Here is a 63,658-nt window from a genome sequence, read left to right as displayed (position 1 = left end):
CCTTCCTTTCTTTCTTTCTTTCTTTCTTTCTTTCTTTCTTTCTTTCTTTCTTTCTTTCTTTCTTTCTTTCTTTCTTTCTTTCTTTCTTTCTGTCTCCCTCCCTCCCTCTCTCCCTCCTTCCCTCCCTCTTTCTTTCTTTCTTAATTTCTTTTTCTTGATCTAGTACTGAGATTTTATCTCAGGGCCTGGACACTGACAACTTTTTTGCTCAAAGCTGGAATTCTACAAGGCTGTGGAATTGAATCACAGCTCCACTTATGGCTTTTTAGTGGCTAATTGGAGATAAGAGTCTCAAACTTACTTTTCCAGGCTAATTTTGAACCTGGATCCTCAGATATCAGTCTCCTGAGTAGTTTAGATTACAGGCATGAGGCACCAGTGCCTGGTTCAGAATTGGATTTAAACCAAGAAGACATAGATTTTATCTTAGGTGTCATTATTTTTTAACCTCTGTTTACTTGTCATACCAAAAAAACCACACACACAGAGAAGACATTTCATGGTGCCCTTCTACTTGTCAGTAAGTTATTTGGTCAGTTTTCATCAGCAAATGTGTGCAAATCACCTGCTCTGCTCCCGATTCCACCATTACTTTATGTTCTTTCCTGATGCCTCAAACCTTACCTCTCAGATGCAGCTGAAAAATCAATAATGTCTCTAGAAGCTGCAGAATACTCTCCTTTCCTCTTCAAAGCACAAAGGAGATCTGTCACCTTCAGCCTAATTTATTTCTCACTGTGCTCTTTTATAACATTTGACTCTTGTCACACAGTTTAACATGTAATTGGAGGCAAATTATCCTATCCTCATAAATAGACTAGATTGTCTTAAGTTGGGATTCTCTAAAAGTAGCCCCAGGATGAGGGTCTGGGCTTAAGGGTGTGGTTCCAGGATGGATGGAGGAATGAAGAAGAGATGAGATAAGGAAACTGAGGCAGGCAGTTTGAGATACATTACCTGAGAAGGTCATCACTATCAATGATGAAATCAGAATTCCACTGAGAAAGAGCACTTTAGGACTGTGCCTTGCAGGGGTGAGAAAATGGGAAATCTACTGTCCAGCTGTGTCCATTATGTAGGAGGGAGGTCATTTGGAGCAGCAAGATAAATTTCTGGCTTGTAGGGATGAGATGAGACATAGAGCCTTACCAGAGAACATGTGCACATAGAAATGTAGACACATTCACTAACAATTCTTTATTTTTGCTTTGTTTTAACATTATCATTTTTTAAAATTTATTGAAAGGCAGTATGGGTTTAGCAGAAGTTAGGGAAGAAAGTGTGGAGAGAATGAATCAAGCATCCATAGGATAGCATTGAGTTCCCTTTTTTGAGCATTTGCAGTTTTCCTTAATACCATCATCTTTGGAACCATATACCTTTGACATTGGATATTTAACCTTCATTTCTTAATATTTTAGTTTCCTCCAAAGTTAGAGACAATAATAGCCATCCAATTCATATTTTTGTAAGAGTTAGGTACTAATGAGTAGTGACTATACATAATATAGTGTTAAAATGCAATAGTATCTCAATAAATCCAACTTTATTTTGATCACCATCATTATCATTTCAATCACTATCATAATTATAGTCTGATTTCTTTTGTTACTACAGGCATAACTGTGTGAGGAAGACGGCATTGTCTTGTAGACTGTTCTTAACCTTAAAATAATCACTTGAAGTACAATTATCAGCTTAAACATAGCTACTGGAAATGTGAAATTTTCTGTCCTTGCCAAAATGTCTTTGTTGGGGAACTATATGGGTGTAATATAACATCTTCAATTTTGTAAAAGGTGCTGGATGAAATTCACTTTGGATTCACTGATGGACCACATAAAATATTAGCATCATATTTAAATTGTTGAAACTATAATAGGCCTAGTTTTAAAAATATAAGGAGCAATGAAACTAAAGTACATTAGATGTCAGGAATCATGAGTGAGTGTTTATGAGTTATAGTAAAATTATCAAAATCTTTTATATTACAGATTATAGTAGTAGCCTTAAAGAAAACAGATGGAATGTGGAATCTTTCAGCAATCTTTAAATAATATGGGAACTAGGAGAGTTCAGGAGTAAGGATGGGATACTGGACACATCTGCCCTGAACTTTTAGTAAAGCCAGAATAATGAATGCATCATGATCTTACATGTCACCTGCAGTAGCATCTTTACTTGTTTCACTGATCTGTTGTTTATTATGTTTAATAAACCATGTGAATGTGAATTTCAAACACATAGTAGCGGTCTTGCAAATTTGAGGATGCTAAGTCAATGACTCAGTAACTTAAAGTTAAATCTTGCAAGATTTAACATCACAACATTTGTGATAACAGAGATTGATTTTAAATTCCTTATGGATATAAATGGTACTGAGAAGTTTCATGATTTGATGACTTGGTGTCATAGATCAAATGATCAGACATACTGTAGATATGTCTAGGATAATCTTACCAGACAAACAGAAAAGGTCAAAAGCTACATATATATATATATATATATATATATATATATATATATACACATATATATATATATATATGACAATGCTGAGCAAAATGAACCCTTATATTGACACAAGAGTTTTTTTCTTTGTTGCTATTGTTTTTAATGTACTATGTGCTTTTTTTTGTTTCTTTTGTATGTTCTTTCCCCATGGTATGACCCTTGTTGTCACTGTATTTGATTCTGGTGTCCTGCACCTTATATATATATATTTCTAATTTGGGGAGGGGAAGGGAAATAACAAAATGCTGAAACAAGGATACAGGTTGACTCATTGTAACAATGAGATGTACAAGACACTATGTTGAAAACGAACTTTACAGCTTTATGGAGGGGGAGGGAGGAGTTGGGGATGTGGGGAGGAAGGCATAGTAGTGGAAAACAAAGGAGGAGGTAACAATGCTCAATAGAAAATGTACTCATTATCTTACTCATGTAACTGTAACCCCTCTGTACAGTATCTTTACAATAAAAATATTAAAAAAAGAAAGCAGAATATGAAACTGAACTAAACAGTTAGAAAGGATTAGGAACAGATATGATAGATTATGAAAAATAGCAAATGAGATTAAATAAATGCACACTTGGAATGCAAATAAAAAAGAGAGTAGTTTAGAACACCCACCACAAGGGTAAATGTAGAAGAAACTTTTAGTTATCATGTAGACCCTCAAAATTCTCATACAATTTTTAGTCTATGGTACTTAGTGAAACTTTTTCATTCTTTAATTTCTACCATTTTCTTACAAAGTATGTTAGTTACAAGAGAAAAAGTAATAGTGGATTTCTTTTCTCTGAGGATTAATATCAAGTGCGCCTATTTTATAATGGGAAAATCTCACAGTTCAATTTCAGCATGTGAACTTCACTCTTTTAAGTATCCAATTTCTCTTCTTTCATACATTCAAGCAGATGTTTTTCAAGTATTTGTACCATGCACATGCACAGTTCAGATGCTTGGCAGATGCACAGTTGAACAAGCATCTGCTTTCCTTTTGTGCACTTACTGTATAGTAGGAAAATAATGTTCGATAAATTAAATAAATATTAAACTAATATAATATATTAGGGGTCACTATTTGTTTTACTTTTCCAGTACTGCACATTTGACCACAGGACTTTGGGCAGACTAAGCAAGGACTCTTTCAAGCATACAGGCCCCCAAACTTCATACTAGAAAATGTTACATCATGGAGAATTATCAAGGCAGGACAAAAGGGATAAGCAATGAGTGGTTATAATGTTGTAGAACAATCATTCCATGCCATTTTGTTAGGGCAATATCAGAACAAAGAAGTGAAAGAAGATAGATTAGTGAATCTTTGTCCCTCTACTAATTGAAGGGTACATTTTCCCCTTTTCTTTGCAATATCCCATGCATGTAAAAAATGAATCTCTTAGTTGCTGAAACTAACCACCAAATCTCCCTCTCTTTAGTGCTCTGAGCCTCTTGTTATCCATTTCCTTTCTCATGTAATAATTCTGACTCTCACGACTTTCCTCTGGCTTCTAACATGAGTTTCACTTCATAGAAACCAAGCCAAGCCCCAAACACTTTACATTTCCCCAACTTCTAGAGTAAATCTTATTACTACTCTTGACATGCTTAATATGTTGCTTTGGACATCGACCAGATTTTCTTTCCTTTCCATTGCTTGTTCTATCTCATGATTTCTTCTTTCTCATTATCCTTTCCTGTTGCCCCATCCCTATTTAAAAAAAATCACACACTGGGAAAAATATTGGCTACATATTTTATGTGTTTTATGTAGCTGGTTGCATATGCTTCGATGCAAATAGGATGAAATTATCAAATGACATTTGTGATTTCTCACTCTAAATAACTCCAAGGAATATTTCTCAAGCATAATTACAGCTGCTTCTTCCCAGGCTTATGCAATCTTGTATTTATCCTGTCTACCTCTCACCAGATACACTGTATGATGATAAATAATAATGTCATTATTCAAGAACCATAAATATAGACAATTTAATCTGTTAAAGATAACAGATTAAAATCATAATACTTATGCCCATTATCCAGACAGATTTGAAACCAAGAAAAACTTCTATTACATTTATAATTCCTTGGATATTTACTTTTGTGACTTAAGTTGGATCAATATAAATTTATTTATTTTCTACAATCTTGAGGAAATTCTGTATATATATATGCATATGTATTTTTAATGGATATATGTATCATATTTAGGCAATCCAAATCCTTTCTGAAATGTGTAAGAATGGCTTGAAACAGGGAATTCATCCACTGGACAATTTTTTCATGGTTAATATTCAACTTGTACGTGATCAAAGTTTTCAAACTAGTTTTGACTTTTGACTTCAAGTATCCTGGGACTTAGATGAGACCATAAATATAAAAACATATGAGACCATATATATAAATATGTATATTTAAAAATTTATAAGCTTATGTCTAATTTATGAACTGAGTTAACCAAAATATGTAGTTGAAACTTTTTATATTGTCTTTGTCCTTTAATCATCCTTAGGACATTATTATGTGGTCTGCTGTGTTTCCTTTTCTAGTATAAAGTGGAGGAGATTGGCTGCTGAGCTAATCTAAGCAACATGATCAATGTACAATCATCTAAAGCATCTCTAACTAGACACTTTTCTTGGCAGGATGCAACAAAACTTGTTTTGGATGACTCTCCCTTAAGATTTCACAACAGTTGAAAGGATTAACAAAAGAAGCAATAAATAATTTTTTTGTTGTTGGTTTTCAGCCTTAAAATCAGAAATTACTAGGAGTTTTTATTTTTTCCTTTACTTTTCAGAGAAAAACCTATCCACCCTGTTTTATTAACCCTTTTCCTGTTCTTAATCTTCCATGAAACAATAAAAATCTAGTGCAAACTATGAAAAGCCTACATCCCAGTTCAAACTGCTTGATTTTGACATTTTTTTTGTTGTTTCATCAAAGTTGATGATCTTTATTTTTGTCCTTAAGTTAAGAAAGGCAGGCATTCTCAGGTAGACAATACTTGTTCCAATTTTTTTTTTTTTAGGTACTAAAGTAGGTGGACTAAGGAAGAAACTAGAATGACAATTAAAATTTACTTGCTGTGGCCAGGTGTGGTGATGCAGGTTTATAATCCCAGGTATTTAGAAGACAGAGGCAGAATGATCAGAAGGTTGAGGACAATCTGAAAAAAAGTTAGACTCTCAAGAACAGAAAGAAACCAAATGGGCTAGGATGTAACTCAAGTGGTAAGAGTGTTTCCCTAGCATGGATGTACCTGGGTTCAGTCCCTAGTACTGAAAAAAAAAGTTCTTAATTTAAATCAGAAATGTGCCATGAATTGTGAAATTAGTTCCCCTCGAGTGACCAAGATTTGCAATTCAAGTTTTATAAGAATTTCCTTTTCCTTGACTTTATCGCCAAAATTATGAATCTCAACACCAAGAAAAAATGTAAAACAAAGAAAATAACGATGATTGCTATTCCATCAGAAGCATCCAACCTTGCATGGTTGTAACTGTTATTATTGGTAAGCATGTCTATTTTAGGAAGCAGAATTAAAGATGCATTCCAGTTCATAAAAGTTTCTCTATGTGTTCCCCTTACTGAAAAGCTAGTCATTGAAAAAAGAAGGAAAGAAACTAAACTATTAGTTTTCCTTGGGACTTGTCTATCTTGGAAATGCAACTATCATACCACCTGATCTTGTTCCCAAAGCAATGAAAACTAGGCTTTTTTAGCATCAAGTCTCTTTATTAGCAGAGCTGCATGGATGATAAAGAAAGGTATCATGATGCAGAGGAGGTTAAAGTCATTGGCTTGGATGCCAAATCCACTGCATCTTTAGTATTAGATGAAAGCATGTGGGCAAGACACTTCTTTTTTAATTTTAATTTTTTGTGAACATACTGTTCAGAGGGGTTACAATTACATGGGCAAGAAAATGAGTACATTTCTTATCAAGCATTGCAGCCTCCTCCTTTGTTTACCCTTCACATCCCTTCCCAGCCTCCCCCCACTCCCATCAAATCCCGCCCCCCCCCTGCACCAAAGTTGTAAAGTTCGTTCTCGACATGACAACTTGTACTTCTCATAGTTGCAACGGGTCCACCTTTATCCTTAAACGACTATTTTCCCCCCATCTCTTCCACAAATTATACCGACATCAAATATACTGAAAGCAGGGGTTATAGTGTGGGGGAGGGACATACAAAGCAACAAAGAAATAATCTTATAAATGAGTTAGAAGCAAATGCATGAAAAAAACATTTAAATACATATCTAAGGGTTCATTTTCCTAACATCACATTATCTGACCTTTGCTGCTTGACTCATACATATACTAGATATTGCAAATAAGGGAAACCATGGGACCTATGTTTCTTTGGGCTTGGCTTACTTCACTTAATATAATTTTTTCCAAGCCTTTCCATTTCCTAACAAATGGGGAAATGTCATTCTTTCTGATGGAGGCATAGAATTCCATTGTGTATATATACCACATTTTCTTGATGACACTTCTTATCTTAGTAGTGCTTCTCCTTCACTGTGCATTGAAACAAGTAAAATCTACTTTTATCTTATAATTGTGAGAATCAGGCTTGAAAAATCACGAATGAAAGCATGATGTTGTGAAATTCAATAAGCCCAACTATTTAAACATCACTGTTGTTGTCATTGCTGTTATTGTTGAGAAATCAATGAGGTCACCCTGGGCTTAGAACTTTCTAAGGCATTTAAGCATTTGTTAGAAGAAGACATGAAAAGAGAATATCCAGGTAAAACTGATTGCAACTATCTACAATCATCTTTCTAAATTTATCCTGAAATTTTGATTCCTTACTTTGTAGTATTTTACAAAATTTGCCTTCAATGTTGTTACTAACTTCACAAATGAATAAATACATGCATAAATTCTATGTGCTACTTAATGATAGTGTCATTTTTGCTCAATTGTTTTGCATACATTTATTTAACTATATGTGTTCTACTTGTATAAAATGCATAATTCAATGGCATGCTCTGGAGACAGGATAAAATATGAGACAAATAAGATCAAGTATTGACAAGCATGTAGAGCCACCCAAACTCTTACATGCTGTTAGTGGATGCAAATTGATGTGAATAGTTTGGAAACCAAAGAATGTTTACTACCTGTAAATTCTCTTCTAATTAGTAATCCAACTACTACTAAATAGCTCCTCAGGAATGCATGGAAATATATATAATACAAGACTTTTCATAGGAACTTTGTTCCCAATGGACAAACACTTGTTTTTTTCTTTCTTTCTATTGTGTCTAACATATTTATAAGATAATTCTTTGTTGCTTTGTATGTCCCTCCCCCACGGTGTAACCCTTGTTTTCCTGTATTTGATGTGGGTATAATTTGTGGAGGGAAAGGGAAAAAAACAAATCGTTTAAATAGGGATACAGGTGGACCCATTGCAACAATGAGATGGGAAGGGATGGGAAGGGGAAACAAAGGAGGCAACAATGCTTGATAAGAAATGTACTCATTATCTTGTCCATGTAACTGTAACCTCTCTATACGGTATTTTCACAATAAAAAAAAGAAAATGAGCTTTACAACTTTGGCTGGGGAGAGGTCTGGGGTGGGGGAGATGAGAAGAGATAGGAAGGGGAAACAAAGGAGGAGGCAACAGTGCTTAATAAGAAATTCACTCATTATCTTGCCCATGTAATTGTAACCCCTCTGTATGGTATTTTCACAATAAAAAATAATAAGAAATAAAAAAGAATTTCATGGAAAAAAAGAATTGTGGTATCTTCCCATAGTAGGAACTTATGTGGAACTTATGCACCACAAGTATACAGAGCAGCATTGGCAATTTGCATAAATATCGGGCTAAGCAGAAACATCCCCTATTATCCATTAGAAAGAATGATATTGTACCATTTGTAAAGAAATGGAAAGAACTAGAAAAAATATGTTAAATGAAGTAAGTCTGGCCCAGAGAGAAAAATGGTACATATTTTCACTTATATATAGAAGCTAGAATTATCTTATAAACTTATAAGTAAATACGTTGGGTGGTATGCCAAATGTATACAAACGTATCAACTGAAATATGATAGATTCAAGGGAGAACTCAAACAGTGTAATTCCTTCGAAAGGCAAAGGCAAAGTTCAACAAAATAAACACCAGGAAGTGGTTGCTTGAAAGAGGTGGAGTGAGGTCAAGGGAAAAGGGAATAGAGGAATGAAGAGAAGAGAGAGAAATACAGATAAGAATTCAAGATATGTTCTATAAAACTGGGAAGAGTGAGGGAAGGGATGGGGAGGGGAGGGGTGAGTGAGATTATTGAAAGTGGTGACACTGAGCAAGATGCATTATATTCTTAAACTGCATTGTTAAGTGACAACTCCTTTGAACACCTACTAAAACATAATAAAAAGGATAGAATAATACTGTACATGGAGATTGAAAGAAAAAAGGAAATACTCAGTCATGATACTGTGCATGGCTCGACTGCATAAACTTCCCATCAAACTGAATCCATGGGTTATCAGCAGTCAGGGGAGCAGTTACCCTTGGCAATGTGGGCTACGGAGCTAACTAGAAGCCACGAGAGCAGCTTTTAAGGCGATGACAATGATCTATGTTTTGATCTGGTCATAGGTTACAAGTGTATACTCAATGCAGGATTTCTATCATTGAGATAGTCTATGGTGTGTTCTACCATCCTGCATTAAGATACAAGGCTTGTCTTGGACCCCTTGGCAAATAATAAAGATGACTAATCAACTGATTTGATGGAATGTTTTGAACCTAAAAGAATAATCTGTTTCCTTTGTTTTCAGTTTTAGATTGGGGTTTCAGTAACTTACTGCCACAAAGACTACTCTATATTCTTAGTCTACTTTTCTTCAGGACCAATAGTAGTTAGAACCCCCCCCCCCCCAGATGAATGGTGATCATTGCATGTAAACTTTAAAGACAGAGCCATAGATTATCTTAAGAATCTGATGATTTTTGGTGAACTGATCCAACATTGGCTCTCAGGCTATGCTGATCCTCCCATGTTTCCTATGATGAGAAAGTACTCAGCATGTTGATGCCAGAAGAGGTATAATTTCTCCTGTAAATAAAAAGTAGCGGTGTTCTCGCCTCAGGGCTGTATCCCTCTGAAGCTTGTGTGATAGACGTCCCATAACCCAGATCTTCTGTGACTCCAAAATGGTGTCTTGTTATTTCCAAATGGAAATGGCTAGAGGTATCACACTGCCTTGTGCCTCCACAGCTCCACATCTCATCCTGAATCAGAGGTGGACACAAAGGCTGGCATGCCTCTGACCTTCACCAGCATCAATGCTAGAATGACCCATGAAGCTCCTTCAAAGAGTTCTCAGGTAACCTGATGCACATGAAGCCTGTTTCAACCACTTGGTGATTTTCCTTGAATCCTTTCAAAAGTTTGAATGGCTCTGAGAAGTTGGTCTTGGTGTGGGAGTAAATGCACAAGAATGACAATAACAATAACAACAACAACAACACCCTTGTAAGAACATTTATTCTCACAAATCATTTTACAAGAATCTATTTTAATTCAAAGATAGAATCATCCTGAAATATTTCATTGACTGGGGACTAAAATATGATTTTTCCCTTTAAAAGCATGAAACTAAAGAATTTTAGAATTACATGAGTTCTAAGTGATTATATTCTTCAATATTGTATAGATGTGCGTACTAGGACCATAGGTATATTTTCTCTTTCATTGCCTCTAATGCCAGGGAGTAGTGCCTGTCTCTTTCCCTCTCACCCTCCCTTCTTTCATACCTTTTTTCTTTCTGCTTTATTTTTTATTTTTTATCTTTTCTTGACACATTTATGGAGAATTGTTTCATAAATAAGTGTGTATGTGTGTGTACACAATTTATATTCATGGGTACAATGAACAAGTAAGGTAACAGCATTTTATCTCCTTAAACATTTTTTATGTTCCTGTTTTACCTTCTTATGTCTCTTCTGTTTTTCTTGGGTTTCCTTCTCACTCTCCACTCTTTTAGCCTGAGACATCAAAAGGGTATAACTTAAATATGGATGGTATATGTAATATAATTTTTTCTTGTCTTTAAATCAGTGTCTTTCTCAACTCATTCTGTTTCCATTTAGCTTACCATCTCATTCACTTAAATTGATTGTATCATTAAGAAACATAAAGCTCTCAGTAGTCACTAGTAATTTTGGGAATTTCTCGGGTACTAATCTTGGCTTTCTGGGTGTAAACATAAAACAATACAGAAAGTACCCAAATCAGCAAAATAAGTCTGATTTGTAAAATTATACTTATAATCAAATTACAATATGGGTAGTCAGATCCTTTTTCTTTAAAAAAATATTTTTTTCACAATAATTTTCAATGACAGCAGTCTTTTACATGTAACTTTGGCCCTAGAAAATTTGGAGAAATTGATACTCAGTTTAAAATGTCTTTTGATATTGATTGCCCCATTTCCAAGCTGGTAGCTTTAAGCCAAGTTACTTTCCACTCAGAAATTGTTCTACAATTAGTCACTGTTGCTGGAGGGTAAAAATGGTAGCAGAAATAAATTGAACCTAAAGATACAATGAGATCTCCGTGCAATCCTACCTTGTACATATGCCCATGTGGGTTGAACTTCCAGGCAAGTAACACAAAGCACACAGAAGTCTGAATTTCAGAACGGATCAGAAGTGAAAGAAAATCTGAATCATCCATGCTACTTTCTACAGTGTCTCTATGTGATGACTTTGCAAGTCTCTAGTAAAAAGTCTGCCTGTGACTCCATTCATACAGCTTTAGGGCATCAAATCCAGAGCACTGTAATTGTTCGACCTCCATGAACAAAGGAATGGTTTCAATCTTCCCAAAGCTATAGTTTGTGCAGCTGTGGATACTTCTTCTATAATTTGGGAGAAGGCACTGACTATATTTAAAATAACATCAGGTTTCTATTCACTTGGTGAAATGAATTTGATTGTTTCTGTGGGAGCATGTAAGATTTTTTTTTCTTGCTGGGCTAACAGACATTTCTTCAATATGATGTTCCTTACATATTTGATCTTTACTTTGTGAAGGCTAAGAGAAGCTTTACAGCTTATTGAAATGCTTTTTTAAATTATAAAAACTTCATCATTTCTGGCATATTTTTTCAGAACTTAACAACTTCATTGGAAGCATATGAAACTACTTATATTTAGACAATAAACAATGTCAGGTGTCCTTAATTATCAAGATATTACCACATTGTCATTTAGCTTTAGAATTTTTACTCACTTTAAATCCATTTCTGGTGACACTCAACTACCTGAGATGATCTTATGAATATACTTTACTGGGGCAAAACCTGCATGCAAACAAATAGTGCTTACAACATTTCTTCTGAGAATATTTTCCCCTTTAGAGGGTAAGAAAAATTTTGCATTATATTGTTCTGAAATAACTCTGAAAGTGTAATCTACATAAACTAGCACCAAACTCAATTCATCACTATGATAATGGAAGCATCTCTTATAGGTTAGGAATAGGGGGAGTCTTTGCCTTTTAACCTGGTTTGATTTTTTTAAATAGAAGTGATATCTTATTTTCCTTTATTTAAAAAATTACTTTTATTTTCTGTAAATAGTTATACAAAGGGGTTTCAATCCAATGTAGGAGTTTATGAGTACAATGCATCTTGATCAATCTCACCCCTTTCGTCAGAAGAGACATTTTAACTAGAACAAGGTGTGGTTCTTGCTTCATAGGACTTCTTGGCTCCGTGCTTTTATCCAGGCAGAGTGGCTGACATGAAAGATCTTTCCAAATCTATTTAGAGGATACATGATGTGCCCTGAAACCTAATTTCTTGCTTCAAGCCCCAAATCTTAGTGTGGTCATACCTGGCCACTCACCCCAATATACAAAAGAGTAATGTGAAAAGTGAAAGGAGATATATTTTGTGTCTTGAGCCCAGAGGAAGAAGCACATTAAGTACTGCAGCCACCTTCTAGTATCTTCAGGATGTAGACATGAACTTTAGGTTCAAGTAGAAAAAGAGGCAGAGAAGTATGTGCACAGTTTCAAACACAGGTGAGGAGTGGCTGGTTGGCCATTATCTCAGTCCTTGTTTTGAGAGGCATTTAGAGGAGTTATGAGTGGTCGGATAAGCAAGTTATTTTTTTGCCTGGTGGGTTGTCTATATATCTGGAGGCGCTCTGCTGCCCCTTCCCTTGGGAGAAGATTTCTTTATCCCTCCTTAAAAAGATGTTATCTGTCCTGTACTTCCATGATGGCTGGCTGTGAGGTCAATGGATCACACCAAGGACAAATACATAAAGACAACAGAGATGCCAATTATTTTTCTTGCTTTTAATTTTTTAGACCAAGTAAGGAATCAATAAAAGGTTCCTTATATCAGTTCCCCTTATTTTTTGTACATTTTTAAACCTAAATCCCAACTTTCAGAACCTACATCTTTGCCTGAGTACTTGCTCTGGCCCCTTAAGTCTGGTTTGCTCATGTATGACACAGGGTGGAAGTACCTGAGCATTAATGTTTTCCTTGGAGCAAACTTTTAACCAAAGACTTAAAGAGTCCGTGTGTAAATACCCCAGCTCCCTCTCCCCTTGGAGAAAGTAATTGCAAAACACACAATCTACATTATTTTCCAGCATTCCTCATGGTACTAAGCACCAGTTATCCAAAGTGCCTTGCTTGGTAAAGTATACTGATTAGTGTCTTCTCTTCCCAGTCTCATTATGACTTCCATTAGATACCCTCCTCCTCCAGTCTCCTAACTCACCTTCTAAATAATTGATGCAAATCTTCATCTAGGGTTCTACTTCTAGGTCCACATCTAATATAATTGTAATCTACTTCTAAAAACTTTAGACCAGAAACATAGTTCAACCATTACCTTCCCCCAAAGAATTATATAAGCCACACCTCAGTCCCAATTATTCAAAAGCTAAGCTACCACTTTAGAGTTTAATATGTAGGGTTTTTGTTGTCTTTTTGTTTGTGGTATCTCTTTACCCTATAAATCTGCTGCATGATTTAGAGTTATACCCCTTCCATCATGCATAATGAATACTTGCTTAGGCCTGAAGCCCTAGTCAGCAGTCAGCTGAGATTTCAAATCATACAGTTGTGCAAAATTACAGCTTAGCAAGTCTGATAAATGTAGTTAAGTTGTAAAATTATTCTCTTGCAGAGATGATTTCTGACACTCAGCTGTTCAGGTAAAGCCTTGTGACAGAAAGAGCAGTCTTCTTTTATCTTTTGTCCTTTTCCCAAAAGTTCAGTGTAGTTTTCCAAAAACCAAGATACTGCTTCCCTTGATTAAGAAATATATAATAATAATGAAATTTTCTCAAAATACATTTTTCCTGACTTTCATTTTTATTCTATCATATGGGGACTTCTAGAACAGCAAGATTCATATCTTAACTGTTCTTCCCAAATGATTTTTAAATACTCACAAGTTACATTGAATTGATGGTTCTTAGATTTTTTTCACTTTTCCTTTCTTCTAATCTCAGAGAAGTTAAATCAGATTGTCCCATTCTTTGGACAATCTAAAGGAAACATATTTGCATGTACACCCTGTAGAACTATATTTATGTAAGCTTAACAGAAAATAATAAGCTTAATAAGATGCCCAAGTTCCTATAATAAAAATGAAACAATAAGAGCATAGAAATATGAGGAAGAAATTACACCCATTAAATGCATCTAGCTTGATGAGTGATAGGATGGCTGCCTATTCAAGTTGGAAATTTTACACATGATGGAAGCTTTATTTAGTCCAATGGAATGTGCTTCCTGATTTTAGCTTCTAACTAAGCCTGAACACAATAGTGGGTATTATGAGATTGGACTGAGCTCATTCTGTCTCTAAGTCATTGTGATTCAGCCTTGCCCTGACTCTGTCTCTGTCTCTGTCACTCTCTCTCAGGTAGTCCATTACCTTACTGTTCTCTGAGTTTAGATATTCATTTAGGTTGTTACAGAGTCATATTTGACTATACAGCATATGTTCCTCTTTGCAGTCTTTCTCTGAAGCTTGTGAAATCATTGGTAAGACTTCATTTTGCAGTTTAGGAAGCACAAGCTCAGTGATTTGTGGAGGAAAAAAAGTTCACAGAAAATGTCACTAGTGGCCAAGATTAATTAGTTGTCTCACTACTGTATGATCATGAGGGTGGACCAGTGCCTGGCTTATTGAATCAACAAAGGAGAGATAAATATAAAATAATTTTATAAGAAGACTCTCATATTTGCAATCTCTAAGAATAATTTTACATATAGCATCATGGGAGACTTCAGAAAACTTATGTTTGTCCTTACATTTATTTTTTTTATTTAGGCTTATATTATGACAGGTAGCAACAAGTCAAAGTCTAATAGTAATTTGTGGCTTTTGATTTATTTTGTTTTATTTAGATGTATATTATGCAAGATATCAACAAGTCAAAATCGAATTATAATTTAAAGCTTCTGAGTAGTTTTTCTTCCCCTATTCTTGTGCCAGTACGAGGATTTGAATTTGGAGCCTTTCATTTTCTAAGCAAGTGCTCTAAACATGAGCAATGTCTCCAGCTGTTTCTGCTTTAGTTATTTCTCAGCTAGAGTTTTATGCTTTTTGCCCCCAGTGCTGACCTTTGACTGAAATACTTCTATTTCTTTCTCCATGTAGTGGGATGATAAGCAACCACCCTTGAGTAGCTTGTTCTTCGAGTTAGGTCGCATTGACTTGTCACATTGACTTTTCGCCTGGGCTTACCTCAAACTGCATGAATGTTTTTAATCTAATTTAATTTTTAATCTAATTCCTTCTGAATTGCTTAGCTACTGAACATAAACCCTAAATTATAGTACCAAGAAATCAATGCCTAGATGCTCAGATATTCTGGGCATCTTTTAAAAAAAATTATCACTTAAATGGACTGTTGATGCAATCACCTAGGTTGGGGATCAAGTCAAATTGTCCTGACCATTTGAATCGAGCACCCTGGTAGTGACAGAAATACACTCCATTATGTGTCATTTGACAGTTCATCTACCATTGCTTTTCAGATGTTCTAGGGAAGTGGTAAGTCACCCCTGCTTTCACAAGACTTTCAAATGTTCCGTAGGTCTTGCTTTTCTAAGACCTCTCTTTCCATATTATATCTCTGAGTTTGTTCCCACACAGCAGTAATGCAACTCCTTCACATCCATGGAAAAGGACTCCATATTTCTCTCAAGTGATCTTCCTCTGAGATTCAATGTGGTCTCATTCTGGTCAATTGGCCTGCTTATGAATTCTAGGAAGTGTGCAATTATCAGATAATAATCTAGAATTCAAACGAATCTACAAAACACATTGTTTGTAATGACTTAAGCCACACCTCAAGCTACTCTTTGCTTGGCGTCAGGAGTGAAGGCAGAGCATCATCAGGCCAGACCTTTGACAGAAACATTCAATGCTGTCTCTAGATTTCAACAGTAAAACTTCAAGGACTTCAGTTTTGCTGAAAGGATTTCTTAAATCAATGAGCCCATGAGGATGGTCCATACCAACTTCTCCCTGCTCCCCATCTATGTACCTCAACATTTTTTAATCCACTGGCATACTTTGATAGACATTTACATTATGAAGTGGTTAAAGCAAGCTAATTAGCCTACCCACTGAATTGTTCAGGATTTCTTTTTGCATTTAAAATCTACTATCTCCATAATTTCAAAGTATAAAATACATTATTATTAACCATTGTTAACATGTTGTAAGGAGATCTCTAGAGCTCGCTCTCCTGTCTAATTGAAATTTTGTACAACTTTATCATGCATTATTTCTTTCTCAGTTGGATAATTGTACTCTAATATTGAACAATGTGACAGGTAGAGCTAAAATATGTTATTTATGTTTTTATTGTAGTAAAATAAGTAATTATGAAAAGGATGTGGGATTTCCTGTGGTTGGCTGGTAACTGAGTATGTAAAAACATAGATTAAACCCGAAGGCTATTAAGACAGACAACTTGGCATCAACCAAATCTAATATACTTGGGGGCAAATATCTAATCAATAATTGTGATTTGACTAAAGGAGACTGAAAAACCCTTTCGTCTGGGGCTCAATGCAATAATGTAGACCATGGTTGTGGGTGGTCCCAGCTGTCTATGGAGAATGATGCTCACCATTTCTCTGGAACATTAGACCAACACTAAATATACCTACTGAAACCATTGGGAACTGTATTCCAGGCTTGTTATTTAATTTTCTATTTTTTTGGGGGGGTCCAGTAGCGGGGCCTGTACTCTGGGTCTGGGCGCTGTCCCTCAGCTCTTCAGCTCAAGGCTAGCGCTATACCACTTGAGCCACAGCGCCACTTCCGGCTTTTTTCTTTTTGCTTATATGGTGCTGAGGAATCGAACCCAGGGTCTCATGTGTGCAATGCAAGCGCTCTACCACTGAGCCATCTTCCCAGCCCCTAATTTTCTATTTTTAAAAAAATTGCTATTTCCATTACACTGAACAGGTGAACCCATAATTTGTACAAATCCATGTTTGTGTTCAAATAATTGATTGATTTCAGGTCAAGTATTTAGTAAGAATAATTCTAGAGGATATTCTGTTTCCTTGTTACTTTTTTTCCCCTTTAAGTTTGGGAAAATTAATCAGTATATCGTCATCTGTTGTTTTATTATATACAATTATTCAGTCCTCTCTTGCAATGGAATTGTAAATTTCTAGTTGTCGCCATGTGGATTGCAGTGATTTTTTTTCTTGAAAGAGTGACTTAAGCTTAATGACAATGTTCTGGCCTTGTGACTTGGTTTCACTAGCCGGATGTTGGCAAAGAAATGCATCATCTGAAGTTTTAGTCATTCAAGATTCTACCATCCCCTTTTTATTCGCAAAGACGAGGATATGTCCCTAGGAAGGCCTTCATCTTGATTTCGATGGTGAAAAATATATATTGAAAAGTCTATATGCAGCTGCTATAGCCTAAACATGAGATAAATAAAAAATAAGACTTTGTAAACCTTTGCAGCTATTAACTTTCTGAGTGTTAGAATACATTGGCTGTGATAGCAGAATGTAATATTGGTCTGAACATTTTGCAAGGAGTCTTCTGAAGAAAGAAATAATTCATCTCAGTCGGGTGCTAGTGGCTCATGCCTGTAATCCTAGCTAATCAGAAGGCTGAAATCTAAGGATCACGGTTCAAAGCTAGCATAGGCAGGAAAGTTCTTGAGATTCTTATCTCCAGTAAACCACCAAAAAACCGGAAGTGGCTGTGGCTCAAGTGGTAAAGCGCTAATCTTGAGCTGAAATGCTGAGGGGCAGCACCCAGGCCCAGACTTCAAGCCCCACAACTGACAAAAAAAAAAATCTAAAAATCTTAGGCTCTTCAAGATTTTTCTCAGGTAACATTTAATTTTTCTTCTGTTCTTTTTTGTTTTTCTCTTCTTCAAATATATAAGATATTTTCAGATTGTAGAATATGTTCCATCAGAAATGATAGTAATACAGCTGAATGCTGGTGGCTCATATCTCAGACTGAGATCTGAGGATCATAGTTCAAAGACAACGTGGGCAGACAAATCCAAGAGAATCTTACCTCTAACTAATCAGAAAACTAGTGGAGGTACAGCTCAGTGGTAGAGCACAAGCCTTGAGCCAAAAAAGCTAAGCGGGAGAGAAAAGACCTGAGTTCAAGTTTCAGTATCAACACTGCCCCCCCCCACAGAGTAGCAATAACACTTATGACACTTAATGATACTTTAAAACTATCTCGTTTGTGTCACATGCTTACAAATATCTCGTGAATATATTCATCTTAACGAAAAATTACTTTGGAATTCTATTTTACAATGATGTTCAGGGTTTGTTCATTACACAAGCCAGGGTTTTAGGCACAATCAAAAATACAGTTCCTGCCACAGCACCCATTCATACAAATTTTTAAAAAATACCTCTGTTGCTCAATTGTCCTTCCAATTAAATGATGTTTTCAGAAATGTAGAAAGAATAGAATAGAGATTCAACAGAGAAGACAGTTACTCAGCCACAGACGCCAGGCATCCCAGAGCTCCATTTGAGGGGTAATGAATCTGAAACAGTTTTTTTTTCAGAGCCAGAATCCTGGTGCTATATTACCTTTCCTCTGTTTACCTTAGACTTTGAAGCATTCCCATGTTCCAATACAATCAAGCAGATTATTAAGGACACAATTTGGAAAACTAGACAAAAATTTTAGCAGGCTAGGATTTCCTTTGATGAATATTTTCATTCCTGTTTCTTCTTGTCACAAAAGTAATTTCAATTCTTTGCCTTACAGATGAGTTGAAAGCATTAAAAGTAAAATTAAAAGGATGCTATGCATGCATAATAGATGCATTTCTCTTGGTATAATTTATGATGCAGTTAAAAATCTGCATGAATGTAAAATTTTATGTCACAGCACTGGTCTAACTTTTTGAACTAACAGATTCCCTGATTAGGGGATTAGGATGTACTCAATACAACAGACAATTATCTACCCTCAACATTATTTACATTCTATATGGAAGACAGCTAGTGCACTGGTTATTTTTAAAAAGCAATAAAAACTTAAACATTGGGATGCAGCCTATAGAAGGTTTTCTCCATCAGGGTAAAAAAAATGAAAGTGCTTACTTTGAACAGAGTGACCAATGAAGGAGGTAACAATTAAGTTAAAACTGAAAAATAAGTATGAACCAGCCATGCAAAGAAATGGACTAAGACCACCCAGTCAGAGAAGAGTGTGGGAGAAAGTCACTGAGCCAGGAACGGGTTTCTTTTGCAGGGCCAGGAGGGAGGCTGTGTATGGTCATGAAGTTGAAAGTGGAGCTAGTCTGTGGTACAACTATGCAGAACTTAATTAGGAGTGGGTATCACTTTTCAGAACAAAGCGACATCATCATAGTGACAAATTTAATGCTTTAGCAAGTCCCTTAATATACAATACAGCAAAATATACAGCAAAAAAGATCAAAGTAAAACATTTTTACCTAGAACCATTGTCTATTGATCACCTAGTCTTTGCAACACATCTTGAAAACAATGATAACTAGGGGGACAGCTCTGGCTCACGCCCGTAATGCTAGCTACTCAGGAGGCTGAGATCTGAGGATTGCAGTTCAAAGCCAGCTGGGGCAGAGAAGACCGTGAGACTCTAATCTCCAATAAACCACCAGAAAACCGGAAGTGGCACTGTGGTTCAAGTGGTAGAGAGCTTGCCTTGAACTGAAGAGCTGAGGGACAGCGCCCAGGCCCGTTGTTCAAGCCCCACGACCGACCAAAAAAAAAAAAAAAGCAATGATGACTAATTTTTCAGACTTAGCTCACAGATAATATAGACAAAGGGGAGTTTCAACTAGGAACTCATTCTAGGAATAAGTAATAGGGCAATACCATAGTTTATTTTATGTTAGATTAATAGAATCCTAATGGTTTGGTGATATATAAACAATATTTGTTCAGCTCATATGTCTGGACACTGGGAAATCAACCTCAAAATGTTAGGATCTGATAAAGACCTTTTTTGCTATGTCATAACATCATAACAAATGGCACAAAAAATAGAAGCAGTGTGAACTCACATCTTCCTTGTCCTCCTTATAAAGCCACTAATCCTCTCATGGGAGCCTCACCCTCATGATCTTAAATTACCCAATTACCTATGATTAGGCCTACCTCCCAACATTGTGAACCGGGCAATGAGGCTTCTAACTTATGAAGTTGGAAAAACATTCAAACCATTCAACAGGTTTGAAACATGGTTTTTGTATAGCATGATAGAATTCAGTGATCTATAGAATTAGTTATGGGTTATAGGAAAAGATCACTCAAAAACACTTAATTTTCTAACTGTAATTACAATATAGAAGGGTTAAAACATGTTTTCTCAGATAGGGAAGACCATAGATAAACAACAACAAACACAAAAAGCTAACAAAGTCACAAATCAATGGGAGAAGAGAATCACTACTTCCATGTTGGACTCTGAAGCTTATTGAATGGTAAATTATTGGAAATACCCACAGCCAATTTTGCATTCCAGAAAGTAGATATTGGTTTGAGATATAAATTTGAAGTACTGGATATTTAGACTAGAGGTTAGTAAGCCATGGCATGTAGACCAAATGCAGTCGCTTTCTATTTTATTTTAATTTTTTGATGTCCCTAAAAGCTATGAATGCTTTGTGTGTATATGTTTAAATGGTTGGGTAAAAATATCAAAACAAAAAGAATATATCATGATACAGGAAAATTTTATAAAACTCAGAATCTAGTATCCATAAATAAAGCTTTATTGGAACCCAGCCATCCTCATTCATTTCTGTGTTATATATGGCTACTTTTATACAGCACAGGCAAAGCTAAGCAATTGTGATAGAGACCACATGGCCTGCAAAGCCAAAAGTATTTACTATGCGGCTATTTATAGAAAATGTTTGCCTTCCATTAATTTCAATGTTATTAAACCTATGTGACTAGATGGTAGACTTGTTAGAAAGTTTTGCTTTGCCTGCATTCAGCTGTCTAGATGTCATAGAAGAATGTGGGAACCTGGGGAGAGGCCATCCATTCCCTGGCCTGCTTTGAGTCCCACTTGTAGACTCTTTAGGGAATGAATGACACCAGAAAGGAATGATGAATTAGAGAAGCCAGACAGGGTCCTTGCATTGCAATTTCCAAATTAACTGTATAGTGAACAGATTACAAAGTGAAACTTACACACACACACACACACACACACACACACACACAGAGGGGAGAGAGAGAGAGAGAGGATTTCTGTTTATTTTTTCCCTTTATTAATTTACCACAACCACTATCAAGTATCCCAGTTTTTGCCTGGGAAGAGTGGTTGGCACCACCGGTGATCAAAAAGTGGATGGAAACCCCAAGGAATTATGAAAGCCACATAAAAGAATCAAAGGACAATGATTTTTTCAAACCACTTCAAGAACTGAAGAGTCCATTCTGGTCATGTTCTTGTGTTTTTCCTGATGTGTTAACAACTGTAATGAAGGTCTCTGCCAGTTGTGAATTACATGGAATGTTTTCAATGGAATCTCAGGCTGTTAAATGACAGAACTTATGGAATCTATTAATGAGAGCTAAGATGTAGGATTAAAATAGTGCCCTTGAAGTATCTTGACTAAGAACCTAGACAACTAATTGTTTAGTAGATCAAACTAGTGGATGTTTAAAATAGAAGATACTGTGTTTTGATTGACTCTATATACCCACTTGATCTACACAAACCCTTAGCACTGACTGTGTACTGTCTATGTATCTCACAATCAATAATAGCAACATCCTTTTGGAGTAGTGTAACTAAGAGGAGAGAAAACATTAAGTTTCTCAGTTATTCACTTTGGTATTGGAATTTAAGAGCTAATGGTAAACCAAGGAAAACACTAAATCTCTATGGTGAAATCTTGATTATTTTCCATCATGCATTTGAGCACTAATGGCATAGTATTGGTATTTGAAACCATCAAGTATGGTACAATGAAGGCTAGAAGATGCCACATTCATTCATATATATATTTTAGAATTTTTACAGTTTTTCATTGTGGTGAACCAACCTCATTCCACTTGTCACTCATGCTTACAGTGACTTGTCAGCCTTTTTATTCCCTGGTCATCTAAGTGTAGCCACTTATTTACTTATTTCCAATATTGCCAAAAACTACAGTAAGGAAAAATATTTCCAATCTATTCTATGTTAAACTATTATTAAATAGTTGGCATTTATGGGTAAATAGTTCCAGGTATATAATTAGATGCATGTACTAATGTTTCTAGACTTTTCTTTCCAGGAAATTTTATCATTTGTATGATAATATGTATGATAATGTCATAGTATAACTCTAAGACAAGCAGAAGAGGTCAAAGCTATGTACATATGACTATATAAGATGATGATAAGTGAAATGAACCCCAAGATAGGGACACAACTTTTTTTCTTTCTTGATATTGTTTTTAACATATTTAAAATGTACAATGTGATTTTTTTTTTGCTTCTTTTGTATGTGCTTCCCCCACGGTATAACCCGTTTTCACTGTATTTGATGATGGTGACCTGCATCTTACATTTACGATTTTCTAATTTGAGGAGGGGAAGGGAAATAACAAAATGCTGAAATACGGATACAGGTTGACCCATTGTAACAATGAGATGTACAAGCACTATGCTAAAAATGAACTTTACAACTTGTGGGGGGAGGGGGAAGGGGAGATGGAAGGGAGGTGTTGGGAAGGTGTGAGGGGGAAGGGATGGTAGGGGATAAACAAAGGAGGAGGTAACAATGCTCCACAGAAAATATACTCATTATCTTACTCATGTAACTGTAGCCCCTCTGTACATTATTTTTATGATAAAAACATTAAAATATGTATGCTAATGTCAAATAATTTGGGTTATATGTGTTTCTAATAATATAGGTACACTAGAACCACATTGGCCATTATTTGTACATTTCTTAAGGCCAGTAGATATTCCATATTATCAATGTATCTGAAAAGAATTTCAATACATTTATGCAAAAAATCAGTTTAGAGTTCTACAGTTCATGACTATGTCTGCCTCTACTTCCAATGGTTTTCTATTTTCTTTTTTATTCAAGAAATATCTTTAGAGATCGCGGGACATCTGCCTGCGGAGCTGTTGTCCTTGCTGAGATAACGAGGAAAGATTGAAAATGGGTGATGTTGAGAAAGGCAAGAAGATTTTTGTTCAGAAGTGTGCCCAGTGCCACACCGTTGAAAAGGGAAGCAAGCACAAGACTGGGCCTAATCTCCGTGGTCTGTTTGGTCGGAAGACGAGTCAAGCAGCTGGATTCTCTTATACAGATGCCAACAAGAGCAAAGGCATCACCTGGGGAGAGGATACACTGATGGAGTATTTGGAGAATCCCAAAAAGTACATCCCTGGAACAAAAATGATCTTCGCTGGCATTAAGAAGAAGGGAGAAAGGGCAGATTTGATAGCTTATCTCAAAAAAGCTACAGATGAGTAATAGCCACTGCCTTAGTTATTTATTGCAAAACCACAATGTCTCATGGCTTTTTAATGTGTACCATAATTCAATTGATTTCTAATATCAGATTTCAGATCATGAATGGCTGGCAGAATATTTTTGGACAGTCCTGATTTAAGTAAAACTGGCTTGTGGCTAAGTGAATATGATCTTTAAAAAAATAGTCACTTTTTTCCCCCTTCTGTCATATGATTGGACTTACTAATGTTCAGTTTTTTAGCAAGGTAGGGAATAATACCATCTCCAAATCTGTTAAAGATTGGTTTTATATTCAGATTTATATGGCTAATTATGAGAACGTCATTAAATACTGAGGAAATCCCTTTACTGTCTCAGAATCAAGCAAAGCTAACCTGTTAAAGGTAATGGCTGAAGATGAAGAACAATGTCTATATTTTTGGTCCTGACTACACCAATTTAATTAGAATTACCTTTCTCTGAAATCTGCCTTTTACTTATTGAAAGGCATTTTAGTGTGGCTTATGTATAAATGTCAAATAAAGAATACTTAGCACTTGTCAAAAAAAGAAATATCTTTATTGACATAGATTAATTATGCACATTTATGGAGTCCAATAAACCTATGGGCTTAACATATTTATATCAGGTAATGTTCAACTTCTGGTAATGATCATTTCTATCTCCTAGATTTTTTTATTTCTCTGTGTTAGAAAAATCAATATTTATCTTATTTTTGTATAAATACTAAATTATTGTGAATTGTACTTGACCTACTATTTTGTAAAATATTAAAACTATTTCCTTCCAGATAACTGTATTTTAGTACCTGTTACACTATTTCCTTCTGTCCCTCTCCTGTTTATCATTCATAACCTCTACTGACTACTATTTTATTGTTGATGTCTATAAGATTAACTTTTTAGCTTCCACACATGAAGAAGAGAAAGCAGCATTTTTCTTTCTCTGCTTGCCTTTTTCACTTAGCACAATGCCCTCAAGTTCCAACTATGTTGACTCAAGTGATAAAATTGTACTCCTTTTTTATGTCAATGTGTGTGTTTGTATATATATATATATATATATATATACCACATTTTCCTTAGCCACTCATTCACTGGTAAAATGAATGCCACTATTTTTAATCCCTAAATGTATGGTAGGAATTGCAATAAATACTAGGTTGTTTCAGGTGAAAAAAGAGCATTTACTGTTTATGCAATATTTTAATATGTAGCTTTTCATTTTAGAATTTTTTCTGAGATAGGGTCTCATTTTATATCCTAGGCTGGCCTTGAACTCATGAAGTAACACAGATTGTATGTGAACTTGTAAACTTCTTCCTCTGTCTCCCCAGTGTTGAGATTACAAGTATGAACCACCATACCTGGCACTTGTTGTTGTTGTTGAAGTTTAATCTTCACTGTATTCCTATAAATTCTTTTTTTAAATCTATCGTGTAGATGAGAAACTATGCCCAGAGAAGTTAAATATCTTGATTAGGAGGATCAACAAATAAATTGTTCACTTTCTATGTAGGATGAGTAAGTCCAATGGCATTTCTCACAAGGACAGGCATCAAGGATACATTCTTGAATGGTAACCGTTGAGACTTCAATGGATAATTTGGCTTGTCATCAAATAAGGCCATTCAATTATATTACATAAGCATACATGGTATCTATATCTATGAAACTGTCTCCCTTATTTTGGCAGCACTGAGGTTTGAACTCAAGACTTCATGGGCATTACTAGCAGAGACTCTACCACCGAGCCACACCTCTAGTCCCAATCTTCTTGTATCTTTACCAGTGTGAAGACTGAAGATTTCCCTCATCAAAGATCCTTGATAGGAGAATTTTTCTCCTCTTTACTTTCTTTTTATTTTGTCATATTTTGAGTATGTGTGTGTATCTGTGTGTGTGTGTGTGTGTGTGTGTGTGCATGTGTGTGGGTCCTGAGGCTTTAATTCAAGACCTGAGTGCTGTCCCTGAGCTTTTGTGCACAAAGATAGCACTCTACCACTTCAGCCAGAGTTCCACTTCTGGTGGTTGCAGGGTAATTGGAGATAAATAGTCTTGGGTTTGTCTGCCAGGGTTGAGTTGGCTTGCAAGGGAAGATTCTCAGATCTTTGCCTCCTGAAGAGCTAGGATTACAGGTGTGAACTATTTGTGCCCAGCCCTTCTTGTTTTTTTTTTTTTTTTTTTTTGGGTCCGGTCGTGGGGCCTGAACTCTGGGCCTGGGCACTGTCCCTCAGCTCTTCAGCTCAAGGCTAGCGCTCTACCACTTGAGCCACAGCGCCACTTCCGGCTTTTTTCTTTTTGCTTATGTGGTGCTGAGGAATCGAACCCAGGGCCTCAGGCATGCAAGGCAAGCGCTCTACCACTGAGCCACCTTCCCAGCCCCTGTTTTTTTTTTTTTTTATGTGCATGATTGTTGTTTTTTGTTTATTTGTTTTGAGATTGTTTCAGAATAAGTCCTGTAAATATTTAAGCTAAAAGCCATACATATTCAAAAATAAAATCATATATTCTAACCTTCAACTAGCAAAATCATTTTTGTATAGGAAGCTCACAAAGACCTTGATAAAGTAAAGAACATGTTAGAGAGAATTGAAATCCGGTCCTGATACTTTCTGTAACTTCTTTCTGATGAAAAACCTAGTGGGCACAATGCCAGCTACTCCTCTGAAAGGATAGACGTTAAGTCCAATCTAACCAGTGGAACACTTTACAATCATCAGGCAACATTGTTCACTCACACATAAAAATAGGCAATTAAACATCCTCAAAGGATAAGTTAGGTTCTAGCAATCATCTCTCTCTGCTGTGGTTGGGGAAAGGCTCTTTGTCCCTTTAAGAGCTCTCAGCCACATCTCCACTCATATCCTAAAAGCCTTCCTGGTGTGTAGCTTAGGTGCATCCGGTAGCATAGCCATGTTCTGATCTTCCTGGCAGATGTCATAATTTACTGTCACCCTCTTGCAGGAATGCAGGGCAAAGGCCCTCATTTGCTGGCTCTGTGATCCATTGCCTGACAACTCCTGAGTGTCAACCTTCAACAGACCCAGCAGAGGTGGAACACCATTTACTTGATAGTGGTTGTGATAAAGTGGGCAATTAGATGCACTTGGAAAATCCTGGCTAGAAACTAGATGGCATTTAACCAACATTATGACCAGGTCAGACTTCATAAAAAATTAATGGAGAAAAATGAAGTCCTCCAGGATCTATCTACCTTGTTGTTAATGGAAGTTAGGAACATGAGACTTGCTATACTTCTTTTCATGTTTTTTTTCTACAGAGACAAGATAATAAATCCTAACTGGATATGGGAATAAAAAGAAGAGAACTGGGAGCTAGAATTGCATCAAGTGTTTGATCAAGGAGCCATGTTGATGCTTTAGAATTCAGCCTTTGCTTTTTAATGGTATCTCAGTCTCTCTCAACCTTTCTCTCTCTTTCTGTTTGTCTGTCTCTCCCTCTCTCTGTCACACACAAACACACAAAATCAGAATGCAAAGATTTAACTGGGCACATTAGGGTACATTTTGTATCTCTCTCTGGAGTTTCCTGAGTTTAGTGCCAGTTTAAGAGCGTGATTTGTTTGACATGTATTTCATGTCCCCCTCTTCATTTCCTCCTTACTGAATGGCTTCAGCTTGCCAATGATTAATGAGTCTGGAAGGTGAGCGACAGTTATCTTAAGGGCTTTCAAAAGTTTGTTTCCAGAGCCTAGCCAAAATTTCCCGCTGCATTAGCAGCAGTTAGATTTCCTGTTGATAACAGCCAGTGGAAAATAACCACTCCCCCTGTCCCAAGCTGCCACAAAGCATGAAGCTCTGTTTATCAGCCAACAATGTGCATGTTCTCTCTGTCACCTCATGCATTTGCCATTTTCCTTCAGGCAGATAAACATTTTACCTAGGAGAAGGAGGAAGTATGTGGTGAGGTTGGTCCAACCCTGGGCCTCATTTGGGTGTAGAGGCTTTCTGAAATCAAAAAAGTCAGAACTTGATCTTGGAAATGTGCTTACAGACAGTGGAACAGGAAAATGATTCCCTCCCCAAGGCTAGTTCCTCCTCATCTGTGGGGTGGAAAAGGTAGGAGGAAGGGACAGGCTGTTCTCTGTGTGATTGGAATTCCCCTGTAAGAGTCATAGGGGATGAGCAAACCTTTGGTTTTCCGTGTGTGTGTGTGTGTGTGTGTGTGTGTGTGTGTGTGTTGCACCTAAAATGATTAGCATACAGAAATGAGCCAGATGTGTTCACAGGAAGAATTTTCATCTTTTAAAAATGAACAGCCTTTCATCAAGCTGAGGGTCACCAAGGGATGCTGGTTTCTGGATGATAGGTTATATTGGGCTTTGTCCTACATGGAAGGTAGTGAGAGATATAGTTGGGGGTCACCATGAATATCCTGATACCATTCACTCAAGAGAGATGGGGAATTGCTAAGTCTTCTTCCCCAAGTTTGATTCCTAAACAGTATAGGCCTAAGCTCTATAGTGAATAAAGAAGTTGGTTTTAGTTATCCCCGCTTGAGGTGGCATAAATCAGGAAAATAAATCTTGTAAGATCCCAGAAGTTTTAGCAATTCAGGTGAGAAGAAGGAATGTCCCTCATCCATATGCATATTAGCCTTTAAAAAATGGAAATGCTAGAAACAGAGGGGTTACAGTTACATCAGTCAGGCAAAGATTGCATTTCCTTTTGGCTAAGGTCATCCTTTCCCTTACTCTCTTCCAACCTATCCCACCCAGAAGTTGAATAGTTTATTTTCAACATAGTGTCTAGTAAGCACCACTGCTGCATTAGTTTACCTTTTGTCCCTCCATTTCTTTGACTCCTCTTATATTAGTCTTTTGTATCATACTGGTGATAATGCCAAAACAGACCCAACTTATGACCCCATTGTACTAGGTTTGAAGCCCACCTCACTTATCATCTTTTTTTTTTTAATTAGAGTACACTAAAGCTACCAGCACAACCATGTTCATTGCTGAATTGATTATCATAGCCAAGATATGGAATCAACCCAGATGCCCCTCAGTGGATGAATAGATAAAGAATTTGTTCCCTGATGTATAGTAATTAGAATGTGCCTATAAATCTACAAGTAAACACAATGAGTGATACAAAAACAAAAAATTATACTTGGGCATGATAAATTAAACAGCACTCCAAACATTCACACAGTGAGCACAAAAGAGGATATCCTTAGGAGATGATCACAAAGGTTCAATAGCTATGTGTATATAATCATATAAAATGATGATGATAGAAATGAACTCTAAGAAATGGAAATAAGAGTTTTTTAATTTTACTTTTTGTGAGTTTTTGAGTTTCTTTTTGTTGTCTTTTTTCCTCCCTTTTGTCACTGTTTTTGATTTTTGAATTATTTTGTCTTGAATGTAAATTTATCTGTTTAGAGGAGGGGAAGGGTAAGCACAAAAATGGCGAAACAAAGGATGAACTAATTCAGCAGTGATACTCACTAGACACTATGTTGAAAATGAACTATACAACTTGTAGGGGAGGGGAGGTCAGGAGGAAAAAACTGAAAGAAAATCAGGGAAGAAGTGACACACTTCAAAAAGAAATGTACTCATTACCTAACCTATGTCATACTAACTCCTCTGTGTATACTTTTACAACAAAAATTTTAAAAAATTAAAAAGGCAATATCAAATGGCATAAATGTAATTGAATATTTGAACTTGAAAATAGTTTCACTTGTCTATTCCATTGAATCTCAGGGGTTGCAGTGGTAGTTTTTTTCTTTTTTTGCCTTAAGCATTTTTTTAATTTAGGGATTTTTCAGAGAAGATTTTGTCTTTTTAGGCTATTGCTAGCCTTAACTGTGACAGTTCTAATGTATATTTCTTATCTAATAAGACTAGAGGTGTGTATCACAAAATATATCTTGCTTATTAAGATGGGAGTACCACGTCACTACTAACACAATGATATCATTAGAAAATGAACAATTTCTTCACATTTTATTCAGCATATGTGGGTATATAGCATAAATACTCAGCAACAGAAGCATTAGTTTGATTTATAATGGTAATATAGTATGAAATAACAATGAAGTCAGGAGGATCATGTAAATGTGTATCTACATGTATGTATGTGTGTATGTATGTATGTATATACACACATATTGGTGAGCCTTATGATATCTGCATATATACATATATATGCATGTATATTCACACACACATATATGTATATATACACATATGCATATACATATATATGTATATATATATATATACACACACACACATATTTGTGAGGCTTGTCCATATGTCCTTGATTGCATGAGACAGAAATACAGAATCAATATGAAAAAAGAAATCATGGGTCTGGGCACTGGTGGCTCACACCTGTAATCCTCGCTACTCAGGAAGCCACGGTCTGAGGATCCTGGTTGGAAGCCAGCCTAGGCAAGAAGGTCCATGAGACCCTTATTTCCAATTAACCAAAGGAAAACTAAAAGTGACTTAAAGTGGTAGAATGCTAACCTTGTGCAAAAGAGCTCAGGGACAGTGCTCAGATCCTGGGTTCAAGCCCCATGACCAACACTACCAACAACAAAAATCATCAGAGTGAGCTAACCAAGTATAAATTAGATTCAATCAGAAAAGGGTTCAAAGAGAAAAACCAAGCCTTCCCTGGAAGCAAAGTTTGCAACCTTAAAACCAAGAGTTGACCTTTATACTGCTTACTATGGAGCTTAGTATTTTAGCCAGCAGAATTATTGCTATTGTGGAAACTCAAGAGCACAAGTCCATCTATAATCAATAGGACTGAGTTCCAAGCTCCCCTGGATTTGTGCTGATACTGTTCATGTGTGCATTATTTACTGGCTCTGCCCTGACCATTTTTGAAACCGTAATGTTTCTGAAATGACAGTTCATTTTATAATCAGAAGGTGCACTGCTTGTACTGTCCTTTTTATTAGTACTGAATTGATAGTTCATCTTAAGATTTATAATGTCTTAGATTCTGGGAAACATTGGGTTTTCAGGATTCTGCAGACTGGCTCAGGAAGTAAGCTAGGAGACTATTGAAATAAATTCTGAGGACCTGGGAATCATTGGAAGGAAAAGACCAGAATTTAAATGAACAGATCTAACACACTCAGGATATGGAAGAAGACAGCTTCTAGCTCTCAAAAGCTTTGCTTTGTGGTGAGAGGGAGATGCACAGTAATATACCTCAGAACCTCATCAAGGGAGTTTAGAAGTTGGATCATATGACCACTTTTCCAACTGTTTACGCCCTCTGTTGGTATTATGCACAGTGGATGAGTCTGACTTCCTACAGCTTTGCTTGTTTCTTTCCAAGCATAGGTTAAAAGGCAGAAGGATGAGTTAAGTTCAGTGCCAAATTCTGTGGTACAGATGACATATTCTCAGAAGGACAGAGATGGAAGAGGACTATGCAAGGATTAATGAGTGAGCCTTGGAGCTTAAAGTATTTCAGTAGGTAAAAAGAAAATGTTTCAGAGGCCCATGATCACAAATTCCCAAGGGGAAGGACAGATGTTCCTTTGGCATTTTGCCTCCTTTTGAGAATGTTTCCAGATTCAGCCATGGAAGTCTTTTTTTTTCTTTTTGGTTAATATAGGATTAATTTTCATTGTTAAGAAATGTGTGTGAATGGCTGAAATGTGACATATTCTTCTCACTGCTTTTCTTTGCTGACACAGAACTGGAGTTTAAGCCTGTCAAATTTTCAACTGAAGCAGGAGAATCATACCAATGTATCTCACACATAGAGGATTATTCCTCATCTTGCAGATCTCATGCCAGCGAAGAACCACTGCCCGCCCCGCCTCCCCCGCCCCCCCCCACTGGCTCACTGAGCTGTTTGGGCTCAAATAGGCCACTGCACAGAGCAGAGTAAGCCCAAGGAGACTGCTCATCTCTTCCTCATGTTCCTTGCTGTGGGAAGAGGCTCTGTTGCCATGTCCCCTCAGGGAGGAATCCCACACACTAAGTATAATTTCCAAGCATGTTGAGTAATGGGCCGAAATTAAGTTGGACTCTCCTATCTTAAAGCTAATTAATCTTCCTCTACGCTGAATTCACTCCACTAAAATATGGCATTAACATTCCAGCACTTGACTTTGTACTTTGTAGCAGCTTTCTATAATCAGTGGTAATCTGATCTACTAGTTCATGAATATGGAATAATTTAGAAATGTGGAAGGATTGTTTCTCAAAAAGTGAATAACAAAACACAGGCATCACATTTTTATCCCAATAGTAGCAAACCTATGCTCCAGATTTATAATAATAATAATATAGCTATTACTACTGAGAATAAGAAATCACTTATTGTGTTGACTGTTAGTGAAATTGCAATGCGCCATGAGCATGCTCCTAGAGAATGGATTGTGGAAATAACAACTCTTAAAGGAGTCTATGGCTAATGGTAACTCAGAGTCAAATCTAATTTATCCTGGCTTCTGTTTTATTTTCAAACAAAGAGGTGTTAGAGCTGCTGCTGTGCTAGGAGGAAATAATAGTTCAGATCAAAATCAATAACATCCTGACTTCAGTGTACATCATTGCTTCAGGATAGTTGTGCCAAGAAGTTGATTCATTGAGTAAGATTATGATTGAAAGCTTCTTTAAAATGAAATTACTACTGGGAGCTGGTGGCTCATGCCTGCAGTCCTAGATTAGAGGCTAAGATTTGAGGATCACTGTTGAAGCCAGCCTGGAAGGGAAGCCCAAGAGATTCTTATTTCTAATTAACTACCAAAAAGCTGAATATGGAGCTGTGGCACAAGTAATAGAGCAATAGTCTTGGGCAGAAATACTTGGGGATAGTGCTCATGCTCTGAGTTCAAGCCCTAGCAATAAATTATTATTAGAATCTGCTTCTTCTACTTAAGTGGAAAAAATCCAAGACAAATGCATATTTATTGTATATTTCTCACATCAAGTATTTGAAATAATAAAACATATTCTGTCAATGTTTTAAAAGAGAAAAATTGTGAAATAATCACAAATGTACCATAACTATTTATGTGTATGGCTTGTTTATATGTACATTTACATATATGCATGTGAGATGAGAGCAGAAGAGGCAACATTCGTGTATATAAAATTTAATTTATCATCAGTGCCAGTTTTGTGACACTACTAGAGAGAATGGAGTAGGAACAATGGTCCTCATTAACTTGACATTGTATGACTTTATAATTTCTACATATGTTATCTAATTGATTTAATAAGGTCAATGATATGAGAAGGTCACAAGAAAGCTTCTGTTTTCTTCCTGAAAGTCAGATGTGCAAGTATACGCATGATCAAGATCTTAAAGCATTTTGTAGATAAATGATTGGGATAAGTATAGATATTCAGATATGTTTTGAAAAGACAAGTTATTTTATTGTTTCTTTGTATTCCCTATTGTATTTATTTGATTCCTCTGATAATTAAATATCTATGAATTAGTTGAAAGGAGGGAAAAAATAAAAGAAGGAAGGAAAATGAAAACAGAAGGAAGGACAGGAGAGGAAAATGAGGGAAAGAGGGGGAGGGAAATGAAGGAAGGAAAGCAAATCTTTAAAACAATTTTCTGTATCAAAATATTGGACTATAAATACAGTCAGCACTACAAGTCATAGTTCCCACTATTACTCTGTGTCGCTGTTGTAGAGGGCAAACTGCTTTAGTAGATGAGTATTGATGCACTTTAATAAAACTATTAACAAAAACGGAAGTAGGACTTTATCCTAGGACCTATTATTGCTAGCTTATCTAAAACAGCTAAGACAATGGTTTCTTCTCAGAATAACTGGCTAATGGATGAGTTCCTTAGTGCTGTGCAAGGCCACATCAGTAGATTAGTTTTGAGAAAGTACAGCTCCTCTAAACGGTTCCAGTGGTCAGCTCTCAATGCACGGATGATATTCAGTACTGAGACTTTCATGTCTTTTTTTTCTTCCTTGTCACTGAATGCTTTTTTGGCCTAGCTGTATGTTCTAAGTTCTTGCCACTTCAGGAAAATGGGGAAATGGCCTAAGAGGACATTGGATGTAGCTGCAGGCAGCTCAAATACTCAATCTGTTAGTCACTTCTGATATCCCCTGGAGTGAATGCAGCATTCATTAATGCCCAGAGACAGCCCAGGCAAGGCCCAGACAGTTGGCTGGCAGAAAGAAAGCTGAAGATGAGGAAGGCTTGTGTGGACTGTCTCTGTAGTTAGAAGCCTGAGAAACAGAAGCTATGAATCAACCTGTCTGAGGCTCTACTGTCTTTAATCACTACAATAAGGAAGATAATATTTTACAAAGCTTTTAGGAGTAAAATGAGTCTTAACCACTAGAGAGAAGAATCACAGTCTGCAGCTATATTGCCTACAGGCCTAATGATGATTCATTGTGAAATTAGACCAATTAAGCACCCCCCCCCCACCACCAACACCACTGGAGTCTTAAGTGAATTAGATAAGATCATTGGCTCCCTTTGACTCTTGGAATTTGGAAATAAAAGGGATCTCAGGGGTTTTCTGCATAGGGTTGTGGAATGTGAAAAGTGTAAAGCATCTCATTGGAAATGGGGATCAATCAACTATTTACAAATGAGGAAACTAAGAGCCAGTGATTCATGTTTAGTGGGTGGGTTTGAAGGGGGGCCCTGAACCAACATTCTTGATTCTGGGTTGATAGGTTGATTCATTCATTAAGGCAACCATTATTCACTTACCCAATGCAGTTTACACATCCGTTCCCAAAGTGATTTAAGCAGTGTACACCACTTGGTTCCTCACAAAGATCAGAGAAGTCCAGAATTCTCCAGGACTTACTTCACAACGTTGATTAGTAGCCCACAGCTTCAAGACCTTTCAACCCCACCCACACATGCAGTTTATAGGTGAGGAAAACAAGATTCAAAGAGTCAAGGTGAGTTATTCCTAAGCTAGTCTATACAGTAGAATTCCCAAGAGATATTTTTTAAAATTCTGAAGTACAGTTGATACCCAGACCAATAAATCAAAGTTTCTAGGATCAGAACATATATGTCATAGGCTCTGAAATCTCCTACATGTTTTCAGCTTTTGAACAAGTTTTGGAAGAGTTTTATGTAGGAAGTCTTAGTATTCACTGTGTGAAAAATGATTTGGGGACATTGATGAAAAGAACTGTCATTTCTCAAAAGGAGTCTTTCAGAAAGCTTTAGTGTATTGTTGTTTTAAAATGGTAGCAGGAAATTGGGTTCATCCATCTTTTATGGAAACTTCATTTTTTCAGTACTGAAAATCAAATCCAGGCTTTGGTCATGCTAAGCAAGTGCATTATCTCAAACTACAACTCCAGCCAAAAGTAATTAACTTGTAATTGCTTGAAAATTAATATGCAAAACCCATTTTAGGAAAACTTATGAGGCTGGGAAGGTGATTCAGTGGTAGAGTGCTTGCCTTGCATGCATGAGGCCCTGGGTTCGATTCCTCAGCACCACATAAGCAGAAAAAGCTGGAAGTGACGCTGTGGCTCAAGTGGTCGAGCTCAGGGACAGTACTCAGGCCTAGAGTTCAAGCCCCACAGTCGACCAAAAAAATAAAAATAAATAAAGAAAGATATATTTCTATATTTAATGTTTAAAATTATATTTCAATGCCTCCAATCCAAGGAGATGTACATTAGTTGGGTTTCTCCCTTCTATTTTAGACTTTCATGTAAAGGCAGTATATAATTTAAAAAATTCTTGTTCAATTCAATTGTTTATCTTCCTGGACAGTTGGATAATAGGTGAGTTTAGACAGTTAGATAATAGGTAAGTACAGTGGAGGACTATGTATTTTCGAGATATCCATATCCAGACTGCAATCTCTAAGTCCTATGGAGTTTGCTTATTTTTTGCAGGCTAGCTTAAGCTCTCTGCTCCTTGTTCTCTGGTTCGTTTCAGCTTTCACTATTTGCTCCCTTGCTTTCAATTCTAGCCCATACACTTGCATCTAAACTTGTTATCCTTTGAGGAGTAAAGGCAGCATTCCTCCCTTAGAGTTGTTTCTCTAAAACCAGTGTCAGGTAGTTGTCTCAACACAGTTAAACATGTTCTTGTTTCCAGGGAACTGAAGCTACAGTTGCATCATAAGCAACTTCTAGGTTGGCTTTAGTCAGGGTGACTTGAAGAGATTAGGGGAGACTTAGGGGAAAAGCTCATGACATTTAAGTCAAAGTTATAAAAGCAAAAACAAAAACCTTTCCACTCCTTATTCTTATACTTCTGTTCAGAAATCTTTTTCCTATGGGAGATTATTGTGTGGGATTTCAAAAGAAAATCCAAGAATGGCTTGCTTTCAAAACCCAAACACTAGAGTCTATGAGGGAAGAGCTGGTGGCTTCGTGAGAGCTCTTATCTCTTTTATTGCCCTAGTGACAGACATCAATATAAGGAGATCAGCATGCTCTACTGACATGAAAGAAATTCAGTGAGCACTCTAGAAGAGAACTGGGGGGAAAGGAGATGGAAAAGGGACTGAAGGCATCCACATCCCAACCCCCAAAGGACCACCTGTTGCTTTTCTGTGACTTTAGCTAGCATTTCATTTATCCGATTGCCACACTAACGAGGTCATTTTGATCTTCAGTTCTTATGTATAGGCATCCTAACACCAGGACTTCCCTGCTTGATCATAGACACCATCTGTTCACATATGCTTCTGCTTCTGGAGAGTCATTTCTAGTCCCATATTAATAAAAAAAATGCCAACTACAAGTTACAATGGTGGCTGAAAGAAGAAAGGACAGAAAGAAGAAACCTGGTGATACTTCACACTAAAAAAAAAAAGAATTTCCAAGAAGTATTTGTGTTAATACACTGAAGAACTGTGGCCTTTTTATTTGATATCTCATCACTAGAGCAATAGATAAATCTTGAATGCTTTCGATTTTTTTTTTTTTTTTTGTCCAGCAGAGGAGATTGGATCCAAGTTCTTTCACGGTCTATATAAATTCTATACCAATTGAGCCCATCCCCAGTCTTTATTAAATTTTTTAGTTTATCTTTCACATATGGTCTAGAGTGATTTTCTGAGCCAGCTTCTAGCTGTGATGCTCTTACCTCCTCCTTCTTAGTAGCTGGAATCATAGGGGTACACTACCATACCTGGCCAATAGCAATATATTTAACAATGTTGCTTTTGTGCAAATGTGTTAGGTCATTTTCTTTAGTAGATATGGGAAATGTAAACAGGCACAGGGAATATGGAATATTTTTGACGAATACTGCCTGAAGATTATGATTCATCACTCTCTGTGGAATGGTGGCACTTTCTGTTGCTTCTGTGTGCCTGTGTGTTTGTGTACATGTGTATATGCATGCATATGAGTATGCACATGCCTGGGTATGCATGCACATGCATGCATATCTATGTGCATAGATGTATATGCATGCATGTGTGTATGTGTTATGTGTGCAAGCATGCGTGTTATCTCTCTTATTTGTCTAGTAGTTTTATTTCCTGGAGCAGGGATATAGACTGTTAAGAGGGATTCCAAGATTAAAAACTCCATACCAGAGTCAACAAAGCAGGGATGAGAATCTAACTTTATTGCAGAAGACACATTCCATACTGCATTTTCTAATGCTTCTGGGTCATAGAACCATGACTTTTTTTTTTTTGGTTTGCTTGTTTAAATGTTTTCCCTTGTTGGGTCCAGGCCATGGAAGGACCCTCCTTTGGCTATGCCCAGAAAATTTTCTTTGGTAAACCACATTCCACCCATAGTCTCTACTCTTCTTTTTTCTGCAAGAAAACTTATTAAAGCTTTTGAAAATGGTGTTACCTGAAAACTGGTGTTACTGGGAACTGTAGTTCTTTTGTTAGCCCTTATGTGGAGGAGGAGACATGCCCTCTGAACTTTTGAAAGAGACAGACTACTGAGTGAGTTTTTAACAAGGGCAGGAAAGTTTAATCCACATGCATTATTATCAGCTTTCATCATAAATTCCCATGAACTTGAGATTCGCAATTTATGTCCCTGTATAATATGGTGTGGTGCACAGTTATTAAAAACAATTTGGCGTCTTGCTTGGATCTATGGATTTAGGTGGTATGAACATATTCATTCATTTGTGCCACAATCCATGACTGAGGTCCTGAGTGCCAGACAGCATACATCTCTGCCCAGAAATTATCAGTGAGCTCTCAGCCTTGGAGTCTGGGAAAGAGTGCCAATATTTCTGGGATCAGAAAGAGCTGAGTTCACATTCTCAAACTCTGTTATTTAATACAGAGCCATAAGTCATTGTTCTCACTTCTTTAGATCTCAATTTTCTCACTGAGCAAGTGAGAAAGAACAGTCCCACTGAACAAGGGCAGAGTGACATGTAAGTGACATTCTATATATAGAAAATCTTGGACAAGCAAAGTGTGGAACAAGTTCCCTTTCCTTTCACGTGAGTCGACTGATGGACAGGAATCTTTTCTGTATCCTTTGATCCGTTCTTATTTTGGCCAATAGGAGCCATAAAGAGGGATTGAAGTCTCTGAGTAGTAAGGCTTGCTGGCCTTCACCTCCCCATAGGCAGTTCATTACCTTAAAAGAGTTCTGTACCTCATGAAAAGGAGAAATGGATGCTGTTTCAGCCCAGGGTGAGTTTACTGCTGTCTGTTCCCTGTAATTTAAAGGGTTAATTTGCTTTCATGTTGCTCCCACTGAGAGCCACTGTTATTACAGGATGCAGGTTCCCACACACAAAAAAAGAGAGAGGTGATTTTTTTTCCCCAAAGCATAGGCTGGCATGACCATAGTTAATTTCCATGAGAGTCAAGAGAGCAAAACCCTGGGTAAGTCTGTGAAAATTCACTTGGGACACGTTATGTCAGAAGAGACGGTGCTTAAAAGACAGGAATCCCATACCTTGAGCTCACTTTCCCATGAAAGGCTGTGGAAGAACTGAGGAAACAAAAAGCAATTTACCTTTACTCCAACCAACTCTCCCAATCCTCTCTGACTTTCTCCCTCCCACTCTGGTCTTCGACCTGAAAAATTTGAGCAGTTGGAGACAACTTTAACTCTTTGCTTACTTCAAGTGTGGCCCATGTGCCACCAGCTTTGAGCCTTAGCTGAGCTCTTGTCAGAAACACAGAATAGTGGGCACCACACTGACCTACTGAGTCATAGTTCACATCAACAGAAGATCCCCAGGGGTTTGTGTCTACCCTGAAATTTGAATGCCTTCACTCAAGTGGAAAGCCTGCACCTCCTAAATTTGAGATTACTCTCCAAAACCTGAAGATTATGTGGTTTCCTTTTTAATTTTTCTTCTTTTTATTGTCTTGCTTTATTTTCTTGATTGTTTTCTCGGTATAACGACTCTCTCAAGTGAAAAATTTAGACTCTGAGAGTTTGAGGATGGTGCCTTCTTTGTCACAAATCCTGTATTATATTTGAATCCACTGAGAACTTGCAGAAACATGGAATAGCACTTGTAGTTTTCCCATCTCACAGTCTACTGAGGATACTATCCCACTAACTGTGAGCAACCCAGACCAGCTTTGAAAACTGTACTTCACATTGGTTTTATATAGGTCTCTAGGTAAACTAGATACTGTTTAGTTTACCTCAAACATGTCAAATAAATAATGAAAGACATAAACAAATCAATAAAGAAAACCTACAGGAAACTTAAATTTAGGAGTACCTTGAAAATGCCAAGATAACTTTTTGTTTGTTTACAATTAGTTTTGTTGTTCTTAGTTTTGCTTAGGCTGAAGCAAAAGTATAGATTAATAAAATATTGATATATAAACAAAATATGCACTTAATGTCCAAGTGTAATGCTAGTATGAGGCTTAATTATATCATGATATCGTGAGTTTTGGACTCATTTGTAAGCATCTTTTTTTTTTAAACAAATAGGTGTTGAGCCAGGTGTTGGTAGCTCATACTTGTAATACTAACTATTCCAGGAAGCTGAGATCTGAGGATTGTGGTTCGAAGACAGCCCATTCAGGAAAGCCCATGAGACTCTTATCTACAATTAATCACCAGAAAAGCCAGAAGTAGAACTGTGGTTCAAATGATTGAGTGCTAGCATTGAGCAAAGGCAGCTCAGGGACACCAACCGGGCCCTGATCAAACCCTAGAATCAGCATACATACTCACCCAAATAGGTGTTGAGCATTGACATATGCAAATGCAAATTTAAGTGAAGAGTCTCTGAGAAATATTAAATACTTAACTATATTTTTGTAATCTATTAGCTCCTTGTCACTATCAAATATGTTCATGGCACACCATTATCTATCATTGAGCACAGAACGGTGGGTAAATGGGAAGACGAAAGGAGGAAGGCTATTGGAGAGCCAAATTCTGCTCACTCTCACTGAATGCATTGCCAAAGGGAGTGATTAGAGGAAGAGTTGAGCTCCCATCCCTACTCCCTGTCCCTTCCCACACCTACCTATTGGAAAATCTACATGTTTACAGCCACTGGAAAGTAGGTGTCTTCTGGTTAGACTGGGAGCCAACCCCGCTGTTCACAAAAAATAGGAGGAGTGAGTTGGTGGCCTGGACTGTGCATGCTCTGACAGGCAGTCCCTTCACACTGTGGCATATTGTGCCTGGTATGCTTTGAAGGGCTCCCATGGTGGTGGTCTTGACGTGTCTTTCAGCAGACACTGATGCTTATCATCAATCCATAACAAACTATTTTGTGGACAGAAGGAAAAGGAGGGAGGGGAAGTGGAAAGCAGTGGAAAGTCGATAACAGTCTACATTTAGAAAGGCTTTAGGAATATCAATATAAGCATGTTACATAGACCTCATCAGATCAGTCTTCTAGCTAGCTGCCTGCTTCAGGTTGGTCTTTGGTGCTGGAGGCATACACTGTGCTTAGAAATTGCCAGTTATTAAGGAAAGCGTGCATGATTCTAAACAAACTCATCATGTCCAAAGTTTATATCAAGTCATCCATGTATAAACAATTGTGAAAACTCATGCAACTGAGTATTTTAAATCCATGCATTTTACTTTACATAGATTATTCCTCAGCGAACAATAAATAAATCTCTTAAGTAACTTCAGCTGGACAGAGGTAAAGGGGGAGGAGGGTAAGGAGAGGGTTATATGGAACATAATTGACCTGTTGTGGGCAACAGTTGTGCTTTCTTGACCCAGGCATGGTTCCATGGGCGCTAGCTTTATGACAAATCATTTAAGTTTATATCCTTGTCTTCACTACGTAGGCTACAATTTCCCAATAAGAATTTCTTGTCAAGCTTCTGTACCACAAAAGACACCATCAAATGCATGAAGAAAAACACATGCTTACCTATTAACTAAAGGATTATACATTGCGATCATTCCTGGATCCTGTTTTGTGCATAAACTTGAGGACCCAAGGGAGGAATAATTGTAACCCACTTTCTGCCCTACTGATTATCACTAGAGGAGTCACAGGAGTTCAGCAGAATGGGCACAGCTTAATTAAATGATTCTATATCTTGGGGTACTTTTTGGCCTATGCCCCACTTACTAGACAGTTTTCATGTCCTTCCTTGGAAACAGGATCCAACAGTATTTGCTTATTTACTTTTATGAAAAGCTGGCATTTCTCAAGACCTTTGTACTTGCTGTGGCCTTTGCCTGCGATCTCATTCCCTCTGAGTAGCTTACTTTCTATGTGCTTCAGGACCTGACTAAAACTAACACAATAGCCACCATTCTTGACATTCTCCAATTCCTTCCTTGGTTTACATTTTCTCCTTTGCATTATAAATTGCACTTGTTTTTTTTTCCTATTTTCTCTTTTCTGTCTCTATCCTCATGCTACAGTAAACATGTCAGTTTTGCTCACTATACCTGCAATAGTGTTTAGTATTTAGCATAGTGTGGACATAGCAGGTACTCATGAAACACTGGCTGGCTTCATTGCATAGTTGAACGGAGAGAGGTAAGAATCAATTGTCATATTAAGAAGGCAGGTTACCATGTAACTAACACTGTTTATAAATGGCTATTGTAAAGGGAAACAGAGCTCGAGAAAATTGAGACTTAAACTAGTATAACCTCAGTGTAACTTTTGATTCAGCTTATGGGCTTCTGAATTCCATCTTGACTCACTGGGTGATGGTAACCCTTGGACAATGCTGAACACCCCGCAACCCCCAATCAGGGTGAGCCAGATTCCCAAAATGCAGGAAACACTTGATCCCCATCCCCCTAACAACCTAACCAACACCCTTATTGTTTCTGTTAAAGGCTTACCAGTAAAGCAAATAATCTTGCTCAACTTGCTCCACCACCTGCTTACAGGAGACCCCCCCCCAGCCTTTTGCCCACCAAAATGTAAACCCCACCTTTTGCCTGCTAAAATTTGCCATTTTAAACCAAAGTGATAGGTTGGTTTAAACAGCCATTATGAGACAAACTGTAACCTCATTGGCCACCTGCGTGTGACCAGACTTGACAGCATGGATTTGGCCTTTAAAAACCCTGGCTTGTGGGACTGGGAAGGTGGCTCAGTGGTAGAGCGCTTGCGTTGCATGCATGAGGCCCTGGGTATGATTCCCCAGCACTACATAAACAAAAAGAAAAAATAAACCAGAAGTGGTACTGTGGCTCAAGTGGTAGAGCGCTAACCTTGAGCTGAAGAGCTGAGGGACAGCACCCAGGCCCATAGTTCAGGCCCCACGACAGGACCCAAAAAACAAAAAACAAAAAATCCCCAAAATCCTAGCTTGTAGGACGTTCAGGGTTGCAGTATCAGCTCCCTGCTGCGGCCCTGACCAGTCAGTGTAGGAACCTTCTCAATAAAGTTGCTTCTTTGCTAACAACTTTGTTGCGGTGGGCTCCAGACGTCTGTCACTCCAGATGACTAGTCAGGCTGCCTGAGTATAGCTTTCTACTACAGCTGTTCATCCTATTCCATCAAATGATAATCTCATAACTTCTTCATTTAGAAGGTATTTTTTATGTTAGGAATGGTAGAACTCAACCCAGATGCTTTGTTTGTAACAGACATTTAATTAGCACTCAGCTTTTGAATTCTAGACATCATGTGAACCAGTCCCTTAAACATGACCTCTTTCTGCAACAGAACTATGCCTTGAGTGTCCACTAGGTCAAGCTGAGTTTTCATGGGTCTTCCTAGATCTTTTTTTTTTATTGCTGACAATTATTACATCGGTTGAAGGCCATATTTTCTCCCTGCTGTTAGGAAGGAGATTAACTCTAATTACCAGTTTCCTGCATTTTCCTTTAACATTTTTAAGCTTTGCAAGGGGGAAAAATAATCATGATGAAAATTCCACACATTACTAGGATTGCTTCCTAAACAGAACATTCTTGGCTTTGGAATTCCCCACAGACTCCAAACACAGCAGACCCATACGGAAAAGTTGAATTCATTTTGAAATGGGAGGAAGGAGGACAAAATGTTATCTCTGAGTATTGTCACTTGACTCCCAGTAGACACACGCAAGTGGACACACATCCAATGTCTAACGGGCTGACAATGGACAGGAAGCACCACTGTAGACAGTGAGCTTGACCTTTACCAGCCTCAGAACCCTGCCTGTAATACAATTGCTCTAACCCCGTGTCACCTCAGCATGAACAAAACTGGGCCTTAAGGTTGGGATGCTGGACTCTAGAGTCTGAACATCTGAGGACATCTCACAAACAATCTGACTAAAGTCTGGCCTACAGGGATGGCTGAGGTTGTTCATCCATTGTCAGGAGATGAGCAAAGCAGAAAAATAAGTTCCAGTTCCAAGTCATCCCTGGCTCTATTAGCAGGAAGACAGGACAATATAATACAGAAATAAAATATGGAAACTTCCTCTTTACCATCATTTTGAATCTGTCCTGGCACCAATTGTGCTGACATCAGTGGATCCAATATGAAATTTATCTTCATGGAAATGTGACCCTTATATGCCAGTAAGCTAAAAGTATAGCCAACAACAGGACAAATAAAGATAAAGACGTGTGTACAGGACAAATGCTGCATTTCCTATACACAGACTTATAACTCTCCTGTCACAGGAATGAATAGAAAATAAATGGATTCAGCCAGCCATTGGGGAAATTCTGGTGTGCTATCTACACATGACTCATGGTGATAAAGTAGATAATCATGTTGCACAGATTGAGACAAGATGACTAATTGGTGTTGCTATGAATAAATGATATGTGATATGTATAAGGCTGGCAAGCGGGGTTTCTCATAAAATTGTTCTATTCAAATCATCAACCTTGTGCACTGGAGTCCTTTCTTCCTTTTTACATTTAGAGAACATTACTTATGAGTTCAGAAAATCATTAAGACTGAGTGAATGTATATGTTATGCACATGCATCTATGTGAATGATTTATGTTTCAAGTGTCACACACTGTTTTGCTTAGCTATTCTTTTCAAACACAGGTTAGATTTTTGATTAAGTCACATGTATTTGAATTCAAATATTTATGTATATTTTATTTTGTCTACTGTTAGTCAATGGCTTAGTAATTTTAGTCTTAGTTTGCCTTCGTGCATGCTTTTGTTTTTCTATTAATTTTTCACATTTATATAGCTGTTACCAAAGCAGCTATGAAGTATTTTTTAAAATTTCTTCCCAAAGGGCAGACATTTTGTATAAGCAATATAACAAGAGAAGGTGGAAAAAGATAAACATTCTTCCATGGAGTTCTGTCAATGCAATTCAGATACATCTGGAAATTAGCAAAGCTAAGCCATCATAGATATTATATATGGCAACAGGAAAGTAACAGGGTCTTGTTCTTTCTCTTTTTGGTGTTGCTGTTGTTTTTGTTGTCTTTTTTTTTTTAATTTCAACAAATCTCTAGTACAAATGGCAAAGCAATGTGGTTTGAGAAACAGATTTTGGGGAAGTCCTACTTCCCAAAATATCTAGCTTATCAGACTTTCCCTGATAGCTGAAATTCCACCCCTTGCAAGGGCTCTCATAGAGCTAAGGGGTGAAAATATCTCTGTAAATGGAAGAGCATGGGATATTTACACTTCAGGGTGAGGTGTTTAATCAAGTGTGATAACCAACTGAGATGTGTTTTTCTTGTGAAGACACTGATTTCCAAAAGGGAAGGGTGTCAAGATAGTGTTGGGAAGACACCCCTCAGGCTCCCAACAGTGAAGGTAGAACGGTGAGAAAGACAGAGGTCAACATACTCCCAAGATGTTGAGCAGGAATATCTTTTAGACATTCAGACAGCTAAATATCTTCCTAAGATTTCCAGAGAGGGCTGAGGCTGAGCAACAAGAAATCAGGTGTGGTAGCTGTTCCAAATTACTTGACTTCTTCTTCACACTAGAATTTCTCTGTTATTAGACAGATATTTTGGATGGAATTTTTCTGAGCATGCAATCAGGAACATGATTGAGAACCACTTGCAAGTTTATTCATTGAGAACCGTACCAATGGTTGCTTTTAGGGGCTAGCTAAATACTCCCCATCTCTGGAATTCTGAGAGTAAACAGTAGATCCTCATAGTAGTTGTGTTTAGTGATATAGTCTGCTTCTTCATGGACAACTTCTCCTTCTTTCCAGTCTACTCATCCCTTGCTCCTTCCAAGCACATACTGCCATATGGCTGAGGGAAAGGCAGAGATTCCCAGGGACATGATAGAAACCCCAGTTTTGTTTCAGAGAAGAGGAATTCTGTGTGTAATGGGTAGATCAGATTAAGAGTGTCCAAGATCTAAGCTTTATGCTTAAGGGTAGGGAGGTGCTCAGTCTGTAGGAATCCATCTGTAATGAGACATGTGTGTTCGCCCTAGAATCACAACCAATCTCCACTTGCCTTCACAATTTTACTGTAGCTATTAACCACATGTATAATCACTGACACACTTGTAACTATTTTATTTTCTTCACATAGAAATAAAAAAGTGAGCTCATCCCACATTTTCCTTCAAAGCACTAATCACAAGTGTATTTTTGTTTGTTTTTGTTTTTGTGGATCCAGGGCTTGAACTCAGGGCCTGGACACTGTCCCTAAACTTTTCTGCTTGAGGCTATTTCTCTACTACTTTGAACTACAACACCACTTCTGGTTTTCTGGTGATTAATTGGAAATATATAAGAGTCTCATGGACTTTTCTGCCTGGGCTAGCTTTGAACCACAATTCTCAGATCTCAGCCTCCTGAATAGCTAGGATTACAGTCATGGGTCATCAACTCCCAGCCTAATCACAATTTTAAGCTGTTTTTTTTTTTTTTTGTATACTTGGAATATTAGACATGGCCAAACTTGTTGGATTTCACTTGAGTGTTGCAAAAAATACTTTCAAAATTATACAACAAGGTTTTCCTCACATGTATACAATGAGCAAAGTATCAAAGATTTCTTCAACTCTAAAACTGGAGAATCTGGATCATAGAACACTGGTTACCAGTTCCAAATAGAAAGAGAGAATCAGAGGGTTATGGACATTTGATAAAGCTGTTAGACTAGGATGTCTTGCATAGATTAAAAAATATGGTTAATGTTTCACAGGGGAATCAGATAGTCAGTCACTAAGGGTTATCTTATCTGCCACACAAGAGCCTCTTCTATTTTTATTGGATGAGAATCAACACTGTCTGTTTCCGCCCTTAGGTACTGGTACTGGTTCGCCAACAAAAGAAAATACCCTGTGGTTACAACAACAGGGACAACATACAGAAAGATACAGGAAAGGAATAAAGGTTTCTCTAATGATGGTAATGTAAACAGTATGCAGTACAAACACAGATTTGTAGAGAGAAGACACGGAGAATCTCTTTCAAGGAAGGGTACACTTTCCTCGGTCCTGTTGAAGCTATTTGGTCAGCATGAGGATCCTATTAGGTTTGTCAGAGGTCCTCATTTGCCAAAACAAATCCTTTATTCCCCTCTAGCTTTGTCTACTTGCTCTAGAGTCTTTTATTGCCACCTGCCTGCCCAAAATGTTCACATAGCTAAGAATGTTTGATTTCTGAAACCAAGAAGAAGGTCCTTTCCCAAACAGACAATTCACTTGGTATGTTCAGACTTTAGGATTATCAGGGTCTCTTCAATTCAGGTTTATCAGAGTCTCTTCTAACAGTCACCAAAAAATTCTAACAAATATGATGGTCAAAGGCTCTCAAATTTGAGCCTGCTCTCTTGTTCTTAAAAATGAAGATTAGCAAGTGTTACATAGCTGTTGGAGATACTCTAATATCACACTTAGGCTTTCCCTATGAGATCATCAGGGAGACTGGCCAAGAATGAGATGTGAGTAGACTTTTTACTAAGGGTCTTTAGTTTCTTTAATATCACATCTCTTCCATACATTGGGAAGTATGGGGCTAATCTCAAATGTTAATATTTTTACTTTTATTATTATTAGAAAAATAACATCCTAGTAGTAAAATAAATTTTATTCAAATTCTAATTGAAGATTTTGACAGAAAACTTAGTGACCATGGGAACAAGCATTAGGATTTGTGACTTCTTTTTTAAAATTTAATTTTATTATAAAGATGCTGTCCAGAGGTGTTACAGTTACATGACAAAGGTAAGGTAATGAGTACATTTCTTGTCCAACATTGTTACCCCCTCCTTTGTTTTTCTCCTACTATCCCTTCCCTTCTCCACCACCCCTACTCCTCCCCCTCACCCCGAAGTTGTAAAGTTAATTTCCAACATAGTACCTGTGAGTATCATTGTTGCAATGGGTCATCCTGTGAGGACTTCTAACTACTGAGCAGGGTTCCTGCCAACATTGTTATGTGTTCTCTTAAAAGGTAGTTTTGTTTACCTTCTGAGGTGTGTTTTTTTTCTGGATTGATTGGTCTAGATAGAGTGATATTGCATAAAGCAATAGAAGTGGGTGGCTTCTGAAAATGAAGGTGGTATGACAGCAGGGAGAATGAAAAATAGCCCTATGAAGTGGATGCATAGCCAGTGCTGTGTGCCTGCAAATATGGTATACTTGGGAGGACAAGAAAAAAACCCAAAAAACCAAGTTTGAGGCTAGCCTGAGCTACAAAGTAAAACCTTGCCAGAGGGAAAGAGAAAAGAAGGAAGACAATGAAGAAGAAGGAGAAGAGGAAGGGGAGAAAGAATAGGCTGTCCAAGGCTCACTCCTCTCATTCTTGGCTTTCGTTAGATCTTCCAGGATTTAGATTCCCACCTCCATACTATCTGTAAAACTTTGGTAAATTATTTATTCCATTTTTTTCCTCTTTATTTTTTTATTGTGAAAATACTGTACAGAGGGGTTACAATTACATGGCCCCCCCCCAACCAAAGTTGTAAAGTTTGTTTTCGACATAGCGACTTGTACATCTCATTGTTGCAATGGGTCCACCTGTATCCTTATTTAAACGATCTGTTTTTCCCCTTCCCCTCCACAAATTATACCGACATCAAATACAGTGAAAGCAGGGGTTATACTGTGGGGGAGGGACATACATAGCAACAAAGAAATCATCTTATAAATGTGTTAGAAATAATCGCGTGAAAGAAAAAAAAACATTTGAATACATATCTTAGGATTCATTATTTATTCCATATTGACTTCAGCTTTCCAGCCTGAAGAATGGAATAAGGCTGAGGATTCTCTCACTGTGACCTGCTTATCATTTCTCCTTTTGCTCTTACCCTACTCCTGTGGGTTTTAAAAAACAACAGTACACAAGATCATTTTCTTCTTGACATAGAGAAATCTCTACTTACTTTTCCTCAGAACCAAACTGAACTGGATTGTATGTTGGGGTGATGAAAGGTGACTATTTAAGTGGAGAATCCCAGTTCAAAATTGTTCTTTGCAGATGAGATACAGATAATCACAGACTTGGAAATACAGTTAACGTTGAGAAACTGGCTGGAGTAGATAGTGCAAGCCACACTGATAGAAAAGAAATTTTTGTTTCATTAAAATAAAGGAAATGTAATATGTATTCTTGAGTTAAAAATATTAAATGACCATTAACTTATAACCATCAAATATTCTTTACAAAGAAAATATTCTGAATGGTTTTGGTTCAAGTTGGATCTTATTATCGGACTATCTGATATTTTCCTGTTCATTTTTTAGTATATATATATATATATTATTGTAAAGATACTGTACAGAGGGGTTACAGTTACATGAGTAAAGTAATGAGGACATTTCCTACCGAGCATTGTTACTTCCTCCTTTGTTTTTCCTTTACCATCCCTTCCCTCCCCACCCCCCCAACTCCTCCCTCCCCCCAAGTTATAAACGAACTGCTAATTTTAAAAAGTGAATTCAGAAAAACCTTATCTTTTCCTCTTTCTCCCTCTTTGATCCTCTTCCTCCTCTTCTTCTTTTCTTTCCTCTCCTTCCTCCTTCCTTTGCAGAACTGAAGTTTCAATTCAGGACCTTATACTTTCTAGATAGGTGTTCTACCATTTGAGTCATACCCTACTCCCTTTTTTGCCCAGAATCCCTCTTTTTGCCCAGGCTATCCTGAACTGTAAGTCTCCTTTTTATATTTCCCAGATAGGACTTGAAGAATAAACATGTGTTGCCATTCCTATTGGTTGATCTAGAGGCTTCTGAACTCTCTCAAACTGCCATATTCTCCTTATATCAACCCCCAAGTAGCCAGTATTTATAGACACGAGTCAGTGAGCCAGCACAGAAAGACCTTCTGAACTGTTACCCATTTCTAATATTTTCTGAAAAAGATTTATAATATAATTGCTACAGACCAAACCCTCTATGGTAAGAACTTCTCTTAAAAGAGTTCATCATCAAATGAGTAAGAGATAGGACACACAGATAAGTAATAAGAATGTCAAACACTTTGAGATAGGTGAACATTGGATTCTGTGGTCACTATCTCTGGATCATTACTCTATAGAGTTTAAGGAAAGTTAGACCACAGGAAGAAAAGCTTTGACAAAGTAGAGTGAATAGTTAACCCAGAGTATTTAAAACTGGCTGGGGGAAATCAAGGCAAGCCACATCAAATTTAGACTGGAATAGAAATTCATAAGAGGCAGAACTGGAATTCAAACACCTGAACATGGATGACCATTCGTTTCTATAATATGAATATTTCCATGCCACTTGGTATCATTAAGTGTCTTATGCCTTATCCCAGCATTCTGTGTTCTGTGAAACACTGGTCATAAAGGCCATTTCTGGGTACAGAATGTACAAACAGTCTTCAGCCTAGGAAAATGGAGAAGGCTTTTTAGCAGGCCACATTTCCTAGCTATTGTTGATTTTGCTGTTTATAATTCACCTCAGCCTGCTGTATCAGATAACATTTTACATAGGCTCTCATCAAATCTCAGCTTTGTGAAAGATGCTGTCTTTTAAAACCAAATGAATAATCAATTCAGTGCCCTAGATTTCCATCTCTCTGAGTCAGATTAAATATTGATGCACATTGATCTTAATTTACATCTGTACAACACAGTGTTCTCAGAAATAGATGGTAACATCTAAAGAGGCTGTACCTCTTGAGAGTACTTGGAGATAGCTGGATCCAAAGCCTCCATCTTTCTTAGAATCAAGTTAGTCTAAAATGTGGTCAAATCCTAGACCCTCAATTTGTAATAGCTTCTTTACTACTGGGAGAGAGAATTTATTTAATCTTTGAGGAAACTTACCCTGGCTTTTTTCCCGACATGTGTGTGTGTGTGTGTGTGTGTGTATGAATATATATATATACATATATATTCACTTGTATATTATTGGCTAGTTTTATTCACATCTATATTATTGTCTAGTATTAATGACTTATTTTTTTCTGTGGTAAGGAAAGGACCTGGGCAGTTATACAAAGTCAGTAATAGGTAGGGGAGACAGGGCTAACTTCAGCATTGCAAGGACAGACTTTGAACCCAAGCATAGATCTGATTCAGATGGGAGTTTTCATTCAGGGACTTAGATTAGGGAGCCCATGTTTGCTTATAGTCCTCTATTCTCCTCCCATACTGCTTTGAAAATTGAGTGGATTTATTTTTGTACTAAGTTCAGAGCTTTCTTCTTCTGGGCAACGATGTAAGTCCAGCCTCCAATTACAGACTTATTAGTTCTTCCTCCTATAGCCATTGCTTCCACAATTCAGATACACTTATAGTATTCCAAATAAAACCTGCATTCACCAATTGCTTGGAAAGAATTTGTACAACTCATTCTATGAAAAGTACCTATAGCTTAATCTTTCAGAGATTTGTATTTTTGTAAGGAGCAATACTTTGAAGTAATAGGACATTCAAAACAAATAAGAAGGGGTTTATGTGTATATAGGAAGTACTAAGTGATAAATAGTGACCAGAGGGAAATTTAGGGTAGAAATTTACTGTGTTAGGTCTACAAGCAAAGGTATCATACTCAGTAAACTGGGTAAAAAAAGGAAGTTAGTAACTTCAGGAGAAACCATCAGACATTGTGGAGAGAATACATCCATGACCAAGAGAGAGAGAGGAAGCAGAATTGAAGCACATTTCATATTTGTTTGGTCACCACTGTAGTGGAAACCACAAATGAGTGAATCTGAACAAACAATGGAGAGCCCAGGTCAAGAGTGAATGTCAGGCATTTTCACCCATGATAATGGCCTGAGGATGAGGCAACCACAGGGAAAGGGTAGAGCAGTCAGATATGTTGGTACCCAATGAGAGATGAGCTGAGGATTTATTGCTTAAAAACTCTTAACAGATTATCATTAACAGTCTCTGCTTTTCCCTCTTGAATGCATCTCAGTCCATCTTCCAGCTGAGTACTATTGTGGAGTAAACATTTCCTTTGGAATTCTGCACCTTCAAATATGGCTTTTAACTACTTAGTACCTGAGCGCCTTTATGGTTTTGGGACAAAGCAACTGTGTGACCATCAGAGTGACTTAATCTATATGTACTTTGCCTAATCTATAAATAAAGCTGTACTGATGTAACCAACTAAGTTTAGGAATTTTTTAATGTAGAACATAGGTTGTGTTGGACAAAAAATTTTGCTGTTTAAAAGAAATAAAATGACAAGTCACTTGAAAACCAAAATTCTGAATCAACTTTGGTGAATCCTTAAGTAGTCCAAGTAGTTCTACTGTTTCAACAGAAGTTGTCCTTGGTCAAGATGGTTTCTGTTCCATTGGAGAGCTCATTGTGATAATAATCTTGGTTTAACTACATGCCTTGATAGGTTATTGCTGTGATAATGCCTTAGCAATGCAAGACAAAAAAAGACAGAAAGACAAAGAAACAGATCAATAACAAAAGCTCAGCCTTCTTTAAAAGTTGGTACTGGGAAAATTGGGCATCCATATGCAGAAAACTAAAAGTGGATCCCTGTTTGTCATCATGCTCTACTACTAATTCAAAGTGGATCAAAGACCTCAACATCAGAACTGAAACTTTGAAATTATTGCAAGAGAGAGTAGGAGAAACATTATAATGTCCAGCTTTAGGTAGAAACTTCTTCAAAAGAGGCCCAGAGGAACAACAGATAGGAGCAAGACTTGACAATTGGGAGTACATCAACATAAAGAAGTTTTTGCAAGGTTAAGGACATAGTTACTAAACTAGAAAGCCAACAAACTGGGAAAAGATCTTCACCAGCAATTTATTGAGAAAGGACTAATATCCAATATATACAAGGAGCTCAAGAAACCAACGCCTCCAAAACCTAATAAACCAATCATTAAATCCGCAAGGAATCTAAGGGAATACTTCTCAGAAGAAGAGGTGAGAATGGCAAAGATTGAGGAGAGAGGAGTTGGGAGGAGAAAACTGGTAGGGAATGGGGTGAGTGAGGGGCAGTGCCACTGTTCAAAAAGAAATGTGTTCATTACCTAACTGTAACCCTTCTAAGCCTCACCTTTACAATAAAATTTAAATTTCAAAAAGGAATGGCAAAGAAACACATGAGGAAATGCTCATCATCCCTGGCCATAAAGCAATGGCAAATCAAAACAACTCTGAGATTCCATCTCACCCCAGTAAGACTGGCTAAGATTGTAAATTTGAACAACAAATGTTGTTGGGGTGTGGGGGAAAAGGAATGCTACTGCACTGTTGGTGGGAATGTAAACTAGTACAACAACTCTGGAAAACAGTCTGAAGGTTCCTCAATAAACTAACAATAAACCTTCCCTATGTCCCAGCCATACCACTCCTGGGCATCTACCCTGAACATCATGAGCCAGGATTCGATAAAGACACCTGCTCATCCATTTTCATTGCCACATTATTCACAAAACTGTAACCAAGATGTGGAAACAGTCCAGGTATCCCAATAGGTAAGTGGATCCAAAAAATATGATACCTATACACAACGGAATTTTATACAGCCATTAGAAAGAATAAAACAGTGTTATTTACAGAGAAATGGAAAGAACTAGGAAGAATTCACCTTAACCTCCGGGAGACAAATGATGCGTGTTCTCTCTGATATATGGAAATTACATATCAAATACACTGGGATATGATAAATCATACAGAATTTTATATACCCACACACAATGAGACCAAAAGAAGATGCTTTTAGAAGAGAAATACAAAGGTGCAATTTTTCTTCATATTTATATAAAATAATACACATATTGAAACGAACTCCAAGATATGGAAACAAGAGGCTTCTCCTTTTGGCTTTCTTTTTTCTCCAAGTTTTTAGTTTTTGATGATTCTGTTTTCTTTACCCTATGGATGTATGTATACATAAGTCTTCGGAAGTGTTGGGGGGAGGGTATAGAACTTGTGGGAGAGGCAACAATGCTTGATCGGAAATGTACTCATTACCTTGCTCATGTAACTGTAACCCCTCTGTACAGTATTTTTACAATAAAAAAACTTTAAAAAAGAACTTGTGGGGAAATGGTGAAAAAGAATAGCAGCAGTGGAGCTTACTAGACATTGATGAAAGTGAACAGTAGAACTTGAGGGTAGAAATAAGGAGGGACTGAGAGTGAGGGAATAGAAGACCCTGTACAAAAGTAAATGCACTCCTTACCCCACTCACATAATTGCAATCCTTCTGTCATGATGTCTTTAATAACAATAAAGTAAATTAACGAAAAAAAGGTTGGCCTTGAATTTGTAAGTTTGTGGAGGAAATAAGAGGTTCTAGGTCACCTTACCAATCAATAACAGTTAACAGGTATCCTTTTTACACAGCATTTCCGGTGCATCAACCAATATTCTAAGCATGTTTCACATAGGGACTATTTTTTTGTTTTCATGTTTATAGTTTAGTTTATATGTTTATAGTTTATATATGTTATATATTATGTTATATAGTGTATATGTTTATAGCTTATAGCTTCCACATGAGAGAAAACAGTCTGTCTGTGCCTAACTTACTTCCTTTAACATAATATTATCTAGGACCATCCATTTATCAGTAAATGATATATCATTCTATGATATTATTCTTTTCAACAGATGAGTAAAATTAATATGTGTGTATCATAGTTTCTTGATCTGTTCATCCATTATAAGACATGTGAGTTGTTTCTATAACTTGGTTATGGTGAATAGTGCAGTAATGAATATGAATGTGCACGTGTCTTTACTGTATCTTGATTTGTAATATTCTGGATAGATATCTAGGAGTGGTATCACTGGATCATAGGAAAATTCTAGGTTTTGTTTCTTGAGGAATCTCAAAACTGCCTTCTAAGTGGTTGCATTATTTTACATTTCCTCTAACCGTGTAATGTGGGACCTAACTGAATTCTCACTCCAATACTATAAAATGTATGTTATATCCCTATTCTATAAATAGAGAAACTAAGTCACAGACTGATTAAATAAGTTGACTAAGAATATTCAGCTACTAAGAGATAGGCCAGGGATTTGTGGCTTTATTCAGTGATACAAGATAATATGAAAATCATTCATGTCTAGCAGTCTTAGTAAATATATTTTCAGGACAGAGAAATTTCTCTTGAATGTCAGTTCCCCTAAGGAAGGGTTGTTAAAACTTCAGATTAAATTCCCAAAAGACACTTGAAGAAATCTACGTCTCCAATTAATCTAAGGGTCAGCACTACATGGAAAACTAATGAAAAGGATTCTGGTAAATTCCATTTCATGTCCTCCATTCTTCAAATGCCTTGGCATGGGAAGCACACACAAGAAGAAACATTTTAGAGATCAATAATACAATGCACTTAATCACACTTTTAACCATCGTTTAGAGGATTCCTTCAGGGCAGAAAAGGAAGTTGAGGCCAGGGAGTTATAGCAAAGTGACTCTTCAAGCTCCAAACTAAATAATGTAAGGGAGAGATTAAAACCCTAAGTTTTCTGACTTCTAGGCCAAAAATTGTCACATGACATTGTTTCTACATGTCTGTCTCTCTCTCTGTTTCTGTTGCTGTCTCTTTTTCTTCCCACTTTCCAATCAGTTCTATCTCAACATCTGTATGTCTATGGAAGTTGAAGTGAGGAGTACTTAAAGTGTTAGCATGGAATTCCACAAACATGTCCTATGGAATCTTCTTACATCTCCCAAGCAGCTCCTCAATGGGATCAATAACACAGTTACTGTCCTAACCAAAGATCTCATAGATGGCTTCTTCAAGTTTACCTGGCTCTATTGCTTCCCTTTGCTCAATCTATGTCCTTGCAGCTTACAGTATTCTTACTAAGGTGATCACAGCATACTTTCTAAAGATTTTCATGTGTCACTGCTGCCCTGAGGTTTACCTCATAGGTAAATGAAGGTATATGAAGGGACTTGGAGTTCATAAGAAGGAAATTTTCTGCCTCAATTTCCCTTTGTGCCAGAATATCATCGTAAATACTTTAATAGCTGCTAGCTTCATGAATAGGCTGAGGAATTATACACATATTAAAGAAATTAATATAGTGTTCCTTTTGAGGAAACAGGCTTTGGAATATAACAGTCTAGGCTTGACTCATAGCTCTGTTTCTACCAGATTGGGACAACTGGAGGGTAGGATGCAGAATATAGGATATAGGATGACCTCAATCACCAGTTAACAGGTCACCTGCCAAGAGATGACTGATTCTCAGCTAGCCAACCTTTGATCTCTGCTATTTTTTCCCCAGCAAGATAGCTTGGGCAAATTCAGGTGGTTGTAATAAGATCTCAAATATGTAAGAGACCAAGCCCTAATGCACAAACAAGTTCCAGTCCTTTTTCTGAATCACATGGATTAGAGTGAATTACACAGGTGATTCAGGAATTAAGGGCAGATGAAATAGACCCTATCATCTGAGGCGGGTAGGGAATTTTTCAATCCACCAGATGTTGAAAGTTTCACTATGTAAACATGACAGAGATGCTAATTTTTTTCTAAATCATAAATTTAAATGGCATGAGATGTATCAAATATTAAGAAAAGTTCTCGACGCCTAAAATACAATCCATTGACTTTTGCTTAAGTGCTGATATGAATGCATTAACAGTTAAAATGCAGGGAACATTTTCTGACTTGGATAACCTAAGTTGTTGAAATTGTCATTGCATTCTTGCTAATTTAGGAGGTTTCTTTTTTATTGGATTCATTGCAGAATATTGTAAAAATTGAAGGAACTTAATTACTGGTGGAAGCAAAGTTGTTTAAATGGTTTACTTAATTTCTGAAAGGGGTCAGTTTAAATAGTCTGAAAGAGAAAACTTTGACATAGACAGGCATTATAATAAACTACAATCACTTAACAGGCTGTTTTTGGATGGTGTTGGAAAGTATTTCACAATGTCCTTTGAATTTGGTTGGTTTCAATATGGATTAACCATCTCAGTAGGATTTCTTGTTGCACTCATGAAGTTCACATTTTCATTTATGTCTGTTTGTTGGAATTATGAGAAGCTACATCTAGCTGAGTTCTAAATGGTATTGAAAATAACAGGCAATTGGTATTATGTTAGAATGCAAAAATGGCTGTAATTATTCCTCTTTGTACCCAGATTCTTTCAGTGTGTTTCTGTAATACATCCCATCAAGAAAAGCAAAGACCATTTTCCATCTCCTGAATCTTGGCTGGCCTGTAACTTACTCTGGCCAATGGAATGAAATGAAAACATTTTTGTGTGAGTTTTGAGCCTTGAACTCACCAGAAAGCCTTGTATACTGTTTCTCTTGGAATGATGCAGCTTCTATGTGAATAAATCTGATTTTTCTTGCTGGAAGATAAAACATCATGTGGAGTATGGAGAAGCAAGGTTTAGCAGCCAACGATAGGCCAGCCAATGGCGAATGGCCTACAAATTTGGAGCCATACAAGTGAGCCTATTTAGACAAACTGGTTTCCACTGATACAGCATCTCAACTCAGTTCCGTAAGTGAAGAAAACCCAGGCAGCTAGGACTCCAAGAACTACTTAGCTAAGAGTGATAAATAACATAGATGGAAAGCCACAAGTGGTTAATACTACTTTCTCTAGGACTTGCCTTGGAAGATAGATAATTAAAACTTTGCCAGGAAATTCTGCCACCATTTTGTTACTAGTATAGGAGAGTTTCAACTCATTATTCTCTTTGCCTATGTATAATCTGTCCACACACTCAGTACATCTTGCTTTCCTTGTAAACATGCCATGAAGTATTTCTCTATAGCTAATGTGGCTCTCCAAAATAGCAAAGTTTTCAGTTATACCAATCTCTTACCTGCATTGTTAACTATATGAGCTTGATAAGTTTGTTTAAACTTAGAATGTCAGTTTTTCCAAAAGCAATCATCATCATCATCATCATTATCATCACTTAACCAAATTAACATGCAGTGTGGGATTGCTAAAGCACAATATCAAAGCACTATATCTGTGTGGCAATTTAACGTCAGTCTCAACTATTTTGCCCCTCTTCCTAATGACACATGTAGTATTTGTCCTGTTCCCTTGATTTCACTTTGCTTTTATGACTAATTTCACCAGAGGAATAAGGTAGAAATGAGGCTATCCTAGTTTTTAGGCCGAGAAGAGGTAAAGAGATCAATGTCTTCTACTTCCTGTGTGTTGGCCTCTACTTCCTGTCTGCTTGCTCTGATTCCCTATTTGTTGGTGCCTGCAGCTACCTGAGTCCAATTACACTACTGAAGAGAATACTAGGAGAGCTCCAAAATCTACACAGAGGAGAGGACACAAGATGAGATGTGCCTTTCATACATCTCCACTGATGTACCAGGCATGGGGGTGGAACCATCTTAGACCTTCCTTGCCATTTTAACTGCCTTTGAGTACAGTGACCCCAGAGAATTATCAAATCAAATGGACAAATCTATCAGAAAAATTTTACTTGAATTCCTGACTAGAGAGTCATCAGATACAGTAAGATGACTATTGTTTAGAATCACTCAGGTTTGGGGGAGCTGTTGCTAAAGCCATAGATACGAATAATAATTTCATACAGGCTGGCCCTTGGGACACAGGGTAACTGAGCAATGGAGGGGATTCCCAGAGTGTAGGACTTCCAATGCTTAAACTTGGAAAGTCCCAGGTAAAAGAGGAGGAGTTGGTATCCCCTTAACACATGTCAGAAATTATTGTTTTGGTAGTGTACTAAAGCAAACTAAGGTGCTGGGAAGGTAGCTCAGTGGTAGAGTGCTTTCTTTACATGTATGAGGCCCTGGGTAGCTCAGTGGTAGAGTGCTTTCTTTACATGTATGAGGCCCTGGGTTCAATTCCTCAGCACCATATAAGCAGAAAAAAAATCCGGAAGTGGTGCTGTGGCTCAAGTGGTAGGGCACTAGCCTTGAGCTGAAGAGCTGTGGGACAGTGCCCAGGCCCAGAGTTCAGCCCCCACAACTGACCAAAAAAAAAAAAAGATTAAAAAAAAAGCAAACTAAAACCATTCTGTTATGATTTTATTTCTAGCAAAAGTACCCAAAGGCTATGAGGAAATTTCATACCCATATCTTTACTGAAGGTGAAAATATTTGTGTATGGATCAATGCATGGTATTATGCTTTATAAAAGGCAATCTGTTGAAAATCAGGTCAAATTCATTTTTCTGATCTATGAAGTAACTTAAAAAAATGGATAAAGACTTTCCTTAAACTCCTCACACAAATAAAAAGACAGTAATGTGAACCCCAAAGGTATTTCAAACTTAAACTCTAACAACATGTTTTTATTAAATATTTGAAATAACTTTATCTGGGGAATTGACAAATGTTACCATGCTTAAATTGGCATCTTTTCAAATGTTCTTTGGGGCTTTTAAACTATATACAAATATTACTATTACTGTATACTATGATTAACTTTTCCCCTGAATCAAAGTAGTTTCAATTGCACTTTTGAAATTGCAAAAATGAATTGCAAAAGTGATGCTGTGTGTTAAAAGTTTTGAAAATCCAAACAAAGAACAAAATTGTGAAAGTATTTTTGACAGAATAAATACATTTAACAGATACAGAGTCACTACACAGACACAGACACAGATACACACATACACACACACACACAAACTTAAAAAATATCTAGAATCTCCATTGCCAACAAGGTCAAGAATTTTTTATAGCTTGAAATGAGTATACAGATAGAAAAAATAGAACAACAGTTTAATACTTAAGCAAAATCTAAGAAGGAAAAAGACATGAGTATGTGTTTTCCTTCACACAGGCCCATACAGTCCAGACTTCTCTAAAGGCATGCAAAAGACTTCATTGTTTTATACCAGTGTCCTAGAACTAGAAAATGAAGGGCCGAGGTGGTGAATGGGTCATCCCTGTGGATTTTATTGCACACTGGCCAACAGGATAGGTCTAGGAGACTGAAGAGGAAGCTCATCTTTTCAGTAGAATTGCTGTGTCCAAATATATAAATATTTTTAAGTATTTTTGATTTTGGATATCTGCTTTCCAGATGAGTTTGTGGCAATATAAGTTTATATCATCCACAGTACTATAATTTTTGAATTGTATGTAATATTATCATTGTTTACATGGACAAAATTCTGCTTTGTTCCTTGTATTTTCAGCTTTTTAAAATTAGAAATTGTTTTGTTACTTTCCTATATGCTTTTCCATACAGTCTATTCTCTACATAATATATAACTAATATAAAATTTATATAACACACCTGCTACATAGCCTATATACAATATGCATATATAGCATATATATTTATGATTTATCTATTATCAATATTTATTTATGTTTTAAACATTGAAAAAATTTTAAATGTTCTTTCATAATGTTATTTGATAAAATTACTTGCAGGTGGCAGATCTAGAAGAATGGAGAACTAGGATGATTTCCAAAGTATTAAGAAATTCTGCTGTCTAGACCTCAACTTAAATGTGCTAAGGATTTCCCTGTGTTTACGGATAAATAAAAACATCTCTCTTGGATTTTTCCCCCCCTGTTCAGCCCTATTATTTCAAATTGCAGGTTTCCTGCCGGTTTCATTCTGAGACACTACCTTGACTCTGTGAATGTGATTCTCATCAGGTCTCAGCCAGCCTGGCCACCAGCTCATTAGAGTCTGACTGGTGCTGCAGGTGCTAACTACTGTGATAATGATCCTACAGCCCCTCTATCTTATTTTGTGGCCTTGCACTGTAAATGCCACAAAGGAGGGTGGGAGACTCTGGGACCCAGGAGTCCTTCCCGGATTAGGCATAAAGGGTTTGTGATAGATACTAAAACCTTGGCTTTATCTGCTCTGGAGTTGGGGCTGAACATAAACACTACTCTGTGTTCTCAAGAGACAGTCATCCTGGCTGTCCGACCCTCTGGTATGGAGACTGGGAAAACTGAGCCTGCCAGACAGTTGCTAGAGAATTGCCAGCTTTCCCACCTGAATTCCCCACACAGAATTCCCCACCCTCTGATGGTGGGGTTTTAGGATGGGTGTGCATTTCAGTTTGTCAAAAAGAGATCAGTTCCTGTGCTGAAAGGCAAGCCGGGGGCAGTATTTGACAGAGCCCAAGAGGGACAGTTACCATGTAAGTGGTTCTCACGCTGGGCTTGGCATTGGGTGCCAGCTCGCACATTAATTCCTTTGACACATTAACTCTTTGGATGGGTCTTTCACCGATTTGCTCCACATTCCCAAGGGATGGCTTTGTCAATTGTCTGGCTGCTGTTTTGACAGTCGATAGCCCCTTGATGCCAGCTTAGGCTGTCTAATAAGAAAGAGGCCAACGTGAAATTTTAGACCCAACAACTACTCAACGTGGTATGAGGTGACTCCAGCTCTTTTCTTTTCCTTTTTTCCTTTCTTCTGAATGGTAATGGGATTTTATCAGTTCCTTTCCTCCTTCTCCCAGGCTTTGGAGAAGACAGATGTATATTATGAAGGGAAGCTAGAATCAAGGAGTGCTGTCACATCCAGGGGAGCTTGACTGGGGATGTGAAGCTGGAATGCAAGCAGATATAATTTACGTTATTAAAGAGACTCTGGACAAATGTCTAGGTTTGGGATATTCTTGATGTAAATTCCAGTGATCAGCAATAAAGGAGTAGACAACAATCAGGCCTGGTATCAATATTATGGTTCCTGGGAAGGGAATTCCTGAATGGATTCTCTGTTCTGTAGCCATGTCGGTAAGCACACAGATATCACAGCTCCATGTTATTTGTAAACAATTTCAAAAGAAAGGAACAGAAATAGAAATGGCTTTCTTCTTTAAATCCCCTGGTTAAGGCACGTATCTTAGCATTCCAGCAAAAGCACATTCCTGGCATCCCTCTAATGCCAGGTGTAAATCCTTCTCTTCTCCAGAATAAATCTACAGTCAGAAACAAATATACAGCTACTTTAATGTTGCTGAGGATCTTTCTAGATTGCCCTTGTGGCAAAGTCTCAATACAAGTCATATTTTTAATCCGTTGACTCAATTTCTATTTTGCCTGCTTTGTTGCAAACCATTTTGCATTTTATCAACTGAAATCATTTGGAGAAATATGATGGTCATTTTTTTTTTACTAATCCATGAGCCCCAGTTAAAGTACAACATCTGAATATGTTTTATCTTATTCGCTTAAAAATGTTTGCCAGCTCAGAAGTGTTATAGAACTATTACTTCAGAAAGTAATGCAAATTAATGCAAATATCAATGTGATTACTAGTGTTTATGAGCTTATCTTAGTCCTCTATTCCAGTTAAGAAGAGCTGCAACTTACACATTTTCATTACCTCAGAAAACTCATGTACTAATATATGGCTTTGGCAGACCCAAAAATAACAGAAAAGTACAAGTATGGAAGTGACTAATTCCAGAATTTAAATGATTCTCTTCACAGGTCTTTTTAGCTGCCCCAACCACACCCTCTGTTGGGGTAATAAGAGGAATGACCGACACACTGGAGATTAAGTTATAGTCATCTGATATTAAAAGGGAAGAACATTTTTTAAATGCATTTGCTGATCATTGCCACTTGCTTTGCAGAACCTAATACATGCCTCCCTGATAACATCAAAGGAATTAAGGCCCTCTTTATGTAGCAAATGCTTTTCACAGTTCAATAACCAGTCCTGTTGCTGCTATAATATTTCACTCACATTTCCCCATGCTCAGAGCAGGCCTCAGAATTGGAATTGCTTCATTTCTATTGAAAACACCTTCATCTCTCTCCACCCCATTCTCTTGCCCTCTCCGAAGATTTACAAGTTATACTTGTCTCATTTTTCAGGAAAATTACAAACATGGTTTCTCTGCTTTAGAGTTGTGTTTCTGAGACCTGGAGAAATATTGCAGTTATCACCCATATTCCTCTCTCTGTCTGGAAAGGGCCAAACCAAGTGGCTTGTTATATGAACCAGAAAAAACAACAACAACAAAAGACAGGAACCCAAAGCCCAATGTGATTGCAATAGAAACCATTGTTCAAAGCACTTCCTGGGAATTATTTAGGGATTATGGCGTCAAATTGTTTAATCTGTAGGAAATACCCCAGGCCTTCAAATCGTATCAGCAAATACATTTTAAGAGCTTACTTTGTGCCCAGGACTGAGTTGAGCACTTTGAGAGACGAAAAAGGAAATGTAAAGCAAAAAGTTATAGTAGATTGGACTGAGAGGGGTGAAAAGTCAGGGGTTACCTTTTGTTTTCTTATTCATATTGAAGACTTTTTCAAAGTCTCCCTACGTCCTCTTTAAACACAAGTTAGTTTCACTTCATTTTAGTTTTAAGAATGAACACCCTAATAATTTTTGAAACCCATGCTGGATTAAAAATCAACATATGTCAGAGGACAAAAGAGAGGATATACGACTTTAAAAGATTCTCAGACCGGACGCTTCAAAAGATGGTTAAGGAAGCATAAAGGGAAAGAGCAAAAAAGGATGGGAAAGTAAAGTACTTTTCCATGTAGATTTTATAAGATTTATTTTAGCAATACTGGAGTATTTATATATTTTTAAAAATCTTGAAGGAAACTTGAGAATACTAAAGTTTAGGAATGATTTTCTACCAGTTGGTTTTACATTTTTATTCCACAAAATAAAAACACTCCCATCTAAGATTTTCATTAAATGACCTAGATAACGCTCAAATTTCTACACCCATTCCCCTGCCCCCATTTTTTTTAAAAATGAAAGATTCAGCCAAGCTTGTTGTTTTAAAAAGGTTTCTAATCACAGGAGAACCACACATTCAACTTTGCTCATTTCCTGTGCCAATTAACAGACAGGGGTGGGTGTCTCTCCACTGTTACCACAAGGAATTCCAGGGACTGACCCTTTCAAACTTGACTCTCTGTCCCTGGGAAAGTGGCATCAGCTTTGGAAAGAGGCAGGAAGTTGGAAATCCTGAGGAATTAGAGCCCAGGAGCCTGAGAACCCAGAGGCCTGGGTAGCTCAGAGGCAAAGCGGGGTTGGAAACCCAGAGTGATGGAATCTTTAGTTTATTTCTGAAGTTTATTCTGTAATGAAACACTGCATTCTGGGAGTACCATCACAACAAAAATGCCTTTTTTAAAAAAAATTGGGTAGTGAAGGCAATTCTTGGGCCCAGTAAGCCTGATATCAATCTTCCAAAGGGATCCCCTAAGTTTAGATAAAGGAAACAAAAACTTCCAAAATTGACCTACCATACCTGGAGCAGAGAGAAAATGAGATGCTTCACACTTACAGCTGCTCTGATTTCCTCAGAACACAGGAAGGTTGAACAAAGCAAAACAGGGCCACTCAAAGAGAACTAGAACCAAAGCAACCTGGACTCTGATAGGTAAATTGAAATAGCTGAAACCAGATTAGGAAAAGCAAATCCTGCCTTCCCCAGTCTTCTGAAACCACTTCTCACTATG

General features: G+C 37.2%; 1 pseudogene; it reads left to right on the top strand.

Annotated features, from left to right (window-relative positions):
* The first annotated feature begins 23,212 nt into the window (after positions 1-23,212).
* LOC105981549 lies at positions 23,213-23,831 on the top strand (annotated as a pseudogene).
* Positions 23,832-63,658: the final 39,827 nt, after the last annotated feature.

This window comes from Dipodomys ordii, unplaced genomic scaffold, assembly GCF_000151885.1.
Source record: "Dipodomys ordii isolate 6190 unplaced genomic scaffold, Dord_2.0 Scaffold13, whole genome shotgun sequence".
In the NCBI taxonomy this organism is placed as follows: domain Eukaryota; kingdom Metazoa; phylum Chordata; class Mammalia; order Rodentia; family Heteromyidae; genus Dipodomys; species Dipodomys ordii.
The sequence above is the reverse complement of the archived record's forward strand: the minus strand, read 5'-3'. Positions and strand labels throughout refer to the sequence as shown.